We start from the raw sequence: 69,606 nt of genomic DNA, 5'->3' as shown, positions 1-69,606 counted from the left end.
CCTCGAGGGGCCGTTTGGGGCCTCCTCCGGAGGTCATTCGGGACCATTAGGGACCTTCCCCTAGAGAGGCCTGTGGAGAGGCGCCCCCTGGAGCAGAGCAGGGCAGGCTGTGGACAGTGGAGAGGCCTGCAGTGGAAGAGGATGGTTAGAATGGGAAAAGCCTTCCCCTCTGGAGCTTTGGAGCTCTGGAGATCTGGAGTTGGAGGTTTGCAGACCAACTAATAAAGACCAGGGTTCAGGACTGCCTATTGGAGGCTTGGAGGTTTGGTGGCTGAGGCTGCTTTTGGTTCTGCATATCTAGCCCAGGACAAGATAGTCTTAAGACCCCTTTCTGGTGTAAATAAACTTCTTTTGTCCACCTTTCACTGTCTGTGCCATGATGGATTGTCTCGCTCTCTGGAGGTCATAAGTAGATCTCAGATTTCTGAGTAGTTAGGATTACAGGAATGAGCCACTGGTATCCAGCCCAAAATGGTGGTTCATGCTGTTTGTCCATTCCTAGTGTAACCCTTCCCCTTTTAAGACACATCTACTCTCCAGTTGGTTCCATTGTATATGGTACTCACATGACATAAAAAAGAACATAACTTTTTCTAAGGGTGAACTGCTAGGATGTGTGGGAGGCAGAGTGACGTCCATTTTGAACTCAACCCCTCTCTTACCTAGTAACCCATGGGAACAAATTTCAGAAAGTGTTTTCTCAAATGGAGAGAACACTTTTTTATGATGGGAGCCAGAGAAATAGAAAAATGAGAAAGACTGGCAGTGTTTAGGACCAGATTTTATTGTACTCAATAAAGCAATAGGAAGCTCAGGACTGCTGTGTGCTCTATACTCTAGATACTTGGGAGGATCATTGTTTTCAGATACTACACTCTGAAGTGTGGTAAATGTATACTTGTTGTCAAGAGAGAGTCTCCATTAATGTTTCTTTTAGGTTGTAAATGCCAAGTTAATAGCACCTCATCCATTATGGTCAAGGAAAAGAATCTCCCAGGCAGGGAGGCAGGCAGTCCAAACAAACTGAGCCACATCCACATCCTCATCACCCAGTGTCCCAGCCATGGCCCCCTCATGGGAAAGAGCAACCCACCAAATTTAGCTTGTGGCATCAGTGGTCTCCAGACAGAGGCTGGAGAAACAACTGAGAGGATTCTGTTTCCTATGTGGTTTAAATCCAGGTAGGACAGAGGACTCTAAGGGATTCTTTGGGACTAGTTTGTGAACAAGTTCAAGGTACCTGGGAGCAAATATGAAAAAATGTAAGTAGCAAAGTGTTGGGGTAGACAGCCAAGGGATGCCAAGAAACAAAGTTCCAGGACACAGGTCTGAGATGGTAGAGAGGTTAAAGGAGCAACTAAAGGGATGTTTTCAAAGAAAAATGCTGCAGGCAGTACCCTGCCAGAGTTAGAGGTGTGGACAGCTGGGCTGGTGAAATGTGTACCTAAGGGACAGACCCCCCAGGACAGGCAAGGACAGCCAGAGCCTGTGGTTTGTGGGCACTGGTGAGGTTATAAGGCTCAAGGACCCTACCCCAAGTCCCTAAGGTCTGTTCTAAGTAAGGTCCCTATCTGAACTAGGGATATTTCCTTTAGACTCTGTAAGGACAAAACCACAGCCCCAAACTAGACTCTAGCATCTATGTTTAGTAAAGCCTCTCCTGAAGATTTGTGAGCTACAGCCAGTCAGACCCACACAGGACCTCACCTCTCCCTCCTAGCCAAGCCCCATTTGTAGAGTCTGTTCTCTCCACTAAGGACCCTGCTCCACATAGGAGAGATAGAGACTACCAGCACCCACCAAGATGAACCCACATGCTCTCACCAGAGCCCTTCTTCTCCCTGTGCTGTCTTCTCTCAGTCCAGACACTGCATCATAATCACATGAGAGATGATCTCAACATGAAAGTTGTTTGTCAAGTAGCCTCAGCTGGAGGCGTTCTTTTCAGTTAATTGACATTCTAGATCCTGTGGTTGGTGTGACTTGGAGAAACAGAGGAGGACCACAGAGGGCTGTAGCCATGTGTCTTTGAACTCAATGTGCTCATCTTTAAATCAGTGTCAGCTCCCTGTTCTGTCTTCCTCATAGGGAATGTGGAAACCAGGATTTAAAAAAGCATTTTAGGGTGAGGTGTGGGCAGGGGCTGGTCAGGGCATGTCTCACATGTTTCAGGCCCTGGGTGTCATTCATATGAGTGAAGTTATAAGCTGCCAAATGCATGCAACTGGTATCTTAATACACTACTGTCTATAGGTTTGGATGATGAGTTGCTTTTTTATGTAGCAAAGAAAAAGAGGCCCATTTTGCTGAAACATTCATTACCATAACTTTGCCAGAGTCTTCTTTTCTTCATACCTCAAAGGAAAAGCTCTAAACAACCTGGAATTCACTATGAGCATCCCATTTTTTTTCAGGGCAAATTGATAGGTAAAAATATATTCCTCAATCTGTCTGAAAACATTGCATTATTCATTTCTGAAGGCCCTGTATGCTGGTCACCCTACTGTTGACAAAGTTTGGGGTTTGGTAATTAATGTGTTTAAGGCTGAATCTATTGAACTACATCTCTCTCTGGGCTCCCTTGGATTTTTTGGGGTGGGTCCTTTCTCTTGACCTCAGGTCCAGAACTCTGTCTTAGAGCAGTTTACTCAAGGCCAACAGTCTTCCACTCTGAGCCAGTGACAGTTCAAGACCTATGAGTCCCCTGGCTTTTCCTACCTGGACTGGCTGAAAGAGCGATTGTCAGCTGGCCAGACTAATAACATGCTAGGATTATAGGTTTGAGCCGTGGATGCCCTTGTTTTTGATAAGGAAACTAATAAGCTTCTAGGAAAGTGTGAAGGATGCCTTTGGGTCAGCTAGGTAGAAAATGTAGGAAAAAAAATAAACCCGAGTGTGTTCTAAATGGTATATCATACGTGTGATTGACTTTCATCTGGACTGAATGAATGAAAAGGGTAACATTCAAAGTAGCTCTTGTGTAGTCATTCTAACAGCAATGGCAGTATGAAAGCAGAAACAATATGCATAAGGCAGAATAGGACAGGTGTGGGTTTTGGTAAAGTGTTTGAGAAAGGGACTTGCTTTTGTTGTAAGCAGAGCCTGATTCCCATCCTATTTTCACTTATCAGCTTAGCTGGATGAGAGGCATGCACCAGGATGCCAGCTTCTTCCCTTGCTACGAAATCTCATGGACTATTTTAGCCAGGCTGGATTCCAACTGCACTTTCCTATTCTAATCCTACAAGCAGCTAGAATGATAGATAGGAGTACCCACACTCGATTCCAATTGACAGAAATATTCTATATCAATCTATATAACCAACTAAGAAAGCTGGACTGCAATCAAATTATAGTTAACTCAAAGTGTCTTACAAGCTTCAGGCTTCCAGCTAAGCAGGAGGCTGACATGTAAGGATGCCAATACAAAGGCAACCTGGACTGGAAATCCCTGAGCCCATAATCTCCACCAAAAAGATAGAATTTGGGCTGTAGCCCAACTGGTAGAGCATTAAGTTTGAGGGACAGTGCTAAGGGACAGTGCCAAGGCCCTGAGTGCAAGGCCAGTCCAGGCAAATGCATCTAAAAAGTGTCCTCTAGGTCAGTAACTCGGTGGCTCTGACATCATAGACATCATTATGAGGTAACAATAGCCATGGTTTTATATATAGTGGGTGGTAATGGGTGGACCCTCATAGGTAGTTGAGAGGTTGGAGTTCAGTTGGTTGGTTGCATGGTGATTTCTCAGGTTTGTGGATTTGGTTTGTTGATCTAGCTTTGATTTGGGGTTTGTGGATTTGGATTGTGATTTGGCTTTGACTTTTGGACTTTTGTTGTTTTCAATAAGGTAGCATATAGGCATTTTCATTATTCATTCTTTCTATATTTACACATTAGATTTTGTTTCCTGATAGATATTTATTAGTAGTTATATTTTATTCATGTATTATGTATTTATATTTTAATGTTGATAATAGTTATAGACTTTGTTTAAATTATTCTATATACTCTATATTCTATACCATATATTATATACATTATATATTTGTATATTTTATTTCATTATATTTCATTGTATTTTATTACATTTTTTCCATTTTGTTCCATTTTATTGTATTTTGTTCTGCTTTGTTATATTTGATTATATTTGGTTTTGTTTTCTTTATTTGTTCATTTATTTTCTCCCTAGACAGCATCACTAGGATGCTGTGGAGGATGACTAGTAAGAGTAGAGAGGCGAGGTCCCTGCAGGGCTTTGAGGCTAGTTCCTCAGAGGAGGAGCTCCTCAGGGCTCATTGCTGTGTGCAGAGGACCATCCGTGAGGGGGGCTTTGCCCCTGTCAAATTGGCTAAGCAACTTCCCACAGATACCCTAGTGGCCGTGAAGTTCCTGGACAAATGGGACAGCCCCTTCTTTGCCATGGCATTGAACATTTTCAAGTCTGTGGAGCACCTGAAAATCGTTAAGCTATCTGAGGTGGTAGAAACAGAGGAGTGATTGTACCTGGTGATGGAGTACCTAGACAGAGGAGACCTAGTGGACCACTGCAAAAGGTGGACAGGCTGGAGGAGGAGGAGGCCAGGCCTCTGTTTAGGCAGATCTTGAGGGCAGTCAAATACTGCCACAACAATGGCAATGCATACAGGGACATCAAGGCAGAAAATATTCTGCTAGATTGCAGGGGCACAACCAAGTTATGTGCCTTTGGGCTGAGTACACGGTTTCTGCCTGGGCAGGAGCTGGACAGGGAGTACAGGACTCTGGCCTGTTGAGCCCCAAGATGTTCAAGCAGCAGAGCTACCAGGGCCCCAAGTTGGATGTTTGGGGCCTGAGGTGCTGCTGTATTACATGGTCATGGTGATGTGCCCTATAAAGTCAGGTCATGGATTATACTCAAAAAGCAGGTTTTAGGCAGCAACTTTAAAATACAAAAATGCTTTTTCCCTGAACTGCTAGGAGTGTTAGCCTACCTTATTACAGAGGATCTTAAGAAGAGGCCCTCAGTCAGGCAAGTGATGTGCCATCCCTAGCTAAAGCAAACTAAGGCAGCATCACCAAGCCCCAGCCAGCCTGTTCTGAACCAACCAGACCCCACTATCCTGCCCATCATGTTAACCTAGGGGAGGTTCAGGCAGCCCTGTCAGAACATTTAATAATGAGAGGGCAACGTACAGTATGCTCAATGAGCAGCAAGACCAGGGCCTTGCTCCTTGACTGCATACCATTCCTTCCAAAATGTTTAGGTCAAGACAGCCAGTGCTCCTGGGCACCACCCTGCAATCTTCGTGCATGCTGAGCAGCAGCAGGAGGAGGGTGGCAGGAAAGGCACCAGGTTCATGTGTCTCTCCTGCCTCTCTGGAGACCCAGCATTACTGACACAGAGTGGAAGACTGAGGGCAGCAAGCCTCCCCCTGCTCCAGCAGCAGTAGCAGCACCAGCAACAACTACACTCCCCATGGGCCAACCCAGTCAACTGACCTGCCCAGTTCTGTGTTGGAGAGGCAGGTAGTTTTTATAGTTGATTTTTTGTTTTGTTTTCTTTTGTGCAAGTCTCAGAAAATAGATTCAGGGCTTGTGTGCTACCTTTGAGCTTGTTTTCTAAAGGTTAGTGCTCTACTGTAGGACAGTCACAGCTCTGCTTCTGGCTTTATTGGTGGTTATTTCCAGATAAAAGTCTGCCACTAGGCTGGCTTAGAACCAATATCCTCAGATCTTAGCTTCCTGAGTAGCTAGGATTACAAGTGTGAGCTAGCAGCACCCACCTATGTTTTTCCTTTCTAGCCTTCCAGAAAGATTCTATTAGGTAGGCATGCCAATCTAACTGCCGGAAAGTCTACAATCCCTTAGTAAACTCTAGTAACAGGAATGTGGACCTGCCATGGTTCTTGTCAGTACTGAAGAACTGAGGCTAGGAACTGTCCCCAAGCTTCTTTTACTCTAGGCTAGCACTCTACCACTTGAGTCACAGTGCCACTTCCAGCTTTTTCTCTTCATGAAGAATGTACTGAGGAATTGAACCCAGAGCTTCATGCCTGCTAGGCAACTCTACCTCTAAGCCCCTTTCCAATTCTTTCCTTTCATATGGAAAACAATGATAATTTATATTTGATTGCAAGATTCCAATATCTAAGCAAGGATACTATGTTGTTGAAAAATCATTGGACCACATTCTAAAAATTCAACCAATGTGCTTAATTCAACTCTAACTACAGACTTCCATGCTTTGAAATTAGACAAAACTGTCTTGTTGCCATTATGAAAGAGCTTGGCCAACAAAGTTACAAGTTGTCACAAAAGACCCAGATACACACGCAGTGACTTTTATATCTACCAAGGTATCCAAATATTTAGACACCAGCCAGTCTCATTCTAGGCCAGAGACTGGGAAATTTTTCACTTACATACCCCAAGGTGTAAGGCACAACTATGTGGGTCCTCAGAAAACATCTACTAAGCCAAAGAAGCCCTGATATGAGCAGAAGCTATGGTCATGCCTAGAAATGTGGCAACTGTACTTTGTCTGCACCATTGTAAGTTGAAGACTTCTCTTACATGGAGACCAGCCTGCCAAAAAGGCAATTAGGTGAACTACCAAATGTAATATTCTGATACCACAACTAGGCATAGGTCAGTATGCCCCACATTACATGTAGGATGATGCAACATGAGCTACAGAATGGGGTAAAAAAAAAAGGGGGGGACCACAATTCTTGGAGGAGACTGTTTTTATGGAATTATACTTTGTCCCAATGCACTGGTACAACCTCTAACAAAAGATCTAATCAAAGGAATGCAATATTGTCATGATCTATTTGCAGAATTCATCTGACCTGAGAGTATCAAGAAGCTAAAGACACCAGGGAATATACAGGTTACTCAAAACAGGTTCTCATTTGCTTGAAATAACCCCATTACAGAAAGAAAACCTCTGAAGAAGAGAACATAATGCATACATAGCATCATCTAGCAATGGATTTCTCTAAAAGGAATAACTGTTCATGGGGGTCCTTTAAGTTTCTATTTTTCCAGGAGAATTGAGTTCTCTCCCACATAAACTGAAACAAATGAACAAACACATCAGAAATGACAAAAATGTTTCCTGAAAGAATCCATTCCCATTTATGTATAAGCAATGTTTCTGTCTACAATTTAAAGTGAGAATCGGCCTTCCTTAGTTCATGAGAGAAGTTAAGGACCAAGTACATAAAATTGTGGGAATTAAGTAGAAACTTTATTGGCCATAGTAACATTAATTTACAGAAGCACTAGCAACAATGAAACACAAGTGTTACAAACAATGTGAGAAAACACCATAGACTGGGACAAGGCACTGTTTGCTGTCCTCCTCTGCATAGAGTGGGTCCCCAGGAAATGGGGTTAGATTTAGCCATTATTAGATAGCAAATGGAAACACATTTCCCTGACCTTCAATTTTGAAAAAAAAATAAAAGAATTAGCATGGAAACAATAATTAAAATATGTACAAGAAATAATTCAACAACTGACCACTAGTCCTAAGTACCCTTCCCCCAGGTCACCATCCCAACTTGGCACATCCCCTAAGTAATGGTCTTCATTTTCTTTCTCTCTCTTTACCCCCCCTGCCTTCTCCCCACCCCTGCTTACTGGTCCTTGGACTTGAACTTAGGCCCTGGGCATGATCTCTGAGTTTATTTTGCTTAAGACTGGCTTGGAATCACTTGAGCCACAGCTCCATTTCTGGCTTTTTTGGTGGTTAATTGGAGATAAGAATCTCATGGGCTTTCCTGCTTTGGCTGCCTTGACCATTACTTAGGGCTCTCTCTGGGTCTCCCACTTAAAAGCTGTAAGACTTTAGGCAGGTTATTTAACCTCGGCTTCAGTTTTCTCATCTCACATGGGAAGCTGTTAGAACAGTAAGAATTATCTTTTCTGTCAAAGTGAGAATTGTTCTTCTTTGGAGCTGGAGAAATCTAGGGCCTGCAAAGGCAAACTAAACATCAATAGCTTACTTTAGGGTATCCCACCCTATCTCCTGAGGTTTAGCCAAGCAAAAGCTTCAGAAGGCTTTGTCCAGTGGCCAATTGACTCCAGTATTTACTACATCTATTGTACTTATATCATATGTCCATTACATTTTAATTAAGACTCCCTGTTACAAGTTCATTGAATTTTAGTTACTTCCTGTTCCTTATCAGCATCCTGTTAATTTGTTTTTACCCTCTTCAAACTAGCAGACAAGATTGTGAACCGAAATTCTGACCAATTGTCATGAGGGCCAGTACTATGTTAGGGAGAAAACCTGGGTAGACTGTCTTCCTAACTTGCAGGCATCCTTGGATTCTTGTCAGTTGCATGGCCTCCTGCAGAAGTAAATTTTGCCTCATCACATTCTAGTTGGTCTTTATTCCTCCATGGCACCCCAGTTTCCGGAGAAGTTCAACAATTCTCAACATAGAGAATATTGTCCTTCAAAGCCAGCACAGGCAAGGAATCCCATGAGACTTTCATCTCCAATTACCTACAGAAACAGCAGGAAGTAGAGCTGTAACTCAAGTGGAAGAGCACTAACTTTGAGCAAAAAGAGCTCAGGGATAATGCCTTGGAAGGCCTGGAATTCAAGTCTAGGAAGAGAATAAGAGAAATGGGGTGGGTAAGGGGAAGAGAGTGAGGGTTAGAGAAGGAGAGACAGAGGAAGAGAAAGAGAGAAAAAGAGAAAAAAAGGCAAAAAATCTCAAAATATTTGTCATCTAAGGCAGAAGGCAAAAGACAAAAGAAATCAGAAATTGGTGTAGGACACAGAATGGTAAATGACATTGACAAAAATGAGTGGATTACAATAACCAATCGTATTTAAAGGGTAAAATAAAAATATTAACCATGAAAAGGAGAAGCAGGCAGGTGCCAGTGGCTCATGCCTGTAATCCTAGCTACTCAGGAGGCTGAGATCTGACGACCATGGTTCAAAGCCAGCCCTGGGAGGAAAGACCTTGTGCGACGGACCAGCTCGGCCGGAGCACTGGGACCGACGGGACAGGGATCTCGGGATAGGTGGGCAAAGGAGTCGGCGAAGTGACAAACAGACACAGACTCAAAAGAGTTGCATCTGAGTGTATCTTTATTGAGGAGAATTAACATTTTTATACAGTGTGTGATTGTGACATAGATTCTTTGTTTATTTAAGCATGTAATCAAATTTTTTTAAAGGCAAAGCATTGATGAATTACATGAAAATTAATGACTATCCCACCAACTGTTTAAGCTAAGTGGTGCGAAACAAGTCTAACATATTGTTTAATAGAATACGTCATCTATTCAGCCTTTTTATGTTTAATAATTAACAAACCTAAGACAGGGCTGTACTTACATTATACTCTTTTTAATTTTATTTTTATCCAACTATTTTCATCTTTATAAGCTCCTGTATAAGGAAATGGTTCTTGGTTGGTTCAGGAAATATGTTACTAACTTTATATTTTGTGTGAAAACACCATCTATTCCCTATAACATAAGTTGTACTAAACTTAATCATAACTGTTGGGAGAATCTTTCTTTTTCTTTTATAATCAGAGGTCTCTTCTTTTTTAGAACTCTTTAAACTATTAGGATAACTCTTTTTAACTTAGTTTAATTTATTGATTTTGTCTGTTGGACATATCTAGAAATTTTAAGTCTCTATATTTACTATGCGTGAGCTGCAAAACCGCTTGTGAAGTTGTAGGAGTTTCTGGAGGCAACGTCACATCAGATGATAGATTGATTGGGGGATTGCCCACATTTAATCTTTGGCCTTAGTCTTTATTAGAGAAGCCATCTCTATTGGACTGGAAAAATACAACATGCTCTGTTTGCGGATCAATAGAAAAATAGCCAAAATGAAAATAAAGGCAATGAATGTACAGCCAAGAAGAATATAATAAGAATAAAGGTAGAGGCTATAAAGGTGCAGCCAAGTATATGGGAAGTCTTGAACCAACACTCCCTTCCTGGGGGCATGCTTCCTTGAAGCTCTTTGTCCAACACAATCTCTCACGCAGACTCTGCAGAAGGTGGCGTGGCACCCACTGGTCACAGAAAGATGTTCACTCAGCTGGAAATACCAGGAACCACTGGAAGTGCAGAAACTTAAGCGTTTGACCTTGTTTCTCTGGCCAGAGACTATTCATTGAACTTGCAGTCCCTTATTCTGTTGTCAATGTCAAATCAGAAGCCATCTATCCACCACAGGCAGCTTTATGGAATTGCTCCGCCCTCCTGCGCAGGCCTCTCTTCGCTGAACCCAGCTAAGGACTCCTTACAGACACATCTTCATGGCTGCTTTGCCTGCTATGATCTCTGCTCCTTTCCAAACGCTTGCTTTGGCAACTTCCTCTCCATTGTGCCTCTCGGACTGGGTTCCCATGGTGGTTGGATACTGAGCTGCTTGTTAGAGGAGGAAACAAGAGTTATTGTATACGATGGCAGGCCTGAACTGGCCTGGAGGCAGGACAAACGCTCTCCCAGGTGGGACTTGTCAAGGCACAGGGCAGGCATCCTGCCACTGGGCCCTGGGTCACTGTGGTGAGCAGCAGTCACACTGGAACTTCTCTTTCTCAGAGAACAACGGGTTAAGTCTGACCAGATTGTCTTTTTTAGGGAATCCAGTTCTCCACCAACTCCTGGGGGATGCCTGGGGCTTGAGTCTATGCCAGGCTCCACTCCTGTCCAGAACCTTTCATTCCAAAAGTTTCAACCAAGTGTATGTGGCGTGGCATTTCTTCCCTTTTTATTTTTTAATTGAAGTTCGTGAATGTCTTGGCACACAGAAGAGACAGATTTAAAGACCAGCCGGAAAATGATTGGAAATATAAGAATAAGAGTTAAGAGAATTGATCCAACAATGGCAATTATTACATGAATCCAATCCAGAGGATTGAGGGCCTCCAAGTTATGCTTAAGTGACTCTGCCAAAGACTGTAAATTTCTTACATCTAAATGAACTTTACTAACTGCTGCAATTTTGTCCTGTAAAGCCTCCATATCATGAGAAATATCGTTATCTCTCCAAACTCCTAACAGATGATTTTTGGTGGCATTCCAATTAAAAGAAGAGTTATATTTTAAAGGAGTAACACAGATATAATTAAAACTAGCATGACATTTAACCGAAAGTTGTATTTTTAAGTTTTGAACTTCCTGACCTATAGCCAGAACCACTTCCTCCAGAGCATTTATTTTCATTTCTAACTTTTTATCTATAATTTGTTGTTCTGCTAGGGCTAATGTAACATTTTTGCTTAAATCATTAACAAAATGAGCAGTATTTACTTCATTTATTAAGGCTGTTGTAGAAATTACTAAAGAGGTAATTATTGTTATTAAAGCACTTATTCCTAAAATCAAGGCCACAACAAAGCGTTTTGGCCGCAACATAACATCCAAAGTTTTTAACATTTGTAAAGCAGAATTTTCAAACCAAGGATCATTTTGTAGATCTACAGGTAACAATACATACGAAGGTCTTTTTAAGATAAAAATTACAGAATATGTTTTATCCAAAGAAGAAGTAAGACAATTAGTAAAAATACAATTTTTACAACTAATATAGTATGATTTTCCATGATTAATAATGATTACATTATCTGGTTTTCCAGCTAAAATCCCCATAGGATAACCCACACATGCTCTTACCCCAATTGCAGTACTCTTAGTTTCTTTGGGCTTTTTTAATAAAATCATGTTTGTTGCTGCAAAAAGTCTGAACAAAGCCAGCTGAACGCCCGTTTTATTGTGTAAGGGGGAGTGACTCACCAAAATGGGAGCCACCCACCCTGGAGTGAACCATCTTTTTAAAGGTTCCCCGTATGTATCAGGAACATAGTCATTAAACTTTTGTGAATTTTGTTTTAAGTAGGTAGTATAATCATAATCGGGATTAGCAATAGAAAAATCAAAAATACTATCTGGTGCCCCATAGGGTTGTAATAAAGAGGCCTTTTGAAATCCACATTCCAACCATTTTGGTGAGGTAATTAATGCATCCCAAAATTGATCTTTGTCATGATATTTTTGTAAACAGTTATCTAAATGTATATTTTTCTTAGGAATAACAAAGGATTCATTCTACGTATGAAAGCCTAATGTCATCATACCAATTTTCCACATCAGTCTTTTTTGGAACTTTTTATCACAAAATCGATCAGGGATGTCACACATCAATCCTTTTTTGAACTTTTTATTATTGGATTGATCAGGGGCATCAGTCAAAAATGTTCTATAGTTTATAGGTAAACACCCAGGGAGATTTTTTCCTGATAGCGTTATACAAATTGGAGTGGTATCTGTCATTTCTTCATAGTTAATTGTTTGAGAAGTCATATGAAAATCAGAATAGTCTTCCAACCCTCCTAGCAGGTCACTATTATTTGTCATTACTTTTATTACATCCTCATCCCCCCATCCCACGGGATGTAGAAGAGGAGGATTAGGAACATATGCCCAGTATTGTTCTCCTGAAACAGACACTGCCTGCACAGACATAATGGTAAGCGTAGCAAGAAACGTATTTTTAACAGTGATAGTCTTTTCTGTAGACACCTCAATCTCCCCTGAAGAATGGGTGAGCTTCTTAATTTGTCCCCAAGTTGGTGGTTGGACTTCTTTTGTTGTCTTCGCCTGTTGAAGAGAAGGGTGAAGCCTTTTAAGCTTCTGTATCGCCTTCTTCTTCTGCTTCATTTTCTTGGTTTTTGTTATTATTGTAGGGGCGCACGAGTCGGTCAGGAATCCAGATAGGTGACTCGGCATCCTGTGGAAACACACATGCATACCCTCTTCCCGAGGTGATTAATATATCGGGTCCTTTCCATGTGCCTGTAAGCAAATCTTTCCATTTAACTTTTGGATGAACTTTTAATCCAATTTCGCCCCAATGTTTTTGCATAGGTGTAAGATTTTGTTCATTAGTATTAAGGTGATTTATTACAAATAAAGCATGTTGTAATGCTTGATGGGGGGAGTAATATTGATTGCTTTCTTTTTGTCTCTGTAACTGGATTTTTAGTATTTGGTGACTTCTTTCAATTATTGCTTGACCTTGAGGGTTATAAGGAATCCCTGTAATATGTTCTATATTCCACATTATACAAAATTTTTTAAAGGCTTGTGATGTATAAGCAGGTGCATTATCAGTTTTTAGTCTTTTGGGAAGCCCCATAACTTGAAAGCAAGTCATTAGATGTTGTATAACATCTTTTACTGCTTCTCCTGTACGAGCTGAAGCATGCATTACGTGAGAAAAGGTATCTACTGTTACATGTACATAAGACAATTTTCCAAATTCTGGGATGTGAGTAATGTCCATTTGCCAGAGAACCTGAGGTTTAAGCCCTCGAGGATTAACTCCTAATTTTAATGGATGGTAAACATCTGGACAATAATCACAATTTTTTACAATTTGTCTAGCCTGTTCTCTAGTTAAGTTAAACATTCTTCTTAAGGCTAATGCATTTTGATGATGCATTGCATGACTCTTTTGTGCTACTTCCAATGCATTACAGATGATGGTTTCTTTAGTTAATAAATCAGCCATCATATTTCCAAATGCAAGAGGACCTGGTAAATTTGTATGTTCTCTTATATGTCCAAAAAATGTTTTTTCTTTTCTAAGTTGAATTAATTTTTGTAACTGTTGTAACAAGTCTATAATTTTTGATTGTCCTGATAAAAGAGCTGTCTCTATAGCTGGAAATAAGTTAACCACATACTTAGAATCTGTGTAAATATTAAGCTGCTGGGGAAATGTGGTTAAGGCTAAAATTACAGCAATAATTTCTGCCTGTTGCGCTGATATATTAGATGCCCTTTTAATAATAGGGGGGTGGTCTGGAATGTATACCACCGAAGTTCCATTAGAGGACCCATCAGTAAAAACTGTTAGAGCATCTTCTAAAGGTGTTGTGGTTACCACTAATGGAAAAATGATTTCTACTTCTTCCACAAATTTTAATAAAGGATGTTGAGGAACATGAAATTTTATTTGTCCTGTATAATTTAATAATGCTAATCCCCAATTATCATCATTTTGTAATAATATTTCTAATTGTTGTTTATTATAAGGTATAATTATATTATGCATTTCTTTTCCAAATAACTCTCGGGACCTACTCCTTGCTTGACAATGAGTTGACTGCACAAGTATACATAAGAAGCTACCATTTTTGTTTGAGTGTGAGGCAAGTGAAGCCATTCCAGAACTCCATCTTGCCACAAACATCCAGTAGGAGTATATGATGTCTTTAATATTATAAAATCCCAATCTTTATTATAGTCCAATTGGACCACTTTTGCTTGTTGTAACTTTTCTTCCACCAATGAAATTTTTTCTAACATTATTGGAGTCAATTGTCTCTTAGATTTAGGGTTAGAATCTCCTTTTAGGGCTTCAAACAATGGGTGTAATTCTCCTGTGGTAATTTTTAAATAGGGTCTAACCCAATTTATATTTCCTAATAATTTTTGAAAATCATTTAATGTTTTTAATTTATCTAGCCTAATACTCATTTTTTGTGACATGATGTAATCATCATGTATTATTTTTCCTAAATAATTTAAAGGTTTATTATGTTGAATTTTATCTGGAGCAATAAGCAAACCAAAGTTGGTTAATTGTTCAATCATATGTTTTAAAATTTGTTCTGTTAAATGTTTACTTTCAGCAGCTATTAATATATCATCCATATAATGAATAATATAAGCATTAGAAAACTCTTCTCTAGTTTTTTGTAAAGCTTTATCCACAAATTTTTGACACAATGTAGGAGAATTTTTCATGCCTTGTGGCAAGACCTTCCACTGATATCTCTGCCAGGGCCTTTTCAAATTACATGAGGGCACACTAAATGCAAATCTTTGAGAATCATTAGGATCCAATTTTATTGTAAAAAAGCAATCCTGTAAATCAATGACTATTATATAATGTCCTTTAGGAACAGCCACAGGAGATGGAAGTCCTGGCTGAAGAGCCCCCATGTCATGCATGGTGTTATTAATGGCTCTGAGGTCTTGTAACAACCTCCATTTCCCAGATTTCTTTTTAATTACAAAAATTGGAGTATTCCAAGGACTACTGGATTCCTCTAAATGTCCTTTTTGTAATTGCTCATTTACCAATTGTTCTATAGCCTGTATCTTCTCTTGAGTTAGGGGCCACTGATCAACCCACACAGGCTGATCGTTTTTCCATGATACTGCATCAGCAAACTTTTCATCAGTGGCCCCTATGAAAAATTTTGTACACTAAAAGAATCTGAAGTAACTAATTTTAATTCCATGTTTTGCATAATGTCTCTGCCCCATAATGTAAAGGGCAAAGAAGATATAATATAAGGTTGAAAGTTTCCAAATCTGTTTTCACACTCCCACTTTAAAATTTTTGAACTTTGGGCAACATTGTTAGCCATACCCAATCCCATTAATATAGATTCTGTCTTCATAATTGGCCAAGATGAGGGCCAGTCTTTTCAGTCTGCCCCGGTATCCAAAAGACCTTTAATAGGTTTTCCATCTACTTTTATAGTTTTCATGGGTCAATCCTTAGAAATAGATTGTACCCAGGCCACAATTTCTGTGGAACCGAAACCTCCTGTGCCTCGATCTTGTTTTAGGATTTGCTTTGGAAGATTTAAAATTAAGATTTGAGCTATTCTTTGATTTTTATGTATTTGTATATTTTCTTTTAAAGACCTTACCATTACTTTAATTTCCCCTTGATAATCTACATCAGCTACTCCTGGTAATACCTCAAAATTTTTCTTATAATTTGAGTTTCTACCAATTATCAAGCCCACAGTTCCTTTAATTAAAGGATCATGAACTTGAGTGTCTATTAACTGAATACCATCCATGATAGAGATAATTTAATCTCTTTTTGCTGCCAGATCTAACCCTGCACTTCCTGGAGTAGCTCTTGGCAAATCCCATACCGTAAAAGGAGGAGCCAAGGGATTTAATGGAACTGATCCCTTAGGGGAATTTTGTGTAACAGTAGGTGTTTCCCCCTCTTTCATTTACGGGGCTGAAGGAGCACCCCTCTTCCTGTTTTTTGTCTCCTTTTCTTCTGCTGTTAGGGGAGTTCCATCCTTATGATATTTTGATCTACACTCATTTTTCCAATGATTGCCTTTCTTACATCGTGGACAAAGTCCAAGCGCTTTACCCTTCTTACTGTTACTAGGTTTATTTTGCTTTTGTTGACAATCTTTACTCATGTGTCCTGACTGGCCACATGAGAAATAGACCCCATTTCCGGCCTGGGGTCATGTCTTATGTAATTTTTGTACATAAGCACTGAATTGTTCTCCTTTCATTGCTGCAAAATATGCCATTCCTTGAATGACTGCTGGTGAGGCATCTATGCATGCTTTAACATAATCTTGCAATGATCCCGTCTTTCTTATGGGTCTTATGAGTTCTTTACATAGTGAGTTTGTATTTTCCCATGCCAATTGTTTGAGCAATAGCTCTATTCCTTCAGAGGGGGGAAGCATTCTCTGCAAGGCTTCTTCTAGTCTAGCCACAAATTCTTCATACGGCTCATCTAGTTTTTGCTGAATACCAGCTAAAACTGTGGTTTTGCCTTCAGCTGGTGGTAAACTTTTCCAGGCTGCTACTGCTAATTTTGATATTTCAATAAGCATTTCTTTAGGCATATCTGTTTGACTAGAGGGAGTAGTATATTCACCTCTTCCCATCAACATGCTCATGGTTGGTTTAGTGCCTCCCCTTTTAACAATTGATTTTTGTACTATTTCTCTAGCTCCATCCTCATAATCAGTTCTCCACAAGATATATTGTCCTGGGCTGAGGACAGATTTTGTGGTTTGGAACCAATTATAAGGCGTTAACCACATGCTTCCTACCATGTCTAAAATTTGAAGAGTATAAGGAGAAGATGGTCCCATAGTCTTGACAGCTGTTTGAAGCTCCTTAAGAGTCTTTAGCGGAAGAGGCTCCCAATCAGGAGGAGCATCATCATACAAACCTACTGGAAAGCAAAAAGAGGAATCACCTTGCTGACGGGCCTCTTGTATTGCTCCCATAAATCCTGGAGCTAAAGCTCTGGGGTGAGCTCTATTTCTTACTTCCTTGTTAAAGGGAGGAGGGGCAGAAGGAGCAGAGGGAAACACCATTTCACACTCAGCTCCTCCTCTTTGCCCTCAGCTCCTCCTCTGTACACTCAGCTTCTCTTCTTTGCTCTCAGATCTTCCTCTGCACCCTGTACTTCTCCTCTTGGCCCTCATCTCCTCCTATGCACCCTCAAATCCTCTGAGCACTCAACTCCTCCCCTGTGGCATCAGTTCCTCCTCTGCACCCTCAGCTCTTCCTCTGCACCATCAACTCCTCCACTTTGCCCTCAACTCCTCCTCTGGTCCCTCAGCTAATCCTCTTTTCCCTTAGCTCTTCCTCTGCACCTTGAGGTCTTCCTCTTTGCGCTCAGATCCTCCTCTGCACCCTCAGCTCATCCCCTTTACTCTCAGCTCCTCCTCTGTTCCCGTATCTGCTCTGTGCCCTTAGCTCCTCTGTGCACACAACTCCTCTGCACCCTCAGCTCCTCCTCTGTGACCTCCAACCTTCCTCTGTGCCATCAGATACTCCTGTGTACCCTCAGCTCCTCCTGTGCACCCTGAGTTCCTCCTCTGTACCCTCATCTCATGTCTGTCCTCAGCTCCTCTTCTGTGCCTACAGCTCCTCCTCTGCACCCTCAGCTCTATCTCTGTGCCCGCAGCTCCTCTTCTGCATCCTCACTTCCTCCTCTGTGCCCTCAGCTCCTCCTTTGGCCTTCAGCTCTTCCTCTGTTTCCTCAACTCCTCTGGGTGTTCAGATCCTCCTCTGCACTCTCAGCTCCTCTTTGACTTCAGCTCTTCCTCTGCACCTTCTGCTCCTCTTCTGCACCCTCAGCTCCTCCTCTATGCACACAGCAACTCCTCAGCAGGTCAGCTCCTCCTTTGCCACATCAGCTTCTCCTCTGCACCCTCAGCTCTTCCTCTGCACCTTCAACTTCTCCACTTTGCCCTCAACTCCTCCTCTGGTTCCTCAGCTAATCCTCTGCACATTAAGCTCCTTGCCACGCCACCTTCTGCGGAGTCTGCGTGAGAGATCATGTTAGACAAAGAGCTTCAAGGAAGAATGCCTGCAGGAAGGGGGTGTTGGTTCAAGGCTTCCCATACATTTGGCTGCACCTTTATAGCCTCTACCTTTATTCTTACTATATTCTTCTTGGCTGTACATTCGTTGCCTTTATTCTTGTTTTGGTTATTTTTCTATTGATCCGCAAACAGAGCATGTTGTATTTTTCCAGTCCAATAGAGACAGCTTCTGTAAGAAATAAAGACTAAGACCAAAGATTAAATGTGGGCAATGCCCCAATCAATCTATCATCTGATGTGACGTTGCCTCCAGAAACTCCTACAACTTCACAAGCGGTTTTACAGCTCATGCATAGTAAATATTGAGACTTAAAATTTCCAGATATGTCCAACAGACAAAATCAATGAATTAAACTAAATTAGAAAGAGTTATCCCAGTAGTTCAGAGAGTTCTAAAAAAAAGGGGGAACCGCTGATTATAAGAGAAAAAGAAAGATTCTCCCAACAGTTATGATTAAGTTTAGTCCAACTTACGTTATAGGGAATAGATGGTGGTTTCACACAAAATATAAAGTTAGTAACATCATATTTCCTGAACCAACCGAAGAACCATTTCCTTATACAGAAGTTTATAAAGATAAAAATAGACCTACGGTTTCTCCTATTCCATCCTGTAATGTTTTCAGAGTGTCTGCTTTGACTCCGAGGTCTTTGATCCATTTGGAGTTGATTCTGGTGCAGGGTGATATATAAGGATCTAGCTTTAGTTTTCTACAAGTAATTAACCAATTTTGCCAGCACCATTTACTGAAGAGGCTGTCTTTCTTCCATTCTATTTTTTTAGCTCCCTTATCAAAGATTAGATGGCTATAGGTCTGTAGGTTCATTTCTGGGTTTTCAATTCTATTCCATTGTTCCTGAGGTCTGTTCTTGTGCCAGTACCAAGCTGCTTTGATTACTATGGCTTTAGAGTTTGAAATTTGGCATTAATATTCCTCCAGCACTGTTCTTTCCGTTGAGGAGCGTTTTTGCTATTCGGGGAATCCCACTTTGGGGCATTTACCCAAATGCTTACAAACAAGACCACACTAAAGCTACCAGCACAACTATGTTTATTGCAGCATTATTTACCATAGCTAAGATATGGAACCAATGCAGATGCCCCTCAGTAGATGAATGGATCAAGAAAATGTGGTATATATACACCATAGGACCACTTTTTATTTTATTTTTCCTAAAACAATCCTCTCCTTCATCATAATCAATTTGCCCTTCATATGTTTCCCAACAAGTAACAGTATCTTCATAGCAATCATCATCAGGTAAAGCTTCTAACAAATTGACACCACTTCCTACCTCATCCTTGTTTATAGTATTATAATTTTTGTCATTTTTCCCTTTACCAGTTGTTAAAGGGGCAGTCTCATCATTATTTTCAGACAGAGCTTGTTCAGCTAAGAGTTCCATCTCGGTCTTATCTGTAAGCATGTCCTTTACCTGTAACCAGATTGGAAAAACAGGTGGGGGGACTTCTTCAGGGCCATGTTTTTTTTTTGTTTGTTTTTGTTTTTGTTTTTGTTTTTTTGTTTTTTTTTTGTTTTTTTTCTAAAAAAAATTAATTTTTATTAGTATTATATAGGTGTACAGAGGTGTTACATAAGTCAGGTAAACAGTACATTCTTTTTGGGCAATGTCACCCTTCCCTCCAAAAACAAAAGTTTTTTTTAAAGTTTTGTGGGGTTTTTTGTTTGTTTTTTTGTAGGTCGTGGGACCTGAACTCTAGGCCTGGGTGCTGTCCCTCAGCTCTTCAGCTCAAGGCTAGTGCTCTACCACTTGAGCCACAGCACCACTTATTTTCTGAGTGCTTTTATTGGAGATAAGAATCTCATGTAGTTTCCTGCCAGGTTTGGCTTTGGACTGAGATCCTCACATCTCAGCCTCCTGAGTAGCTAGGATTACAGGCATGAGCCACTGGCACCCAGCTAACTTTTAAAAGTTTTTAACAATGATTCTGGTATAACAGGGTAAGCAGTAAGAAACATGTCCTCCTCGGTAGGAAATGGGAGTTAAAGACCTCCCAAGAAGCTTTCTGTGAAAAACCAACTTTGCTGAGAACCAAAAATCTTAGTATTTCCCATTTTCCTAAAACAAAGGTCTAAAGGAATTTTTTTCCTATATTTTAGGGACAATTCCAGGCCTCCTCCCTTCTGCCACTTTATTTTCATTTTTTTTTCTTACTCTCCCTTCCTTTCTTCCCATATTTCTTTTTCTTTTTCTTTTTCTTTTTTTCCCAGTCATGGGGCCTGAACTCTGGGCCTGGGTGCTGTCCCTCAGCTCTTCAGCTCAAGGCTAGTGCTCTACCACTGGAGCCACAGCGCCACTTCCGGCTTTTTCTGTTTATGTGGTGCTGAGGAATCGAACCCAGGGCTTCATGCTTGCAAGGCATGCACTCTACCGCTGAGCTACCTTCCCAGCCCTCTTCCCATATTTCTTTTTTTTTTTTTTTTTTTAATTTTATTTTATTTTATTTGAGAACATACTGTACAGAGGGGTTACAATTACATGGGCAGGATAATGCATACATTTCTTACCAAGCATTGCATCCTCCTCCTTTGTTTACCCTTCACCTCCCTTCCCAGCCTCCCCCCTCCCTCCCACCCAATCATACCCCCCCTCCCCCCCCCCCACCGACATTGTAAAGCTGGTTTTGACATGACATTTTGTACTTCTCATTGTTGCAACAGGTCCACCTGAATCCTTAAACGACTTGTTTGTCCCCGTCTCCTCCACATGTTATACTGACATCAAATATAGTGAAAGCAGGGGTTACACTGTGGGGGAGGGACACACAAAGCAACAAAGAAATAATCTTATAAATGCATTAGAAACACATGCATGAAAGAAACAAAAACATTAAAATACATATTTGAGGTTTTGTTTTCCTAACATCACATTATCTGACTTTTTCCGCTTGACTCATACCTATACTAGATATTGCAAATAAGGGAAACCATGTCTTCCCATATTTCTTTAAGACAGGTTTGCACTGTGTAGCACAGGTTGGCCTAACTCTATTTTTTTTATTGTAAAGATACTATACAGAGGGTTACAGTTACATGAGTGAGGTAATGAGTACACTTCCTCTTGAACATTGTTACCCCCTCCATTGTTTTCCCCCTACCATCCCCTCCCTCCCTACCTTCCCCGAGGTTCTTTTTTTTTTTTTTTTTGATTGTGATTAAGTGATTACATAATTTCAAAGTCACAAGTTCATTCTAACTTTCCTGGAGCAAATTGTCTATCACAGTCTGTAATATATAACAGTGTTCACATGTTATATACCATATTTGTGATCAGCAGCATGGGGATATTTAGTAGTGGTTCAACCAGATGAGCGGGAGTTCTTTGTTTCTTAAGTCCTGTTAATTTTGTCGTATCACATAACATTTTGGATTTAGCATCCACTTATGAGGGAGACCATGTACCGTTTGTCTCTTCGTTCTTGGCTTACCTCGCTCAACATGATTCCTTCTAACTCCATCCATTTCCCTGCAAATGCCATTATTTTGTCATTTCTAATGGCTGCATAATATTCCATTGTGTATAGATACCACAATTTTTGGATCCATTCATCTGTGGTGGGGCATCTAGGTTGTTTCCATATCCTAGCTATTGCGAACAGTGCTGCAATAAACATGGAGGTGCACGTGTCCTTGTATATTGGTTCCTGTTGTTCAGGGTAGATGCCTAGAAGTGGTATGACTGGATCGTAAGGGAGGTCAATCTTTAGCTTTCTAAGGACCCTCCAGACTGCTTTCCAAAGTGGTTGTATAAGTGTACATTCCCACCAGCAGTGTAATAGGGTTCCTCTTTCTCCACATCCCCTCCAGCATTTGTCGTTGGCTGATTTGTGGATGTGGGACATTCTGACTGGGGTAAGGTGGTATCTCAGGGTTGTCTTTATTTGCATTTCCTTCACCACCAGGGATGATGAACATTTCCTCATGTGTTTCTTTGCCATTTTTATTTCTTCATTTGAGAAGTCCCTCTTTAGTTCCCTTGCCCATTTAGTAATTGGTTTGTTAGGTTTGGGAGGGATTAGTTTCTTGAGTTCCCTGTATATACAGGATGTTAACCCCTTGTCTGATATATTGCTGGTAAATATTTTTTCCCAACTAGTTGGTTGTCTTTCTAGCTTAGTTGCGATAGATTTAGCTGTGCAGAAGCTTTTTATTTTAAGGTAGTCCCATTTGTCGAGTCTCTCTCCAACTTGTTGTGACCCTGGGACTCTGTTCAGGAAGTTCCTTCCTGTGCCTATTAGTTCAAGTGTCTCTCCTACTCTGTCCTGCAGTAGTTTCAGAGATTCAGGTTTAATGTTAAGGTCTTTAATCCATTTTGAGTTGATGTTGGTGCATGGTGATAGGCTGGGGTCCACTTTTTGTTTTCTGCATGTGGCTGCCCAGTTTTCTCAGCACCAGCGGTTGAAGAGGCTGTGTTTCTTCCATTGTATGTCTTTGGCTCCTTTGTCGAATATCAGCTGGCTGTAGGCCTGTGGATTTATTTCTGGATCTTCTATTCTGTTCCATTGGTCTTCGGGTCTGTTTTTGTGCCAGTACCATGCTGTCTTTGTGATTATAGCTCTGTAGTAGAGTTTGAAGTTCGGCATGGATAGCCCTCCCATATTGTCTTTATCCCCTAGAATTGTTTTGGCTATTCTAGGTCTTTTGTTGTTCCATATAAATTTTTGGACTGTTTTCTGTATTTCAGTGATGTACGTCATTGGGATTTTAATAGGAATTGCATTGAATTTGTATATTAGTTTTGGAAGTATCACCATCTTTACTATATTAAGTCGGCCTATCCAGGAGCATGGGAGGTCTTTCCATTTCCTAGTGTCTTCTGCAATTTCTTTCTTTAACTTTTTATAGTTCTCATTAAATAGTTCTTTTACATCTTTGGTTAGGTTAATTCCTAAATATTTTATTTTTGGGGAGGTTATTGTGAATGGGATTGCTCCCTTTATTTCCCTCTCTTCTTGTACATTGTCAGTGTACAGGAAGGCAACTGATTTCTGTGGGTTTATTTTGTATCCTGCTATTTTGCCGAAGTGACTTATGATTTCTAAAAGTTTGGGGATGGAGTTTTTGGGATCGTGGAGGTATAGTATCATGTCATCTGCAAAAAGGGATAGTTTAACTTCTTCTTTCCCTATGCGGATCCCTTTAATGTCTTTTTCTTGCCTTATTGCCCTGGCTAAGGGTTCTAGGACTATGTTGAAGAGGAGTGGAGACAGTGGGCATCCTTGCCTTGTTCCTGATTTTAGGAGGATTGGTTGTAGCTTTTCCCCATTAAGTATAATATTGGCTATTGGTCTGTCATAAATGGCTTTTATTGTTTTTAGAAATGTTCCTTCTATTCCTATTTTCTCCAGAGCTTTTAGCATGAATGAATGTTGAATTTTATCAAAGGCCTTTTCTGCATCTGTGGCGATAATCATGTGATTCTTGACCTTGGCTCTGTTGATATGTTGGATTACATTTATTGACTTACGTATGTTAAACCATCCCTGTGTCTCTGGGATGAAGACTACCTGATCATAGTGTATTTTTTTTTATGTGTTTCTGGATTCTCTTAGCTAGAATCTTGTTAAGGATCTTTGCATCTGTGTTCATCAAGGAAATTGGCCTGTAATTCTCCTTTTTGGTTGGGTCTTTGCCTGGTTTGGGGATGAGTGTGATATTGGCTTCATAGAATGAGTTTGGGATAGCTCCCTCCTTCTCTGTTTCTCTGAAGAGCTTGAGGAGTATGGGTATTAGTTCTTGTTTAAAGGTCTTATAGAATTCTGCTGTGAATCCATCTGGTCCTGGGCTTTTTTTTGTTGGAAGACTTTTGATAGCTTCCTGTATTGCATTATAGGATATTGGCTTATTTAATTGGTTAACTTCTTCTTTGCTCAGTTTGGGTAACTTGTATTTCTCTAAAAATGCATCCATTTCTGCCAGATTTTCTTCCTTTAGAGAGTATAGCTTTTGAAAGTAGTCTGTTAGAATTGTTTGGATATCTTGGGTACGTGTTGTGATGTTTCCCGTGGCATCCCTAATCCTGTTAATATGGGTTTCCTCTCTTCTTTTTTTAATTAATCTTGCCAACGGGCCATCAATTTTGTTTATTTTTTCAAAGAACCAGCTTTTTGTTTGGTTTATTTTGGTTATGGTTTTCTGATTTTCTAATTGGTTAATCTCTGCTCTCAATTTGGTTATCTGGCTTCGTCTAGTAGCTTTAGGTCCCATTTTTTCTTGTTTTTCTAGCTGTTTTAGTTGCAACATGAGATTATTTACTTGGTCTGTCTCCATTCTCTTGATGTGGGCACTGAGGGCAATAAATTTGCCCCTCAGGACTGCTTTTGCTGTGTCCCACAAGTTTCTTTGTGAGGTGTTTTCATTTTCATTGAGTTGTAGGAAATGCTTTATTTCTTCTCTGATCTCTTCCGTTACCCAGGCCTTGTTAAGGAGTGTGCTGTTCAATTTCCATGTATTAGAGAAATATCTGCGGTATGCTTTGTTATTGAGAGCTAGCTTGATTCCACTGTGGTCAGATAGGACACAGGGGATTATGTCGATCCCTTTGTATTTGCTTAAGTTCCTTGCATGAACTATGATATGGTCTATTTTGGAGAAAGTTCCATGAGCTGCTGAGAAGAATGTGTACTGTGTTGTTTTAGGGTGAAATACTCGGTAGATGTCAGTTAATTCCGCTTGAAGTATGGCCTCACTTAATTCGGTAGCTTCTTTGCCAATCCTCTGGTTGGTAGACCTGTCCTTTGGTGAGAGTGGCGTGTTAAAGTCTCCTAGTATTTTCGTATTGGGATCTATTTTATTCTGTAAGTTTGAGAGCATTTGTTTAACATATCTGGGTGCACCAATATTTGGGGCATATAAGTTGATGATAGTTATAACCTCCTCTTGGATTGTTCCCTTTATTAATATGTAGTGTCCGTCCTTGTCTTTCTGTACTGATTTTAATGAAAAGTTTATTTTGTCAGATATCAGGATAGCTACACCTGCTTTCTTACTGGGGGCATTTGATTGGTAGATCCTTTTCCACCCCTTCACTCTGAGTTTGTCTGTATGTTTGGCTGAGAGGTGGGTCTCCTGAAGGCAACAGATGGATGGGTCTTGTTTTCTGATCCAGTCCTCAGTTCGTTTTATTTTAATTGGCGAATTCAGCCTATTTATATTAAGAGAAAGTATAGAGAGATGCATTGTTGTTCCTGCCATTCCGTTTTCCTAAGTTTTTCTTCTTTCCTTTCCTCCTGTGCTTGCTCAGTTAGACTTTGAGTAATGCCTGTTTGGGGCAGGTCCCAGTTCCTGGTTGCTTTCTTCAGGTTGTGTCCCCCCTCTTAGAATTCTTTGTAATGCTGGCTTAATGTTTATGTATTCATTTAGTTTTTCTTTGCTATTAAAAGTTTTCAGTTCTCCATCGAATGTGAATGCTAGCTTTGCCAGGTATATCAGTCTGGGTTGGCAGTTATTGGCTCTCAGGGCTCATATGGTGCTTTCCCAGGCTTTTCTTGCATTCATTGTTTGTGTGGAGAGATCTGCAGTGATTCTAATTTTTTTCCCGTTGTAGTATAGCTCCTTCTTCATTTGTGCTGCATGCAGGATTGTTTCCTTATTATTCAGATCTATCATTTTTACTATAATGTGTCTAGAAGTGTTTCTCCTGGGATCTTGCTTGTTGGGGGTTCTATAAGCTTCTGTAGTGTAGTTAAGATGGTCGTTTTTGAGGTGGGGAAAATTTTCATTGATTATCTTGTTAAATAGTTGTTGCATTCCCTTGCTCTGGAATTCCTCACCTTCGTCCACTCCGATTATGCGAAGGTTAAATTTCTTGGCATTATCTGCTTGCTCTTGAATTTCCCTTTGGTTTAATTTGAGTGATTTTTCCATATCTGTCACTTTTTGGTCCAGTTGGTGTATTCTGTCTTCTGTATCTGACACTCTACCTTCCATTTCATTCACTCTGTTGACCGTGGCTTCTATTGTGGTTTGCATGGTGGAAATGGATCCCTTTATGGATTCAATGTTGGTTCTCAGAGTACTGATCTCACCTCTCAATGAGGTGAGATCAGTATGTATTACCTCTAATTTGGCGTTTATCTCACTTCTTACTGAGGTTTGTGCAGCTTCTATTTTTGCATCCAACTTTTGTTTGATATCCTGTATCTCTTTTGATAGTTCGTCCTTGTGCTCTTTCAATTTCTGATCCATTTCTCGCTTTATTTCTTGAGTCATTGCCTCCAGCAACCCTTGGATGTAGCTTTTGTCTTCCATTCCTGCTTTGCTCCCACTGGGGCTCTCCCCTGCATGGCTGCTGGCTTTTGAGGTGAGCTTGCTGTCCTGGTGGTAAACCTTGTGATTTTTCTCTGTGATTTTCGCATGGGGGTTCAGGAAACTGCTCTTCAATTTTGTTTTGGTGTGTCTGTCTTTGCTTGGTTGCTGATTCTGTATTGGTAGAGAGAGTCTGTGCCTGATCTGGGTTCTGTTGGGAGCCTATTTCCAGCTGCTATTCTGACTTACTTAGGATTCTCAGCTCTCTGCTGTAGATTGCTGGCAATTCCCGCCTTTGGAAGGGTTGAGCAGCCTAGACTGCTTGTGTTTGCTCCTGCGGGTGCTCTTGGGAAGATCGGATGCTCTGGATGCACTCTCCCAAATACTGGAGTCTGCTATGGGCTCCTGATGTGTTTTTGTTTGTTTGTTTGGGGCTGGTTGTGGGCTTGAACTCTAGGTTTGGGTGCTGTCCCTCAGCTCTTCCGCTCAAGGCTGGCACCCTACCATTTGAGCCACAGCACCACTTCTGACCCTTTTTGCTTTTGTGATGCTGAGGAATCAGATCCAGGGCCTCATACATCCAAGACTATCACTCTATTGCTGAGCCGCCTTATCAGCCTGAGCTCCTGCTTACTATCAGGTGCTGGCAGCCTGTGTTGCCCAATTCCCAGCCTAGGGTATATGGGTGGAGTTTTGGTGGAGTTTGGGCTTCTCTTGTCCTGAGCCTCCAGGTCTTTTGTTGTCACAGGCGTGCTTCCCGGGGAGTGTTGTTTCCTGGTTTTCTCCCCTCTGTTGAGGCGTATGCTCAGCTTTTTACTTCAGTTGGGAGGAGTTGGTTGTGTTGTTCAGGCGCCGGATCCCCGGGCCTCGGTCCGGCCCCAGCCTAGAGCGCACTCATTAAGCCTGTGCTGATGTGTATACCACCTAGGTTATGCAGCCTGGAGGACACAGTTCAAATTTCTTCTACTGTTGGTAGTCTTGACCCAGGGGTGCTGTTCCTGGCTTGGGCATTTAAGCTCCCTTCCAGGGGGACTCTTGCTCTGGCCTGGCCAGCAGAGTGTGCTCCACCGGCTGGTGGAGCTCTCGAACAGTTCCCAGTTTTAGTGGGTCCTGTGGTCCGGGTGTTGGGGTAGGGAGTCTAGGTCAGGGTCTGGGGATTCCCTCCAGCTCTGGTCTCCCTTGAGGGATACACTGTCCCCTGTGGAGTACTCACCCTGGAGCTGGTTGTTTCTGTGTGGTGTAGGTCGTCAGTTGTTGTTGCAGTCCAAGTTCAGTTGGGGTGGTTACGGGCTGGGTTGGGTGGCCCCTGCCGGGTCGTTGCGATTGCGATCGGGCAGGTGGTCTGCCGACAGGTCTCTTTGTCTCGCTGCTGGTGCCGGGCAGCTTTGGCGGGATGGAGCCTCTCCGCTCCGGTGGAGAGTGATGGGTGGGGTGGGATCCTCGTGGAGACTCCCGGCTGGTAGGTTTCTCTGTTCCTGGCGATCCGCTGTTCTGCAATCCGGTACCTGGTGATCTGCAAGCGGCCCCCTGTGTCTCTGGGGCTCCGGCAGCCCCCGCCGGGCCGGCTGGCCGGCGGCTTGGCGCACTGCCGCGCGGCCAGTAAAGGTTGGGGGAGGGGTCTTCGCTCTTCTCTGTTCTGAAATTCTTCTTTTCCTCTCTTTCTTTTTTTTGTTATTTTCCACCTCTGGTTTTTCTCTGAGTGTTCGTCTTTTTGTTGTTGTCGGTCTCTTGGGGAGATTAAAGGTTGGAACTCGAACTCTCTTTTTGGTTGGAGAGAGCTGTGGCGTTTCCCTACTGCCCCGTCGCCATCTTGGTCCCCCCTCGCCTAGGGCCATGTTTTTTATAGTACTTTTTTATTTCCACTCCAACTTTCTTTCAATCTTGCAGAGACAAGCTTCCCTCCTCAGGAAACCAGGGTGAAACCTTTAAAACAAACTCATAAAATTCCTCAAGAGCCTTTTTAGAAACATGATTACCCCTACTTTCCAACATATGTTTTAGCACAGAGAGAAATAATTCCTTATTTCTTGACTGGGAATGTCCCATGATTTTAAATACCTGCTCGTCACCTTATCCTGATCAGCCTTTATCAGGGAGCCTGCAACGCTCTGATGAGGTCCTATCCTTTGCCTGAAAAATAATGAGAGAAAGAGAAGAGATAGCTTACCTTCCCGAAAACTGTCTGTACCCCACCCCCACCCACCCAAAGGAGGAGCGGAGGGTGCAAAGGAGGAACTGAGGGTGCAAAGGAGGAACTGAGGACATAGAGGATTGCCACGCCGACTCCAGTGGAGTCTGCTTAGCATGGGAAACCATCTATCAGACCTAAGAAAGGGGCTTCAGAGACCTATCTCTGAGTTTTGGGACTTCACCGAAGTCTACCTCAGAGAATGGGGCTTTACAGAAACCTATCTCCAAGTTTTGGGACTTCACCGAAGTCTACCTCGGAGAATAGGGCTTCTAAGAGGCCTACTCCTGGAAAGGCTGGCAAACCCATGGGAAAGATGTGTTTCTGCCTTTCTTTTCCTCATAAGAGTGCCTATTAATCTTTTACTGTTTCTACTGCTCTTTGTACTTATTGACAACGTTCTCTTATTCAAAGCTCTTTCTTAAGAGTGTTGACGACTCCAACATTTGATGAGTGTCTTAAAAATATGACTAACTCACCAGAGTTAAGTGCTACCCTGAAACCCCTCTTATGGAGGCTAGTAGACAAGTCATAAGTAAATATAAAAGTTTTGGGGGTTTCACGATGTCACTTCAGCAGAAGGAATTATTTGTAAGGGATTTACAAGAAGCTGTAGGCCCGGCTAGAACAGAAAGAATGTATGGCAATTGCTGAGATAACTACTTGGGAGAAAGAACTTCCTGTTACTCTCTTTCATTTACTAAGAGACTTACTAGATCTAGGCCTCCTTGACCTTACTATTGAAGAAGGAACAGAAAAGATCTTATGGGACAGTTAAGGCCTCTATAGAAATAAGGTAACGGTTAGTTGATGACAAAACATCGAAACCCATTATATTTCTTAGAGATAAGCCAGAAACAAGTGCCTATCAGGCGACCAGCTGGTGACCGCCCAAGAATGAAGCCCTGCAGCAAGATTATGTAACCTTTTGCCCTTTCTTATGGAGACTTTTTGCTATAAAAGTTTGTTATCCTCTGCATTAAATCGCACTCAGCACTCAGCACTCAGCATCCACTCCTAATGTGTGTGAGTTGTCTGTTTGCCATCTCCCCATCCTATTCCAGGTTCCTCCCCTAGGTATCCTCCGTCATCCCGACAGAACCCGGTCCGTGGCAGAGGATGAGTTCAGACTGAAGAGGAAGAGCTCAGAGTGCAGAGCAAGATCTGATGGCAAAGGACTGAAGGTGCAGAGGAGTTGCTGAGGATGCAGATGAGGAGTTGAGGGCAAAGTGGAGGAGTTGAAGGTGCAGAGGAAGAGCTGAGGGTGCTGAGGAGAAGCTGAGGGTGCAAAGGAGGAGCTGAGGGTGCAGAGGAATAACTGAGGGCAAAAAGGAGGAGTTCAGTGTGCAGAGGAGCTGAGGGTGCAGAGTAGGAGTTGAGGGGATTGTGGAGAAGTTGAAGGTGCAGAAGAAGAGCTTAGGGTGCCGAGGAGGAACTGAATGTGCAGAGATGGTGTGGACACAGACAAGGAGCTGAGGGTGCAGAGGAGTAACTGAGGGCAAAGAAAGGAGCTGCTTGTACAGAGGAGGAGCTGAGGGTGCACAGGAGGAACTGATAAGCAGAGGAGTAGCTGCCGATGCAGAGGAAAAGCTGATGGCGGACAAGAGGTTCTGAGGTCACATAAGAGGAACTGAGGGCACACAGGAGCTGAGGGTACAGAGGAGGATCTGAGGGACCAGACAAGGAGTTGAAGGCAACGTGGAGGAGGTGAGGGTGCAAAGGAGGAGCTGAAGATGCAGAGGAGAGCTGAGCACTCAGAGGAGGAGTTGAGGGTGCACAGGAGGAGATGAGGGCAAAGAGGAGGATCACGGGGTTCAGAGGAAGAACTGAGGGCAAAGAGGGGGATCTGAATGGGCAGAGGAGGAGCTGAGGGAGCAAAGGAATAGTTGAGGTCGAACAGAAGAAGCTCAGGGTGCAGAGGAAGATCTGACGGCAAACAGGAGGAGCCGAGTGTGCAGAGGACAAGCTGAGGGCGCAGAGGAGCAATTGAGGGCAAAGTGGAGGATTTGAAGGTGCAGAGGCAGGGCTGAGGGTGCAGAGGAGGAGCTGAGGGTGCAGAGGAGGAGCTGAGAGCGCAGAGGAGGAGTTGTGGGCACAGAGGAGGTGCTGAGGGTTCAGAGGAGCAGATGCAGGAAGAGGAGTAGCTGAGGATAAAGGAGATGAACTGAGGGTGCAGAGGAGGAGCTGAAGGCACAAAGGAGGAGATGAGGGTGCAGAGGAGGAGATGAAGACCAAAAGGAGAAGCTCAAGGTGCAGAGGAAGAGCTGAGGGCAAAGAGGAGAAGCTGAGTGTGCAGAGGAGGAGCTGAGGGCGCAGAGGATTAGCTGAGGGAGCAGAGGAGGAGTTGAGCAAAGCGGAGGAGCTGAAGGTGCAGAGGAAGAGCTGAGGGTGCAGAGGAGAAACTGAGGGCACAAAGGAGGAGCTGACCGTGAAGAGGAGGAGCTCAGAGTGTAGAGGAGGAACTCAGAGTGCAAAGGAAGAGCTGAGGGAGCAGAAGAATAGTTGAGAACGAAGAGGACAAGCTTGGGGTACAGAGGAAGAGCTGAGGGCAAAGAAGCTGAGGGCGCAGAGGAATAGCTGAGGCCTCAGAGGAGGAGTTGGGGGCACAGAGGAGGACCTGGAGGGTGAGGAGGAGCTGAGTGTGCAGAGGAAGAATTGAGTGTGCAGAGGAGGAGCTGAGGGCGCAGAGGAGTATTTGAGGGCAAAGTGGAGGAGGTGAAGGTGCAGAGGAAGAGCTGAGGGTACAGAGGAGGAGCTGTGGGTGCATAGGAGGAGCTGAGGGTGCAGAGGAGGAGCTGGGGTCGAAGAGGAGGAGCTCAACGTGTAGACAAAGAGATGAGGGCCCAGAGGAGGAGCTGAGTGTGCAGAGGGGGAGCTAAAGGCAAAAAATATAGCTGAGTGCTCAGAGGAGGAGTTGGGGGCACAGAGGAGGAGCTGAGGATGGAGAGGAGGAGCTGAGGATGCAGAGAAAGAGCTGAGGGCAAAGACATGGAGCTGAGGGTTCACAAGAGGAGGTGAGGATGCAGAGGATAATGTGTGGGTGCCGCAGTGGAGCTTAGGGTGTAGAGGAGGACTCAAGGTTCAGAGGAGTAGCTGAGGGCTCAGAGGAGGAGTTGGGGGCACAGAGGAGGAGCTGAGGGTGGAGAGGAAGAGCAGAGAGGGTGCAGCGGGTGAGTTGCAGGTACAGAGAAAAAGCTGAGGGCACAGAACAGGAACTGAGGGCACAGAGGAGCACCTGAGGGCACAGAGGAGGAGCTGAGGGTGCAGAGGAAGAGCTCAGTTAAAAGTGGAGGAGCTTTGAAGGGTAAACAAGGGAGGAGGCTGCAATGCTTGGTAAGAAATGTATGCATTATCCTGCCCATGTAATTGTAACCCCTCTGTACAGTATGTTCTCAAATAAAATAAAATTAAATTTAAAAAAAAAAGTGGAGGAGCTTAATGTGCAGAGGAGGAGCTGAGGATGCAGAGGAGTACCTGAGGGCACAGAGGAGGAGCTGCCTGCACAGAGGAGCTCAGGATGTAAGGAGAGGAGAGCCCAGAGGAAGACTTGAGGGTGCAAGGGTGGAACTGAGGGTGCAGAGGAGGAGCTGAGGGTGCAGAGAAAGAGCTGAAAATAAAAAGGTGGAGCTGAGGGTGCACAGGAGGAGCTGAGGGTTCAGAGGAGGACCTGAGGATGCAGAGGAGGAGCTGAGGGCTCAGAGAAGGGGCTGAAGGCCCACAGGATGAGCTGAGGGCGCACAGGAGGAAGTGAGGATGCAGATGATCTGTGGTTGCAGAGGTGGAGCTTAGCGTGTAGAGGAGGAGCTGAGGACGAAGAGGAGGAGCTCAAGGTGCAGAGGAAGAGCTCAGTTAAAAGCGGGGGAGCTTAATGTGCAGAGGAGGAGCTGAGGGCGCAGAGGAGAAGCTGAGGGCAAAGAGGAGAAATCAAAGGCAAAGTGGATGAGTTGAAGGTACAGAGGAAGAGCTGAGGGTGCAGAAGAGAAGCTGAGGGAACCAAGGAGGAACTGACTGTGCAGACTAGGATCTGCCGGCATAGAGGAGGAGCTCAGGGTGCAGAGGAACAACTGAGTGCAAAGAGGAGGAGCTGAGTGTGCAGAGGAGGAACTGAGGGCGCAGAGGAATAGCTGAGGGCTCAGAGGAGGAGTTGGGGGCACAGAAAGGAGCTGAGGGTGGAGAAGAGGAGCAGAGGGTGCAGCGGGGGAGTTGCGGGTGCAGAGGAAAAGCTGAGGGCACAGAGCAGGAACTGAGGGCACAGAGGATGACCTGAGGGTGGGTAGGAGGAGCTGAGGGCACAAAGGAGGAGTTGAGGGTGCACAGGAGGAGATGAGGGTGAAGAGGAGGAGCAGAGGGTGCAGAGGAAGAGCTGAGGGCAAAGAGGAGGAGCTTAATGTGCAGAGGAGAAGCTGAAGGCTCAGAGGAGGAGCGGAGGGCACAGAGGAGGTACTGAGGGTGCTGAAGAGGTGCTGAGAATGCAGAGGAGGAACTGCAGGAGCAGAGGAGGAGCTGAGGGTGCAAAGGAGGACCTAAGCACCCAGAGGAAGACCTGAGGACACAGAGGAGGAACTGAGGGTGCATAGGAAGAGATGTATGTGCAGAGAAGGAGCTGAGGGTGCAGATGAGTACATGAGGGCACAGAGGAGGAGCTGAAGGTACAGAGCAGGAGCTGCCTGCACAGAGTTGCTGAGGACTCAAGGAGGAGTGGAAAGCCCAGAGGAGGAGCTGAGGGCCCAGGGGTGGAACTAAGGGTGCAGAGGAGGAGCTGAGGGAGCAGAAGATGCGCTGAGGGAGCAGAGAAGGAGCTGAGGGTGTACAGGAGGAGCTGAATGCGCACAAGAGGAGGTGAGGATGCAGAGGAGGAGCTGAGGATGCAGAGGTGGAGCTCAGAATGCAGAGGATGAGCTGCGGGCACAGAAGAGGAGCTAAGGACGGACATGAGATGAGGGTGCCGAGGAGGGGCTGAGCTTGCAAAGAAGGAGCTGAGGATGCAAAGGAGGAGCTGAGGGTGCAGAGGAGGAGTTGAAGAAGCAGAGGAGGAGTTAAGGGCAATGTGGAGGAGTTGAGGATGCAGAGGAAGAGCTGATGGTGCAGAGGAGGAGCTGCGGGCACACAGGAGGCCCTTACTGTGCAGAAGAGGAGCTTCGGGCACAGAGAAGGAGCTGTGCATGCTGAGGAGGAGCTGAGGTCAAAGAGGAGGAGCTGAGGGTGCATAGGATGAGCTCAGAGCACAGAGGAGGAGCTGTGGGAGCACAGGACAGCTGCAGGAGCAGAGGATTAGCTGAGGGCCCAGAGAAGAAGCTGAGGGCCCAGAGGAGGAGCTGAGGTGCAGAGTAGGTGATGGCGCAGAGGAGAAGGTGAGGTCAAAGAGTAGATGAGGGCACAGAAGAGGATCTGAGGGGCAGAAGAGGAGCTGAGGGTACAGAGATGAGTTTGCAGAGGAGGAGCCAGGATGCAGAAGAGTTGTGGGCCCCGTGTTGGAGTTGAGGCTGCAGAGTAAGTGCTGATGGTGCAGAGGAGGAGCTGAGGGTGACAGGACCTGAGGGTGCAGAGGAACTGAGAGCACAAAAGAGGAGCTGAGGGCAGAGAGGAGGAGTTGAGTGTGCTTAGGAGGAGCTGAGGGCGCAGAGGAGCTGAGGATGCAGAGGAGGAGGAGAGGGCACATAAAAGGAGCTGAGGGCGCAAAGATGAGGGTTCAGAGGAGGAACTGAGAGTACAGAGGAGCTGAGGGCGAAGAGGAAGAGCTCAGGGTGCAGTGGATGAACTGCAGGTGCAGAGGAGAAGTTCAGGGTGCAGAGGAGGATATGAGGGTGCAGAGGAGGAGCTGAGGGTGCAGAGATGAGGGTGTAGAGGAGGAGCTGAGGGTGCAGAGGAGTTGCTGAGTGTGCAGAGGAGGATCTCAGGGTGCAGAGGAGGAGCTGAGGGCACAGAATCTGAAGGTGCAGAGGAACTGAGAGTGCAGAAGAGGAGCTGAGGGCACAGAGGAGTATCTGAGGGTGGAGAGGAGGAGCTGCTGGAGTAGAGGAGATGCTGTGAGTGCATAGGAGGAGCTGCGGGCGCAGAGGAGGAGCTGATGGTGCAGAGGAGGACTTGAGGACAAAGTGGAAGAGTTGAGGGTGAAGAGGAGAAGTTCAGGGTGCAGAGGAGAAGCTGAGGGTGCAGAGGAGGAGCTGAGGGTGCACAGGAGGAGCTGAGGGAAGAGAGGAGGAACTGCAGGCGCAAAGGAGCTGAGAGCGCAGAGGAGGTGGTGAGGGTGCAGAGGAGGAGCTGAGGATGCAGAGGAGCTGAGGGCTCATAGGAAGAGCTGAGGGCACATAAATGAGCATGCAGAGGAGGACCTGAGGGAGCCAAGGAGGTGTTGAGGGCAAAGTGGAGGATTTGAAGATGCAGAGCAAGAGCTGAGGGTGCAGAGGAGCAGCTGAAGGTGCAGAGGAGTTGCTGAGGTCTCAGAGGAGTTGAGGACAAAGTGGAGGAGTTGAGGTTGCAGAGGAAGTGCTGAGGGTGCAGAGGAGGATCTAAGAGTGCAGAGGAGAAACTGAGGGTGCACAGGAGGAGCTAAGTGTTCAGAGGAGAAGCTGCAGGTACAGAGGAGGAGCTGTGAGCACAGAGGAGGAGCAGAGGGCATAGAGGAGGAGCTGAGGGTGCATAGGAGGAGCACAGAGCATTAGAAGTAGCTGTGGGCACAGAGGAGGAACTGAGGGTGCAGAGGAGGAGCTGCAGGTGCAGCTGAGCTGAGAGAGGAGATGAGGGGCTGAGGGTGCAGAGGAGGAGCAGAGGATGCAGAAGAGGAGCTGCGCACTCAGAGGAGATGAGAGCTCAGAGATGAGGGCTCAGAGGAAAAGCTGAGGGTGCATGGAGGAGCTGAGGGGACAGCAGAAGAGCTGCGTGTGCAGAGGAGCTGTGGACACACAAGAGGAACTGAAGGTGCAGAGGGGGAGCTGAGGCCACCGCACAGGAGCTGAGGCACAGAAGAGGATCTGAGGATGCAGAGGAGGAGCTGAGGGCACAGAGGAGGATCTGAGGATGCAGAGGAGGAGCTGAGGGTGCAGAGGAGGAGCTGAGGGTACAGACGAGGAGCTGAGGGTACAGAGGAGGAGCTGGGGTGCAGAGGAGGAGCTGAGAGTGCAGAGGAGGAGCTGAGAGTGCAGAGGAGGAGCTGAGGGCACAGAGGAGGAGCTGAGGATGCAGAGGAGGAGCTGAGGGTGCAGAGGAGGAGCTGAGGGTACAGACGAGGAGCTGAGGGTGCAGACGAGGAGCTGAGGGCACAGAGGAGGAGCTGAGAGTACAGAGCAGGAGCTGGGGTGCAGAGGAGGAGCTGAGAGTGCAGAGGAGGAGCTGAGTACAGAGGAGGAGCTGAGGGCACAAAGGAAGAGCTGAGAGTGCAGAGGAGGAGCTGAGGTGCAGAGGAGGAGCTGAGGGCACAGAGGAGGAGCTGGGGTGCAGAGGAGGAGCTGAGGGCACAGAGGAGGAGCTGAGGTGCAGAGGAGGAGCTGGGGTGCAGAGGAGGAACTGAGAGTGCAGAGGAGGAGCTGTAGGTACAGAGGAGGAGCTGAGGGCACACCCTCTGTAAGACGTGGATGAAGACTGGGAATGTGGCTCAGTGGTAGAGTGTTCGCCTAGCATGCAGGAAGCCCTGGGTTTGATTCCTCTGGAACACATACACAGAAAACATCATGCTGTGCCTCAAGTGGTAGAGTGCTAGCCTTGAGCAAAAGAAGCTCAGGAACAGTGACCAGGCCTTGCGTTCAAGCCCTAGAACTGGCAAATAAATATATAAATAAAAAGAAGTGGGTGAATATAATGCATTTCCCTGAGTTCTGGGAGCCATGATAGCAAATTAACAGAACACAGGCAGGGACAAGGGAAGGCCACAGATGACAGAGTGAGAAATAGTCAGAGGTCATTTTCCTGTCGGGGGTCTGGGCCAGCTCATCAGGAAGGCTCTGTCTGCTGACCCTCGGTTGCTGAACGCTGGAAGCATGGTTTGTTGAGTCCCCCACACACACAAACTCCAAGATGTGGTGTTAAGTGTGAAGTACAGAACCAGCTTTTGAATCTTCAGTATGAAAGACTGAGGCACAGAATAGCAAAATTGTTTTGTTTTGTTCTGGTTAGTGGTGGGGCTTGAACTCTGGGCTTGGGAGCTGTCCCTGAACTCTTCAGCTCAAGGCAAGTGCTCTACCACTTGAGCCACAGCGCCACTTCTGGTTTTTTGAGTGGTTTATTGGAGATAAGAGTCTCACAGACTTTCCTTCCCGGGCCAGTTTTGAACCACGATCCTCAGATCTCAGCCTCCTGAGTAGCTAGGATTACAGAAGTGAGCCACCAGTGCCCAGCTAGCAAAATTGTTTTTATTAGTGATTACATATCAAAATGATGCTTTGGCTATGCTGAATTGTATTGGTGGTAAAAATGTGTTTCTCCTGTGCTCTCCACTCCAACGCAGGGCAATCAGGGAATTTTAGATCTCAGGCAGGAATTATGCTGTCTTGCTGGTTTGGGGCTATTCTCTTGTGTTAGTTTTATGCCATACTGTATTATTCTAGTGACTCTTCATAAGACACAGAAATAGATAGATATGTAGATGCAGGTATACTGGTTCTGATATGATAAAAGCAAGCTGGAAAATCCAAAATTGTAGGGAAAACCCCAAACTCTCACAAGCACTCTTATTTCTTTCTTTCTTTTTTTTTTTTTTTTTTTTTTTGTCAGTCGTGGGGCTTGAACTCTGGGCCTGGGCGCTGTCCCTCAGCTCTTCAGCTCAAGGCGAGCACTCTACCACTTGAGCTACAGCGCCACTTCCGGTTTTCTGGTGGTTTATTGGAGATAGGAGTCTCACAGTCTCTCTTGCCCGGGCTGGCTTTGAACCGCGATCCTCAGATCTCAGCCTCCTGAGTAGCTAGGATTACAGGCATGAGCCACCAGCGCCTGGCTAAGCACTCTTATTTCTATACCTACAGAATTAATATTGCTAGTGTAAAACAGATGAGCTTGGCTTTTCTGGACTTTTAACATGAAAGGCAAGTGGCCTTATGCTGTATCTGGGAAGGCAGGAGACAGCTGAAAGTACTAAGCAAGGAGCACTTAAACTTAGCTGCCATTACAATCATCTGGGGCATTTTTAAGGGATTCCTCCCCCCCACCAAAAAAAAATGGCCTAAAAGCAGAGTCACCGGGAACTGACGCCACAAAATCATGGCTAGATAGGTCAGTTTAACCCGCATCTGATGCTGATAACTGCAAGGAAGAATAAACAAAAATTCACACACATGCATCTAAAAGACTCCAAAGCCCCTAAGTCAGGGGCCCCAGCTTAGAGCCAAGCTGTTCTGTTGTGCCAGTCCAGGAGGCCCAGGACCTGGTACTAAGACTACTCTGTTGTCCTGCTACATAAGACAGGCAATGGGATTCCTGAGAGAAGCAGGAAGATGTACACTTGGACAGATGGACAGACAGGCACGCTCAGGAGGCAGGCACCTGGAAACAAGGAGGACAGACACCTGGGCACAGAGACTTGGGTACCCTTGGCAAAAATGAGTTGGACTGACACAGAGGTGGTAGCTTAGCTGCAGACAATAACCATGGAGGGGAGAGCAAGAAGCTCGAGTTTTGTTTATTGGTAATCATTAGGGATTCAATTTCTCAGCAATGTGCTAGTCCTGAGGACCAATCACAGAGCTGGCTGGTTCCCAGGAACCAATCACTAAGCCAGTGGTTTCCAGGGGACCAATCACAGAGCCTGTTGGTTCCTGAAGTCCAATCACAGAGCTGGCTGTTTCCAGGGACCAATCACAGAGCAGTGACTGGTTCCTGGGGACCAATCACAGGGCTGGGGTGCAAAAGGGAATCCTTTTTTATCAGAGCTGCCTGCAACACTCTGCATTGGCGCCAGTTTCGGAGAGGTAAGAGCCGTGCTTCATGTCCATATTTCTTCACTTGGTTGTCTCTAGGATAAAATTCTTCCTCTCTTCTTTAAATGCAGGATGTCACTCCTTGAAGGGTAACTGGGGTCTCCATGAGAACTCTTCTCTGGGACATGGAACCACGTTTTTCTCCTCCTGGAACTGGGGTGTGAGGTCAGAGGTGCACAGGCCAGGGTTGGGGATGGGGGGAGGGAGGTGGCAGGCACTGGCCAAGAGACTTGCAGACAGCTGGGGTCCCCTTGTTGTGAGGGCTACGGTCTGCACACTGCCATCCCCGTCCTATGCTTGGAGCTTTGGGGAACTCTGGCTTTGCTGAGCATCTATCTTCCATTCAAGGAGGCATTGCCTCCCATAACTGAGATGATGCAGCCTCTTGAGACCAGTTCCACCCAGCCTCAGAACTTCAGATGCAGGTGATTCATATCTGTCTCCTAGAGGTGTGTTTTATCCTCTGAAAGTGAAACTCACCCATTCACCTGTGTACTGAAACCAGGCTCCTTCAATCACTCATTTTCAAGCCTTCCCTTAAACTGGCTGTAGACCTCCATTTCATCATTAAAGTAAAACTTTAGCCTCTTCGCTGGGTGCCTGGAATCCTAGCTTCTCAGGAGGCTGAGATCTCAAGATCATGGTTCAAAGCCAGCCCAGGTAGGAAAGTCCGTGAGACTCAGGACTAGCAGAGGAGGAGGAGGAAGAGGAGAAGGAAGAGGAGAAGGAGGAGGAGGCAGCAGCCTTTTGTCAAGACAGGGAATTTAACCTCCTTTGAGGAGTTTCCAAAGGGGCAGAATGAGCAAGAGGAGAGCTGTGTCTGGGCAGAGGTATCCAGGGTTTGAGAAAGGTCTGTCTGTCTGTCTTTTGTACAGCTCAGCTCTCACAGCATAACAGAATGGCAGCAGATGTGGCCACAGCGGACCCCAAGCTAAGTTTCAACCTGCAGGCTCTCCTGGAGCAGCTGTGTGATGAGGAGCTGAGCAAGTTCAAGTCCCAGCTTGGCCTCTTTGCCCAGCAACATGAGCTCCAGGATGTCCCCCAGGCGGAGATGACTGAAGCCAGCGCCAAGGATCTAGTGGAGATCCTCACCACCCACTGCCCCCCAGCCTGGGTGGAGAGGGTGGCCGTAAATATCTTTGAGAACATCAACCGGGCTGACTTGGCCAAGACGGTGGAGGAGGAGCTAACTGGTCAGCAGGGAGGATCGGCACCAAGTCGGGGAGGGGGGGGGGAGGGGGGAGGGGGGAAGGCGCAGAAGGCATTAGATGGGCAGAGATGACAGAGCCCTTCGGGATCCAACCTTCCCGAGCACAAATGTGGCACCTTGAAGTCTGTGGACACCTGTCCTTCCGGCCTGTGGCTGGTGCCATGGCTTGTCTAACTCTGGTCTCGCATCTTCATTCTTTCTCCCTGTCAGCTGAAATGTGTTCACGATCCCATTCTCGATGTCATCTGGGATTTTCACTGTTCTCATTTTCCAGCACGCCCAGATTCCCTTCCTCCGGTGGCTAGTGTGAGGGCATGAACCGCCCTTGCCATGCCCCCAGCACAGGCCAGACAAGGAAGAAGGAGGAGCATATTACTCAGCCTTTAAAAAAAGAAATGATTGCCCTTTTTTTTTTTTTTTTTTTTTTTGTCTGTCATGGGGCTTGAACTCTGGGCCTGGGCGCTATCCCTCAGCTCTTCAGCTCAAGGTGAGTGCTCTACTGCTTGAGCCACAGTGCCACTTCCGGTTTTCTAGTGTTTTATTGGAGATAAGAGTCTCATGGACTTTCCTGCCCAGGGCTGGCTTTGAAGCTTGATCCTCAGATCACAGCCTCCTGAGTAGCTAGGATGACAGGCGTGAGCAACCAGTACCCAGCTGCTCTTTTTTTAAGTCTTTGACTTTCTTTTTTTCTTTTTCCTTTTTCTTTTTTTTTGTCAGTTGTGGAGCCTGAACTATAGGCTGGGACGCTGTCCCTCAACTCTTCAGCTCAAGACTAGCGCTCTACTACTTGAGCCACAGCGCCACTTCTGGCTTTTTCTGCTTATATAGTGCTGAGGAATAGAACCCAGGGTTTCAGGCATGCAAGGCAAGCACTCTACCACTAAGCCACCTTCCCAGCCCCGTGGCTGCTCTTTTTTCAAATGACCAATTTTCTTCCAGGTAGAGATCACTCCTTAACCTAATGTGGTCTGTCTTTTGGGGACAGGTGAGAGCTTCAGCCTCCTGCAGGCTACTGACCCCTGGAGATGAGGAATCTGGAGCTGGAGGGGGTACAGAGGGGGGCTTGTGACTGTGCCAGTGCCAGGTGTACACCATGCAAACATCCGGCACCCCTTCCTTTTTCAGACTCCTCCTCAAGCTCTTCTAGTGAAGCCGATCCAGAATTCAGTAAGTTAACCACACAGACAATTTTTCATGCCTTGTGTCTGATTGCAGCATGTGGTGGGGGGGGGGGGTCGCTTTTAATAATCCAAGATTTTACACTGAGTGACTAAGGTTGTAGGTTGTGTACTACGATGCGTGTGTGAATGTGTGTGCCCATTTGTACGTACATATGTGTGCACACAGTTTCACTCTGGAGCCTGGGCTGGCCACAAAGTCATGATTCTCTACCTGCCAAATGCTGGGATTACAGGCATGCACCTCCACAGTCTTTATTTGAACACAACGTATCCATTCAGTTTCATTACCTGTCATTGTGTCTGTGCTTTTAAAAGCACAAGGCAATATGGTCAGGGAGGCAGGAAATATTGTCTGAATTGAGTGGCTGACATCTGTAATCTCAGCTACTTGGTGGGAAGCAGAGGTCAGGAGGATTGTGGTTCAAGGCTAAACCTGGGCAAAACTTAGTGAGACAGCATCTTACCCAACAAGTGGGGATGGTGTACACGGCCATGATTTCAACTGCCTGAGAAATAACAGGAGGAAGATCCCAGTCCAGGGCATCCCTGAAAGGGACCAACACTGGACCCTATCCAAATAATAATAATAATAATAATAGCTAAAGCAAAAAAGAATGGGGGGCATGGCTTAAGTGGAATCTTGAGTTCTAACCCCAACATCACTGTCATCCTAGCTACTCAGGAGGCTGAGATCTGAGGCTCACAGTTCAAAGCCAGCCAATGCAGGGAAGTCTGTGAGACTCTTGTCTCCAATAAACCACCAGAAAACCAGAAGTGGCTGAAGTGGTAGAGCATTCTCCTTGAGCTGAAGAGCTGAGGGACAGCGCCCAGACCCAGAGTTCAATTCCCACACCTGACAAAAAAAAAAAAGTCACAGGAAAATAAAAAAAAAAAAAAAAAAGGGAAAGGAAAAGTTTTCTCATCCTGGCCAAAAGGCTTTGAGGGGTTAGTGATTTGACATCACAAATGTATTTAAAAATATGACTTGGGTGGCTGGGATGGTGGCTCAGTGGTAGAGTGCTTGCCTTGTATGCATGAAGCCCTGGTTCGATTCCTCAGCACCACATAAGCAGAAAAGGCCAGAAGTGGCGCTGTGGCTCAAGTGGTAGAGCACTAGCCTTCAGCTGAAGAGCTGAGGGACAGTGCCCAGGCCCAGAGTTCAGGCCCCATAATAGACAAAAAAAAAAAAAAAAAAAAAAAGACCTGACTTCAAATCCTTTTTTTTTTTTTTTTTTTTCCGGTCGTGGGGCTTGAACTCGGCCTGGGCGCTGTCCCTCAGCTCTTCAGCTTAAGGCTAGCACTCTACCACTTGAGCCATAGCACCACTTCCCATCTTCTGGTGGTTTATTGGAGATCAGAGTCTCACAGACTTCCCTGCCCAGGCTGGCTTTGAGCCTTGATCCTCAGATCTCAGCCTCCTGAGTAGCTGGGATGACAGACATGAGCCAGCAATGCCTGGCTCCAGATAGTATTGACTGAAGGGTGGTTTGGGCCATGGCCACTCTGTCTACAGTGGTTCTGTGGCCCCAGTGGGTACACGTGTCAGAACTGAGCATCAACGGTTCTTTGAGCACTGGCACCTGCCACAGCACAGGGCTCTCCAGCAATCCTACCCAGGCACCCCAGCCCACCACCTCCTTTTGTGTTTAATTCCAGACGTAGCCATGACTCTGGGAGGGATCCTGATGTCCCCACACGAGTGTTTTTTATTCCTGTGGAAACAAGCAAAGGTGAACAAGAGAAAACCAGGTTGGTCTCGAAAATGCAAGCAAACCCTCTTTCCTGCTCCAATCCCATTTCCCACATCATGAACAGAAGAGACGGGGAATCCCCGAGAGTATTAGAATTCAGCTGCCAGGGAGGTACAAGAATGCTGTCTAAGGTGTCCCTCAGACCCTGCCATTTCTACTTTTAGAATATATATATTTTTTGCCCCAGTCCTGGGGCTTGAACTCAGGACCTGGGCACTGTCCCTGAGCTTCTTTGCTCAAGGCTAGCGCTCTACCACTTGAGCCACAACAACACTTCCAGCTTTGTCTGTGTAGGTGGTACTGAGGAATTGAACCGGGCTTCATGCATGCAAGACAAGTACTCCACCACTGAGCCACCTTCCCAGCCCTAGAATTATATATTTTTTGCCATCTTCAAGTAGTAGTAGTACAAAGGAGTTAGCACTCCACAGATTGCCACAAACCAACTTATGAGTACAAGGCGTCTTAATGGACAGCATCCCTCCCTCCCTCCCTCCCTCCCCCATCCCTCCTCACTCCTCCCCTCCATTTTCTTTTCTTTTTTGGGGGGGAAGGGGGGTCTGGTCATGGGGCCTGAACTCTGGGCCTGGGTGCTGTCCCTCAGCTCTTCAGCTCAAGGCTAGTGCTCTACCACTTGAACCACAATGCTATTTCCGGCTTTTTTCTTTTTGCTTATGTGGTGCTGAGGAATCGAACCCAGGGCCTCATGCATGCAAGGCAAGCGCTCTACCACTGAGCCACCTTCCCAGCCCCTCTCCATTTTCTCAATTTCCCATGTTATGTAGAAAGTATTTATGGCTGAATTTTCTCGATGCCATCATCCCTTGACCAGTGGTGCAAGGGAGGTTCGTGGTGGTATTTCCACTCCTGTGTGCCAAGTACTTGAAGGGAGTACAAAGCAGTAGAAAAGAACGAAGATGAATAAAGAAAAAAAGCTGGAACTGTGTAATATTACTTGGGCATAAAGAAACAAGAAATCATAATATGTTCAGGAAAATGGATGCCACTGGGGATTTTCCCGGTGTTTTTGTTTTTCTTTGCAACTGAAACAATAGCAACTCACAGATGAGAAGGTGGAGACGTCTGTCACGTGTGGTCCAGAAAGAGTAGTGTCCTGACTAGTGTAACAGCATGTGGCTTTATTGAAGAATAACTTCGGAGCAGAGATTTTACTGCTCCATTTATCCATCCTGTCTGGTGCATTGTAGTGAGTTGACACTAGTGTCCGATGTCACCTTTCTACTACACCTAAATAGATCCTTTTTGTAGGTTTCCTAAGGAGTAACAGTACCATGCCCTGTCTGTCTGTCTATCTGTCTGTCTGTCTGTCTGTCTGTCTGTCTTTCTGTCTGTCTTACCTTCCTACCAATGTGGGTAGAAGACATATACAGAAAAATGGTGTTGAAGAAATTCCAGAGGTTGTGGGCTAACAACTTTTGGCCGGGGGAGTACAAGAAGTCCTACCTGCTCACAGAGAGCTACAGGAGCCTCCTCCGGCTGTGCGACCCCCTCCGGCGGCCAGGGCTCCTCGGGCCACGCACGGTGGTGCTGCAGGGACCCACGGGCGCCGGAAAGACCACGCTGGTGAAGAGGCTAATTCTGGACTGGGCCGAGGGACGCCTGGGCCCCGCCTTCCAGTGGGCCCATTACCTGAGCTGCAAGGAGCTGCGCCACCACCGGGTCAAGAACCTGCACCAACTCCTCTTCGAGGGCCTCCCAGACATGAACAAGGACGTGCTGCGGGCCCTGCTGGGCGCGGCCGAGGTGCTGCTCGTCGTGGACGGGTTTGACGAGCTGAGGTACGGGCCCGGGGAGATGATCCGGGGCATCTCCACGCACTGGGGGCAGCGCAAGCCGGTGCCGGTCCTGCTGAGCAGCCTGCTGAAGCGCATTCTGCTGCCCAACGCCACCCTGCTGGTCACCACGCGGCCCCGGGCGCTGCAGGAGCTGCTGCTGTTGCTGGAGCAGCCCGTCCTGGTGAACGTGGACGGCTTCTCGGAGACGGAGACGTGGGAGTACTTCCGCAGGCATTTCGGAGACCAGGCCCAGGCCCAGAGAGCCCTGGCGGCCGTGTGGAGCAACGAAGCCCTGCTAGCCATGAGCCGGATGCCCGCCGCATGCAGACTGCTGTGCGCGTGTCTGAAGCCGCTGCTGGAGGGGGGCGAGGACCCCGCGGCAGCCTGCCACAGCCCCACCGCCCTGATTCTCCGATTCCTCCACCGCCAGCTCCGCCCCAGGGGCCCAGCCCCGGCTGCCCAGCTGGAGACCCTGTGCTGCCTGGCCGCGCACATGCTGACCGCACAGCAGTCCACTTTCCACACCGGGGACCTCAAGAGACTCGGGATGCAGGAGGGCCACCTCCAGCCCTTCCTGACCAATCACATCATCCAGAAGGACTGGGGCTGCCGCTGGTGCTACCACTTCGTCCACTCCAGCGTCCAGCAGCTTCTGGCCGCCCTGTTCTACATCCTGAAGCCCCAGGACAGGGAAGGCCAAGGCCGCCAGCCCAGCAGCCGCGACCGGGAAGACGTGCGCAAGCTGCTCTCCCGAGAGGCGCGTGCGCGGAACCCCGACCTGGCCCAGGCCGGCCGCTTCCTGTTCGGCCTCCTGAACAGGAAGAGGGCCCAGGAGCTGGAGGCGGCCTTTGGCTGCCACATAGACCTGGAGATCCGACGGGAGCTGCTGGGGTGTGGGGCGGAGGAGAGCAGGCCCTTCCTCCTGCGGATGGAGCAGAGCGAGGTCTTTAGCTGGCTCTACGAATCTCAGGATGAGGAGCTGGCGGCGGAGGCGCTGGCGCCCTTTGAGGAAATGTCTGTGATCCTGAAGAGCCGCCAGGATCTCCTGCACGCGTCCTTCTGCCTCAAGAACTGTCCGGGCCTGCGCAGGCTCACGGTGCAGGTGGCCAGGGGGCTGTTCCCGGAGGACGGTGTTCAGCTGCCATCCACGGCTCAAGGCCACAGGTAAGAATTCTGCTCTCAGCCAGGGGCCAGTGGCTCACGCCTGTCATCCCAGCTACTCAGGAGGCTGAGATCTGAGGATCTCAGTTCAAAGCCAACCCCAGGCAGGAAAGTCTGTAAGACTCTTATCTCCAGTGAGCCACCAAAAAGACCAAAAGTACATCTGTGGCACAAAGTGGTAAAACGCCAGCCTTGAGCTCAGACTCTCAGGGACAGCACCCAGGCCCTGAGTTCAAGCCCCAGAACCGGCACACATACACAAAAATTTTGTTCTCCCCTGCTTGGGAGATTAGCCTCCAGCCAATTCCCCCAGGGTCTCCCATCCTTCATCTCATCCCAAGGTTTCTAGCCGAGAGGCCCAGATGCTTCTAGCTCGCTGACTCATGTTCAGAATGTTCCCTCACGCCTACTTTCCTCCTGTTAAGGTTCTGGGCAAGGCCCGGGGAGGCACTGGGCCAGAGGCACTCTGGAGGGGGGCTATCTCTCCTCCACTGGCTGTCTCTGTGTCCTTCCCAAGTCACCGTCCCCATTTGTCCTCACCTCTAGCAGAACATTAAAGCTTTGTCCATGAGGAATGAACATGGATCATTGTTTTCTTTTTCTCGGTCCTCAGGGTTGCTTCATGAATCACTCTTGTTCACAGGCCCGAGGATGACCAGGTCCTGCTTGCTCTCTGGACAGATCTTTGCGCCATGTTTTTCTCAAACCAGAATCTGAACAGACTGGACATCCACCACAGCTGCCTGAGCTACTCCTCCGTGGCGGTTCTGTGTGAACACTTGGCCTCTGCCTACAGTCTCCAGGAGGTGGTGTAAGTCAGCTGACCACTCCCCCCCCAGTCAGGAGTCCCATGGGGGCCACCAAGACTCTCATGAGTGTGATATAGGCAGAATATTCTAGAATCCAAACCAGGTACCCCAAGTTATAGGAAATGGAGATGCTCTGGGTCCTTAACTTTGTCAAGAGGGAGCATCTCTCGGAGTCATTGTTTGTGCCCTGCTGGGGATTGAGCCCAGGCCCTCATGCTTGCCAGGCCAGTGTTCTTCCATGTGAGTGATTCACCCAGCCCTGTATCAAACTAAAAACCAAGCTGAGCATTGATGGCTCATGCCTGTAATTCTAACAGCTCAGAAGGCTGAGATCTGAGGATTGCAGTTCAAAGCCAGCCCAAGCAGGGTAGTCCAGCAAACTACCAGAAAACTGGAAGTGGTCCTGTGGCTCAAGAAGTGATAGAGCACCAGCCTTGAGGGGGAAAAGTCAAAGGCCCAGCTGGGCGCCGGTGGCTCACACCTTTCATCCTAGCTATTCTAGAGGCTGAGATCTGAGGATCATGGTTCAAAGCCAGCCTGGGCAGGAAAGTCCATGAGACTTTTATCTCCAATAAACCATGAGAAAACCAGAAGTGGCACTGTGGCTTAAGTGGTAGAGCACTCACCTTGAGCTAAAGAGCTGAGGGACAGCACCCATGTCCAGTGTTCAAGCACCGTGACCAACAACAAAAAAAGAGTCAAAGGCCCCAAGTTCAAGCCGTGTGTGTGTGTGTGCACCCACACACACACACACACACACACAAATATTGTAAAGTTTTCAAGCTAAACTATATTGCAGCCCTTTGTTCCCTACTTAATGTACAATAAGAATACAAAAACTCTAGCTTCTCTTCTTCGTTTTCTGTTCCCTAGCCTCAGTAATATTTCCCCGGCCGAGGCGCAGCTCAGCCTGTGCAGCTGCCTCTGTTGTTCTGAGGCCCTCGTGAACCTGACCCTTCAAGGGGACAGCCACAGGGACCTGCTGCCCTTGTTGAGCCAAGTCCTGATTCACCCAAAATGCCACCTGCAGGACCTCAGGTACCCCACCCGCCACCCCCTGCTCACTCATCAGCCTGCCAGTGTAAGCCAGCCAAGGTCAAGGATGGTGTCTTGGAGAGCAGGCCAGAGGCAGAGGGCAGTGAGGATTCCACTGAGTGTGGTCCTTGAGTGGAAACAGTGAGGCTGTGCAATGACTCTAGGGAGGAAGGGTGTGAGATTCTGGTCTCCAATGAACAGGAAGCAGAGCTGTGGCTCATGCAGTAGAGCACAAGCCTTGAGCAAAACAGCCAAGTGAGAGTGCGGGGCCCTGAGTTCAGGCCCCAGTATTAGTGCACATGTGTGCACACGCACACATGCATGCACACACACACAAAGTTATGACTAGCTGGCCTCTGCCCAGAGGCAAAACAGCTGCAGATTTGCATTTCTAGTCGGTGTTGCCATCTGCAGTCCTAGGACCACAGTGTGACATCCACAGTGTGACATCTACAGTGTGACTCTGCATCCCTGTGTCACACTGTGCCACCCGGGGCAACCAGGGCCTCAGATCACCAGGGCGGTGGTGCATAGCAATGAGTTCAAGCATGAACCAAGAAGGCACTCCACAGGTGTTGGAGGCTGAAGCGTGACTGGCCTCCACTTCTCCCTCAGGCTGGGGGCTTGCTCGGCCACATTTCAGCAGTGGGCTGACTTCTTCTTGACCATCCAAGCCAGCCCCCTGACGGGCCTGGACCTCTCCAACAATGAGATCCTGGACCGGGGTGCCACGCTGCTGTGCGAGACCCTGAGGCGGCCAGAATGCATCCTGCAGAAGCTGACGTGAGTCTCAGGCTGCACCCAGGCTACAGAGAGAGCAAGACACAGGAGTGGGGGGAGGGGGGGGCCTTCTCCCCCCCTCCATCGTTGCTCCCAGCCTGGGATGGAGATGGGGCTGACATCCACAGGGGCCCAGAAGGCTGACGGGGGGGGGGGGGGGGAATGGTCTCACCGCCCTCCCCACCCCCATCCCATGCACCCCTCCAACAGCCTGGAGAACTGCGGGCTCACACGGGCCTGCTGTGAGGATTTCCTCTCCACCCTCATCGTCAGCCAGCAGCTGACGCACCTGAGCCTGGCCAACAATGACCTCGGGGATGACGGGGTGAAAATCCTGTGTGAGGGCCTGAATCACTCCAACTGCCAACTGCAGAGCCTGGTGTGAGTCCCCACGGTGTTGGTGGAGGGTACACACACACGGGGAGTGGGGGGTCCATGTGGACTGGGAATGGATCTGAGGACTTATGTGCACGTGCTAAGCCACTCTACCCTTAATGGCTGCCATCTGACTCAGGTTTATCAGGGTTCTGGAGGGCACCCATCAGAAATGGTTGTTACTTGGGGCTGGGAAGGTGGCTCAGTGGTAGAGCGCTTGCCTTGCATGCATGAGGCCCTGAGTTCGATTCCTCAGCACCACATAAGCAAAAAGAAAAAAAGCCAGAAGTCGTGCTGTGGCTCGAGCGCTAGCCTTGAGCTGAAGAGCTGAGGGACAGCGCCCAGACCCAAAGTTCAGGCCCCACGACCGGGCCCAAAAAAAAAAAAAATGGTTGTTACTGGGCTCTTTTCTAGCACCCCATCCCTCCTTCCTCCCTGGTCCACTGCCCCCTCCTCTGGTCTCAAGGCCAGCAGCAAAGGGTCTGGTCCCAGAATCTCTCTCCGACATCACATTCTTTTCCTGAGGACTCTCACACTCGGCCTCCACATTTACAGACCTCATGATAGCACCAGACCCTGCCAAGAGTCAGGCAGGCTGCCCCGCCTACCTCCCACCCTCAGGCATGGTCCTCCCTTCTGGGCACTGCTCTCTGTTTGCTGATGCCAGGCAGGCCTGGGAGCTGTCCATCTTTAAGGGAGACACTCCCTCAGCTGTCTCCCCCCCCCCCCCAACTCTGATGGTGTTCCTGCATCTGGGCTCTGGAGCTTGAGTCAGACCCACAGCTTGGGGTGCATAATGATGGCCTTGTGCCTCATACAGGCCAGGACTTACCAGGTGCCCTGTGTATGTCCCCCCCAGACTGTGGCACTGCAACGTGGGCAGTGACGGCTGCGTGCACCTCTCCCAGCTCCTCCAGCAGGGGGCGAGCCTCAAGTACTTGGACCTGGGCCTGAACCAGGTGGGAGACTCCGGCATGAGGGCCCTGTGCCAGGCCCTGAAGAGCCCGCAGTGCGGCCTCAAGTGTCTATGGTGAGTGAGGCTTGGGGCAGCCCTTCGGCTGGGGGTGACCTGTCCTTCCCTGCCCACAGGGGGACAGTGCTCCAGGCGGACCCACCACGGTCCACCACGGTCCACCACGGACCTCGCGTGCAAAGGGTTGACTCACCAGCTCTTCCTGGTCTCTGCCCAAAAGCGCTGGCCGAATCCCCACGTGGCCCCCGTCTCACCCGCAGGCTGTGGGGCTGCTCCATCACTTCTACCAGCTGCGAGGAGCTCAGTGAGGCCCTTCTAGGAAACCAGAGGCTGGTCACCCTGGATCTGGGACAAAATACCTTGGCGTTTGACGGATTAATGCTGCTGTATACAGCCTTGCAATTTCAAAGGTGCTCCCTGCAGATACTCAGGTATGCGGTGACTCCTCCCTCTTCTTTTGGAGGGGGCGGCGTGTGGGACAAGGGGAGTGGTGGCATTGTTTGAGGCACCGTGACATCACTGGCACTCAGCCTCATCCATCTGCACGCAGCCCAGGGTTGATCGTCCATTCCTTTCATCCCACGGATGGCCAAGGTGAGTCTGGAATGAAGCCGGTTCTCAGTGGGAAATCCAGATTTCCTAGATTTTCACCCAGGGGAGCAGCGGTGCTTGGCCACCATCTCCTTAGGGAAATCACAACACAGGGCTCATCCAGTGCTTTGGGTACTGGCATCAGCCCTGGAAACCATCTCTCCACAAAGTCTCAGATGCAACAAAGATGACTGGTGACTTAACATCCTAATTATGTAGAAGGAACATAGATGGTATGTTCACAGTGATCTCAGCCTTAAGGTGGCTTGTGAGTCAAAAGGACACAATCCACCAGGTGCCATTATAGGTGGCTCACACCTATAATCCTAGCTACTCAGGAGGTTGAGATCTGAGGATCACAGTTCCAAACCAGGTCAGGCCAAAAAGTCCATGACTCTTGTCTCCAGTTAATCACCAAAAAGCTGGAAGTGGAGTTGTGGCTGAAGGGGTAAGAGCACCAGCTTTGAGCACAAAAGCTCAGAGACAGAGCCCAAGCTGAATTCCAGACTGGTGTCTCTTGTCAGCTGAAACACAATGCAATCACCACCCAAGGTTGCAGTGTGGGGTTCTGTGTCATCAGTGTCCATTAGACATCACCCATCTCCCTACAAAGCCAACATGGAACCCTGTGTCACTGCACAGAAGAATCAAGACGGGGCCAGTGCTATATAAATGAGATCTGTGACATTGTCTAACCACGAGAGCTTTATGAACTTGGGAATTTGGGATGCATCTTCCTAGAGCAGTATTAACCATTTTCCCCCCTTCCCGTGTCATATGTCCCAGGTTGAAAATAAATGAAGCGAATCCTGAAGTGAAGAAGCTGATAAAAACAATACAAAACGTCAACCCCCAGCTGATTGTTGACAGTGACCACCAAAACCCCAGGAAAAGGAGACCTGAGGATTTCCCTGCTTGAGCCAGCAAAAACCATCCATCCTCCGAGGTCAGAGGCCTCTACCCACGGTGAACATCACACATGGACGAGCTGGGCGAAGTCCAAGCCTTCTTTCTCCCCTAGTGAATGTAAAATGAGCACATGTCACTTGACACTATTGGGTGTGAAATGTCTTAGCACTAATATGCTGAGGGAAATAAAAGCAAGCACGTTCATGAATAGAGACTGTGTTTCCTCATGGATTCTTGTTTTGGGGGGTTTTTTGGTCAGTCGTGGGGCTTGAACTCTGGGCCTGGGCACTGTCCCTGAGCTCTTCAGCTAAAGGCCAATGTTCTACCACTTGAGCCACAGTGCCACTTCCGGTTTTCAGTGGAGATAAGAGTCTCAGGGACTTTCCTGCCTGGATTGGCCTTGAACCATGATCCTCAGATCTCAGCCTTCTGAGTAGCTAGGATTATAGGCATCACCAGTGGCACCTGGTTGAGAGGAGATATTTTATTTGAAAAGAACTCTGCCAGGGTAAAAGAATGTAGTAAGTGTTCGACTTCACTGAGTATGGTTTCTACCAATCTTCACTTGATTCTGTATTTTTTTTCATTGTATTGAGCATAAAATCTGGGTCTTTGCACATATTAAGCAAGTACTCTAGCACTCAGCTACATCCCTAGCCAATTCTGGTATATTTGGACCTACACAGATAACTGCCTGACAAATACTCAACCAAATAGTTCTACAAACCCACAATATTTGGAACTTTTTCTTTCAGCTAGGGTATTGAACCCAGGGTCTCACACATGCTAGACAAGTACTTTACCGTGGAGCTGCACCCCCTAGCTCAATTTTGGACCCTATCATTGCCTCTTTGTTCTTGCAAAACAAGGTACAACAGCTCAGGGACAGCACCCAGGCTGAATTCTTAGACTGGTGTCTCCCTTGACCTAAGCACAATGCAATCACTGCCCAAGGCTGCTGCGTGGGGTTCTGTGCCATTACGGTGTCAGCTAGTATTCACCCATCTCCCTACAAAGCCAACATGGATCTCTGTGTCACTGCACAGAATAATCAAGCAGGAAACCAACACACAATAAATGAGATCCATGACAATGCCCTAGCATTTTCAATAACATCGTGAACACCTGAGTAATAGCAGTGCTGGTTTTTTTAACAAATCCCAACAGGGCACTGGTACTAGATTCCTTTGGGCCTGTTAACCACAGGTTGAACAGTTAAAACAATTCTGAGACTTTTCTATCCTAGTTCTGCTTACCACTCACAAATCACAAATTAGCTTCCATTTCCAGGGAGGTGGCAATCCCAGGATGCTGGGCCCAGTGACAGTGAAAGGGAAATTCTTCTAGAATAATCCCAAGTGACTCTAGGACAGGTAGCCCCACACAGAAATAAGAAGTGGGGAGCAGGGATTTTTCTAATAATATTTATTGAGGCAAAGTTCATGTAACATGAAATTAACCTTAATTTTTTTTTTTTTTTAGGTCCGGTCGTGGGGCCTGAACTCTGGGCCTGGGCACTGTCCCTCAGCTCTTCAGCTCAAGGCTAGCGCTCTACCACTTGAGCCACAGCGCCACTTCCGGCTTTTTTCATTTTGCTTATGTGGTGCTGAGGAATCGAACCCAGGGCCTCATGCATGCAAGGCAAGCGCTCTACCACTGAGCCACCTTCCCAGCCCTAACCTTAATTTTTAACTCACACAAACAGGCCTCCCTCAGACTCAGTGGACAGACAATGGGGAGATGCCAGCACTACTCTTTGATGGGACAGAGGAGGGCAGGGTGCCCTGCCTTCCTCTCGACCCTGAAGCCCTTCACCCCCACTCCTCCCGCCACCTCCCCACCCACAGCCCCTCTGGGCTCTGATGACTGCCGAGAGCTAACGGTGGTATCTATGTTTCTGCACATCTGACTCCTCCTCATGCGGGCAGCCATGGGATCTGGGGGTCTTTGGGAGCAGTGGGAGGGGCCTCTGCACAGCTCTGACTCTGCAGCAGGGTTTTCTTCCGGCTGTGCCAGTCCTCTGCCAGGAACCCTGCCAGGAGTGCCAGAATTGTGACACCAAGACATATCCGGATCAGGTTCCCCTTGGTGTAGTCCTGGCGGGCAGGACCTGGCAGGAAGAAAGGTGGGAGCAGGTGACAGGAAGAGGGAGCAGGTAACTGGCAAAGGCCATCTTCTAGCCCAGCCTGGCTTCTCACAGTCAGCTGTCTCTGATCTGAGAACCTCCTCCACTGGCTGAGATGCCTATTTCCTTCCCACCAAAGCCAGCACTGGGCCAGCTCCATGTCAACACGGTGCCCTTCCCATGTGTGACATACAGGCCTCCTACAGCCCCTCTTCCCCTAGACACATATTCTACCTGTCACCTGACTGAGAAGAAAGTTACAAGGCTGTGGAGAGAAAGGAAACTTCTTCCTCTGACTCTTACTGAAAATCTTGACTTACCCACAAAATCCTTGACCAATTTTGGACTCCTCTTTCATTTTTTGGCTAGTCCTGGGGCTTGAACTCAGGGCCTGAGCACTGTCCCTGAGCTTCTTTAGCTCAAGGCTGGCACTCTACCACTTGAGCCACAGCACTACTTGTGGCTTTTTCTGTGTACTCAGGGCTTCATGCATGCGAGGCAAGGACTCGACCACTAAGCCACATTCCCAGCCTGATTTTGGACTCTTTATGCTAACATTTCACCCTCTCTCTCTAATGTTTTGCCTAGCAGAACCCAAGAAGATCAAGCTTCACCCCGTACCAGGAAAGGACTCTGTTCTAGGTAAAGACATGGAGGCCAAGAGGGGAGATGCACTTACCAAGTGTAGGGCTGGAGCCTTCTGAAGATAAAGTGAGGTCTGCAGACTTCCCTAGGAATCCAGAAAGCCGGGCTATGAACAAACGGAACCATTTCTCCTTTCTAGATGTGAACATACGTGCCTAGCAGGCAGCACCCCAGGACAGCATGAACTACAGAGTCAGGCTGCTCCAATCCAATCCTTTCTTTCTTTCTTTCTTTCTTTTTTTTTTGGGTCTGGTCGTGGGGCCTGAACTCTGGACCTGGGCACTGTCCCTCAGCTCTTCAGCTCAAGGCTAGCGCTCTACCACTTGAGCCACAGCGCCACTTCCAGCTTTTATTCTTTTTGCTCTTGTGGTGCTGAGGAATCGAACCCAGGGCCTCAGGCATTCAAGGCAAGCGCTCTGCCACTAAGCCACCTTCCCAGCCCCCCCAACCCTTTCTTAAGGAACAGAAGACACAGGAAATGGAGGGAAAGACAAGAACAGGCAACCTGGGGACCCTGGAGTCTGGAGTGGCTGAGTGGCTGGGACCCACAGAAGGGTCACATGGAATCCAGCCAGTCTATGTTCTGAGGGAAAACTAGAAGACTTCAGACACTGAGGACACTGAGAATGGGAAGAATCTGACCATAGCATTAGGAAGAACTTTCTGAGCTCAGGAGCCTAAAGGCATCCAGGGCCATGTGGGCCTGGTGGAGACATCCAAGCTAGCCCCAGGGGTCTGTCTTGCAGGGCTAGCACAGGCTCCACACAGAGATGGGATCACATGTGAGCACTTCCTTCAGAGAACAACGTGCAGGGAGGGGTGAGCTTGCTGTCTGCCATCTTGGAGACGGCCAGCCTACCCAGAATGCTCCTCTACATTGGCTTCAGTGTCTTCCTCCTGCCCATCCTCTGCCTTCAGTGAGAAGTGTGATATATATAACCAGATAGACCTGTATTTGCCATTTTGTATTAGACCCGCTTGAAGAATGCAGCTGCTATTCTACCTGCCCTTGAGCCCCAGACACTCCCGGATCTGGAGCTTAAATTAACAACGCTCTGGCAGGGAGTACCTGACAAAGTACACATTCCAGACCCCTTTCCCGGGCCTAGGATCGGAGATAGTGGCTGCCTGGCAACCACTTCCCCTGGGTCGGGGTCAGAGATAATGGCCATCTGGCAACCACTTCTCCTAAGTTACCCTAGAAGTACCGTCTAATTAGTTTAGAGCACAATAGCTCGTTAGCCTGATCAGTTATTAGCCCCAGCCCTTTTCCCGCTTTGTATTGCACCAATCATCCGCTAGAATTATGATTTAAATTTCCCGCGTGGTGTATTGATTCATTGCCAATACATACTGAGGCCTTACCCCTACCAAAGAACATATAACAGGTGCTGTAACTCTGTGCTGGGGGCCTCTCTCTGCACTCAGACATCAGTGCACAGAGGGGTCCGTGCTCAAGCTCATCAATAAATGACTTATTGCCGCTTGCATTGATCTTTGGTCCCTGGTGGTCTTTTGAGGCTCCAAGTCTCCAGGCATTACATCAGACTGAGCTTTCCCAGGATAGGGTCAGAGGCCCGAGGGAGCAGATTACAAGCACACAGTGCCACCAGCACACTCCTTTCTGCCCAGCTTTAAGTGTCCCATCACTTACCAGTTGTGGAAACTTCTGTGGCGAGTGAGATGACTGGATTCCTGGAGGCTTCTGTGATGGTGAAGGGAGTATCATCAGTTCTTTCCAGAAGTTTCTACGCTCCAGACCCCCCCTTTGGATACCTGGGCTCCCTAAACCTTCTTTCTCTGATGGCCCACTACCAGGCACAAGACAGATTCAAAAGAACCTGAGACTTAAGCCCCCGTCTCTCCATGGCTGGAAACAATTGGCACAGTCATGAACGGCAGACATGGAGATATCTCTTCTGAGGTTATTGTGATTTGAACACGGTCATGAACAGGATTTTGTGCAAACGTTAAGTGTTCAAGAAATGTAGACTGATGAGAGAGAGGGAAGAGGGATCCCATGCTCCAGCCAGCAGGAGCGGACCCTCATGAACTCACCAGGGGGGAAGGACTGGGGCTCTATGGGCAGCTGCCCAGGGATCACAGAGGCTCCTGGGAAGGTGGAAAAGGAAAGAAGTTTGTGCTCTGCCAGCCATGGGACCTGGAAAAACCATGCAACATTCCTGATGCCTGGCTTAGTTTCCTTACATAGAGAATGAGTACAGAGAAGCTTCTAGACAGATACAAAAAGCTGCTAAGAGGAATCAGGGAGTTAAGAGTGAATGATTAAATCCAAACCAAATACCGTATGTACGCGCATATAGTGCCACAGTAAAACCCTTTGAGCAATGAGAAAACGCTGAAAAAGACAATCAATGACAGGATGTAAAATAGGTTGAGCCTGGGATCGGGTAGAAGTGGAGACAGGAATTGAGGGAGAGGGCGAAGGAGGGTAAACATGGTTTACTTCATGTCCATGTGTGCAATGGAACAGGGAAGAGTTCCAAGGTGGATCTGGGGAGAGGGAAGGGGGATGAGTCTGATCAAAGAATATGGGTACATCCAAGCAAAACTCTCTTGAACAACTAAACTAATAGATGCTCTTTATACTCTACAATTGTCATAGTAGAAAAGCATATGCTGTGTCTTTCCTCTTGTTCATTAGTTAATTCTTATCTTGCTGCTGTGATTAGAACCCAGGTGGATGCTCCTAGCGTGAGTTCTACCGCTGAGCTGCAACCCCGCCTGTACCTTTATTTTACTTTTGTATTTTTTTTGTCGGTCGTGGGGCTTGAACTCTGGGCTTGGGCGCTGTCCCTGCGCTCCTCAGCTCAAGGAGAGTGCTCTACCGCTTGAGCCACAGAGCCACTTCCTCGTTTTACTTTTAGTCATGGTTACAATATCATACATTAAGTGTACCACTTTACTTGGGTTACCAAAAACGAACAAAAAAATCACTTCTTTAATAATGTTTGTTTCTGTTCTCTAAAAAATTAAGATTACACAGTCCAGAAGCACCAGAAAATGGGGGGGGGGGGGGAGTAATAACTCTTCACTAATTTTGATTCCCTAATAATTACCACTTGGTGTTTGTTTTTAGCAAACTGGATGATTCATTTTTATTTGGATTGTGTTACATCCTTGGAATTACACTGAAAAAGAACTATTAAAAGATATAAAACCAGCCAGGCACCAGTGGCTCATGTCTATAATCCTAGATACTCAGGAGGCTGAGATCTGAGAATCATGGTTCAAAGCCAGCCCAGGCAGGAGAGCCCATGAGACTCTTATCTCCAATGAACCACCAGAAAACCAGAAGTGGCATTGTGGCTCCAAGTGGCATAGTGCTAGCCTTCAGCTGAAGAGCTCAGGCACAGTACCCAGGGCCAGAGTTCAAGCTGTATGACCAACAAAACAGCAACAATCTGATATAAATGCAATGATTCGCTGTGAGCAGGAAGACTGAAGAAGGATCCAGGTTTTACAGTAATGGTTTTCTCAGATCCTGACACAGGTCTGTGAAGGCCAGGCAGAGGCCTGGGTCTGCAGCCCTCACCTGTGACAGTGAGCATCAGGGGCTCGCTGGGAGCAGACCACAGGTACGGTTCTCTGCTGGAGAAGCTGTAGCAGCGGTAGGCCCCACTGTGGGCAGCTGTCACAGCGGCCATGAGGAAGTCAGGCTGGGACAATCTCCTGAGCACCTCGTGGGATCCTCTGTCCCCCTCCTTGGACAATGCGAACTGGTTAAAGCCATATCTGGTCTGACACTGTAGGGTCACATTCCCTCCTGGGGAAACGGAGGGCCCAGGATGAGCCAAGAGCGAGGGCCTGGTATAAACTCCTGGGAGGGAAGAGGGTTTAGTAAAGATGGGCCCAGGGCCTCCCTTGTGGAGCAGGGATGCCCCCCACCTCACCTACCATTCAGCTCAGGAACTTCCTGCTGTCCCTCCCTTCCACAGCCCCCCCCCCCCGCCCTGTCCCAGGGGGTCACCTCCCTCCTAGGGGTCACCACTTCCCATACTTAGAATGTCCAAGAGGACATGGCTGCACTCACGCCACAATGCCTACATTGAGAGACATTCCCCTCAATGAGTTTTTGGGTTTGGATTTTGTGCCAGTCCTGGGGCTTGAACTCAGGACCTGGGTGCTGTCCCTGAGCTTTTTTGGCTCAAGACTAGCACTCTACCACTTGAGCCACAGTGCAACTTCTGGCTTTTTCTGTGTATGTGGTGCTGAGGAATCTAACCCAGGGCTTCATGCTGGGAGGCAAGCACTCTACCACTGAGCCACTTTCCCAGCCCTTACATACAAACTTTGGTTTTTTTTGGTCAGTTGTGGGGCTTGAACTCTGGGCCTGGGCACTGTCCCTCAGCTCTTCAGCTCAAGGTGAGCACTCTACCACTTGAGCCACAGCACCACTTCCGGTTTTCTATGGGGGAGGGGGGGAGAGGAGGGGTGTTGGAGATAAGAGTCTCATAGACTTTCCTGCCCGGGCTGGTTTTGAACTGTGATCCTCAGATCTCAGCCTCCTAAGTAGCTGACAGGTATGAGCCACGGGCGCCCAGTCACAGAAACTTTTTACCCTCCCCCAGCCCCAGGGCTGAGTCTGAGTAGCCGGGGTCTGGCAGGCACCTCCCACACTCCCCTCCAGTCACCAGTGGCGATGAGCTCCAGCTGGGTACTGGGCGGGGACCAGAGGCTCCCATTCTGGTAGGAGCAGCGGTAGCGCCCAGCATCGCTTCTGCTCATGATTGAGATGGAGAGAGAGTCCTGGTCTGCAAACATCTTGGACCTCAGCTTCTCCAGGCGGTACCCATCCACGGGCCATGGGCCCTGACAGAGGATGGTCACCGAGCCGCCCAGGGGCACCAGGCTGCTGGGCAGAGCCTGCAGGGAAGGCTTAGGGAGCAGGCCTGGAAAGCAAGCATAGGATGGAGGTCAGCCCACCGCCAACAGGGTGCCTCTCCCAGGGTCCCACATCTGGTGGACCCAGAGGAAGCATCCCAGGAGTAAGGGAGAAGAACTCACCGCTGTGGGCCGTGATGAAGTGCCCAAGACACAGTCCTGAGGAAAGAAGGACCAGCATGGTGACCACATGCATCCGCATTCTCCTCTACACAAGGAATTGTGGGGCATGGAGGAAAGTGGGAGCCTACGCGAGTGTACATCCTCACCAGGGGCTAGACCTCACAACTTGGAATAGCTCAGACAAAACATACCACCTCCCTGGGCCTCCAATTTCCCACACAAAAGGCGACCAGCCCTTCAAGGTCCCTGCTACGCCTGAATTCACCACGGAAGCAGTTTGTTTGGCCTTTGGTGGGGAGCACTGGGCCCCTCCTGCGGCCCTTCCCAGGACTCACCAAGGCAGACGAGGGCTCTCAGGGATGGTAACATGGCTGCCTGGCCTGTCCTGAGCTCTGCGGCGGCCAAAGAGGGAGGAAGGCTGGGAGCTGGGAGCAGAGGGCAGGAGGAGGGGATGGGAGATGGCCTCCTCCCTTCCTCCCCAGCCCTGGCTCTCCCTGACCGATGCTAATCAAGCCAAGCCTGTCCCTGTGGCAGGAAGACTTGCACACAAACCTCAAGGGGCTCCACTTATCTCCTCTGGGCAGCCTGGTATCCCATCATCCTCTGCCTCCCAGAGTGGCGTCTTTGTCCCCCCCACACTCCCCACAGCCACTAGAGAAATGTGCTTTGCACCTTGAGAGATGCCTGTGACAATGTGTTTGTTTTTTGCCAGTCCTGGGGCTTGAACTCAGGGCCTGGGCGCTGTTCCTAAGCTTCTTTGGTTCAAGGCCAGGGCTCTACCACTTGAGCCCCAGTACCACTTCCGGCTTTTTTCTGCGTATGTGGTACTAAGGAATCAAACCCGGGCTTCACGCATGCTAGGCAAGCACTCTACCACTGGGAGCCACCTTCCCAGCCCTGAACTAATATTCTAATCTGGAAAATGAATGCTGATGAGGCTGTGGAGGCTCTGGGGCCCTGGTGCTGTGGCTATAACATGGCACAGCCCCTAGGGAAGAGCATTTGGGCCCTCAAGAGTGAACCGTGCTCAGCATGTGGATGTCTGAATGCTTCTCTGAGCGTATCCTCTGTGCTCACCGCTGAGCCACACTGGGGGTGCACCAGCAGGGGCCACAGCCCCCACCTCACCCCCCTCCTAGTCTGGACAGGGCAGCCACCCCAAGCCTCTGGCTCCTGGGGGCCATAGGACTCAGAGCTCCATCTCTGGCATCCGTGTTCTAAATTACAGAGCTTTCAGGAGGTCCCTGGATTCTGCGCCCTGTCAAGAGACTATCACACCTAACAGGGACGTACCTAAGACTGGACCTCAGTGGCCGCTGCAGAGACATGGCCTCCACCTCCTCCAGGCTCCAGCACCGGCTGCATTAGCCCCTGTGACAGTGTCAAAGGGAGCACACAGCCGTCCTTCCCCCATGCGCGGAGAACAGGACCCACGACTCCAAGACACCTTGGGGATTTTTATTACTAAAAATGAAGTCTGAGGTTGGAGCAACCACAGGAACTGGAAGGAGGTCGTGATCGCGGCCCGCCACGGGGCAAACATGGGTTTCAGTCCCTGTGGTCCTGGGGGCCCTGTGGTACCAGGCTGGGTCTGCGTCCACCTCCTTTAGGAACCCAGGCCCTGGGCCAGAACAGCGGGGCCTGGGCATGATGCCCATGGATGCCAGCTCCCTTCACCACACCTGCAGTCAGACCTCAAGCTCTCCACACTTGTTCTGCAGAGCCCCAGTTCAGAGAAGGTGCTGGAGGCCACACAGGAGTCCACCACCCCAGCCCCTGCCACCTGAGGGGCCTCCTCCCCTTCAGATGTCAGCAGGGCACACACCAGCCAGCCGGCACCCACCTGCAGTCTAAACCACTGGGCCAGATAGGACAGAACCAACACTGCCCCAAGAGGACAAAGCGGGAGCACAGCAGCATCTCCAGCCGGAAGGCTGGCTCACCTCACTGCTGCCGTGCCCCCTGGAGGAGGATGGCAGTGTTGCCACAGGTCTGTCCTGGGTCAGACCCAGTGGAAGTCACCTGGACTGGACCTGTCCCCTCCCAGGGGACCAATGGGACACATCCAAGCCCACCAAGCGGGCACTTTCAGCCCAAAGCCTCCAAGCTACTTCCTCGTCTTCGGCCTCAGGGGCTGGCACCTTCTCTTTGAATCCATCAAAGTATTTTCCGGAAACGCCCTCCAGCTCCTCTGCCACGGCCAGGTATGTGCTGGGCTGGGCCGCCAGCTGGGGGCTCTTGAAGAGCAGCCAGAAGAAGGGCCCTGCGACCAGCACACGGGCACTCAGTCCACGCAGCCTCCACCCACAGAGGCCCTGGGACCCCAGAGCCCATCCCAGGCCACTGGCCCACCCCAGGGACCAGCCCAAAACCTGAAGCCCTGAAGCCTGTAGAAGGCCAGCCCATTTCCTGTCCCATCCCCCTGAAGACAATTTTGACCTAGTAAATGCACCTCGTGCATTAAAAGTCTTGGTCCCACTAAAAACTCCTACGAGTAACAAGGCTTGGTTTGGGAGGGTTTCTCGGGGGGGGGGGGGGGGGGGGGGCGTCCAGTTGTGGGGCCTGGCACTGTCCCTCAGCTCTTCAGCTCAAGGCTAGCACTCTACCACTTGAGCCACAGTGCCACTTCCGGCTTTTTACTTTTTGCTTATGTGTGCTGAGGAATCCAGGGCCTCAGGCATGCAAGGCAAGCGCTCTACCACTGAGCCACCTTCCCAGGCTTGGTTTATTTGGCCTATACTGCACCCTGGGCCAGGCCCCAGCACAGGAGGGTCTCATTTGGCTGAGACTGTCAGGTAGGTCCTATTCTGGTCCTGGCTGTAGATGAGAAACTGAGGTTCCAAGCCAGGAGGGGGAGGGGGAAGGGGGATACCGAGCAGGGACTCACCAAGCAGGGAGCTGGAGAAGGCAGACTTGTGCATGCCCGTGTGCCGGCCCAGCTCTGTCCTGGCCACGCCAGGGTGCAGGGCATTGGCAGTCACGCCTGTGCCTGTGGAAATACACAGTGGGGGTGAAAAGGAGGTGGACACCAGGTTCACCCCTCCCTGGGAGGCCCTGCAGCCCACACGGTACCCGTGCCATCCTTCCTCTGGGACCTGTGTCAAGTAGCTCCCTTTTACAAAGCAGCTGTGCTGGGCTGGGAAGGTGGCTCAGTGGTAGAGCACTTGCTTTGCATGCATGAGGCCCTGGGTTCGATGCCTCAGCACCACATAAGCAAAAAGAAAAAAGCCGGAAGTGGCGCTGTGGCTCAAGTGGTAGAGCGCTAGCCTTGAGCTGAAGAGCTGAGGGACAGCACCCAGGCCCAGAGTTCAGGCCCCACGACCGGACCCAAAAAAAAAAACAAAGCAGCTGTGCTACATGGCCACCCACCCAACACAGCTGCCTTGGACACAGACTGGTGTAAGGCACAGTGGTGAACCCCACACCTGGATTCAGCACGGGAGTCACCAGGAGCATCCCCTCCCACATCCAGCTATGATAACCATGGCCACAGACATGCCACATGTGTCCTAGGGACCAAAATCACTCCCAGGTGAGAACCACTGGCTTAGAAGCCTGTCCATGACAGGCTTGGTGATGGCTACTCATTAGAACAGTGACTGATTGGTGATGTCTGCCTTGGGTATAGAGGTGGGCATGTGGTAAGGTTGATTAGTGATGCCTGCCTTGGGCACAGAGGTGGAGATGTATTATAACTGATTATTGATGCCTGCTTTGGGCACAGAGGTGGGCATGTGATGTGACTGATTAATGAAGCCTGCCTTGAGCACAGAGGTGGGCATGCAGTGTGATTAGTAATGTCTGCCTTGGGCACAGACATATGAGAGCCACCTCTTTACACCATCTGGAATTACTGCCTGTCTTATCAGCCAAGAGTCTCAGAAGAGATGTTCCAGGAGGAGGAAGACAAGTGAGGCGGGGCACTCAACACACCTTGTAGCTGCCGGCTCAGCTCCTTGGTGAAGAGGACTACGGCTAGCTTGCTCTGGCAGTAGGCTTCTTTGGTGTTGTATTTCCTCTTCTGCCAGTTCAGGTCATCGAAGTCTATGTGCCCGGCAATGTGGGCCAGGGATGAGAGGTTGATGACACGGGAGGGGGCTGAGGCTTTCAGCTTGTCCATCAGCAGGTTAGTTAGGAGAAAGTGACCTGTACGAGGGTCCCCCAACAACCAAGCCCCACTTATTTTTCATTCCCACCAGCAACATACGGGCATCCTACTTTTCCAAGTCCACAAGAAAGTGAGAACTCACTTTCAGTACACAGTTCAGTCCAGCCTCGCATCTGGAGGCTGACTGCACATCTGCAGACTCATCTTGCCTTGGTGATCACTGAGAAAAGGCCTACATAGGCAATGTGCCATGAGCAGACTCTTGCTGTCCACAGCACTTCCATCACATGAGGAATTAAAGAGTCCTCTATGTGAAAAAGGTCTGCAGGGTGCATCAAGCCCTACACAAATGTTCTCATGTAAGTCACGTGAGCACCCACAGACTCTGGTACCCAAATGAAGGCTTTTCCTGAGCTGTCAGGTCACCCACAGGAGCAGCCAGCTGTCTTGACAGTGGAGCAAGTCCCCCCCACCCCCAAGCACGCTAGGTCCCACACAGACCCCTGGTGGAACCCAGCCTCAGTCCAGGCAAACAAGAGCATCACAGTCCTCAGCTCAGAGCTCACCCAGATAGTTGACACCAAACTGCATCTCGAAGCCATCCTCAGTGGTCCAGTGTGGGCACCGCATCACGGCCGCATTGTTAATGAGAATGTCCACTCGCTCCTCCTCTGGAAGACAGGTGAGGATGGAGATGGGTCCTCAGGGCTGAGGACAGTGGCCCTGGGAAGGTGGCCTCTTTTGGAAACAGGGTCTGGGCATAGGTCATCTAATCCCATCAGGATTAGGGTGGGTTCTACCCATCTCCCCTGGTGTCCCAGAGAAGCCCCCAGGCCCACACACAGGGCAAACAGTAGACACCTGGTGAGGGCAGGGCAGAGGCTGGAAACCCTGGGTCGAGGTGTGGCCCCGGAGTTCCTAATGAGCTGGAGGCAGAATCTATCCCGCCTTTCTCCTTGTTTGTGGCTGTCTTCTCCCTGTGTTCCCCACATCTATTTCCCTCTGTGTACATTGGTCCCTGCCTCTATGCTTCAATTTCCTTTTTTATTTTTTTTTGTCAGTCATGAGGCTTGAACTCGAGGCTTGGACACTATCCCTGAGCTTTTCTGCTCAAGGCTAATGCTCTACCACTTTGAGCCACAGTGCCACTTTTCTGGTGGCTAATTGGAGATAAGAGTCTCAAAGACTTTCCTGCCTGGGCTGGCTTTGAACTTTGATCTTCAGCTCTCAGCCTCCAGATTAGCTAGGATTTCAGGCATGAGCTACAAGTGCCCAGCTGAACTTTTTATTTGGTTGTGGGGTTTTTTTTGTTTTCTGTTTTTTGTTTTTTTGTAGCACTATTGGCAAAACCACTCGAGCTACACCCTAGTCCTTTTCCTTTTAATCTAGAGATTCATGTTTTTTCTGGGCTGGCCTCAGACTCATCCTCCCACCTCTCCCTTGAGCCACAGGGATTACAGACTTGTACATCTGAAACGGCTCCCAATTTCCTTTTTCGAAGACAACAGACCTGTTGAGCTGGGGCCCACCCTAGTGAGCTCAATGTAACTTGATTACGTGTGTGTGTGTGTGTGTGTGTGTGTGTGTGTGTGTGTGTAAAATTCTGCCTCCAAACAAGGTCAGCTGGGGGCCAGGACCCCAGTGTTTCTTTTCAGGGGAGCACACCTGAGCCCCACAGACCCCTACCACACATGGACCACCATCTCTTTCACCTTGGTCAGGCAAGGTCACAAGTTCTGGAGCTGACCAGGGTTCAAATCTTGGCCCTGCTCTGACCCAGAACAGATTACATAGCTTTCCATGACTCACTTTCCTCCTTTGTAAAGAAAAGATAATAGCACCAGCCTGGTGGAAATATGTAATTATTACTCAAGGAAAAAGTATTTTTGAAGCACCTGTTACCAGGCACTGGGTACACGGGGTGGATGACATGGTTAAGGGCCTGCCTTTCTAGAATGGACATTCCAGCCAGCATGGCTGACAGCCAACACACAATCGAGAACCCTCCAGTGACAGGCACTGCCAGGAGAACCAGTGGCAGGGGGGACAGCAAGTGCTGGCAGTGCTAGACACAGTGAGACCAGAATCTAGGTAGAGAGGTTAGCCCCAGGCAGCAGCCACCCCAGACCTCAGCCTGCCAAGCCAGCACTGTCCACCTACTCTCAGTGACCTTCACTGCAAACTCTTGGATGGATCTGAGGGAAGCCAGGTCCAAGTGCCAGGCGCTCACACGATGGTTGAGCGTCTCCCCACGAATGTCCCTGGCCGCTGCTTCACACTTGTCCATGTCACGGCAGGCCAAGATGATCTTGCCTCCTGGAAATCAGGGACAGAAAAACATGAGAAGGAAAAAAAAGGAGCAAGGGGTCACGCCTGTCATCCCAGCTTTTTGTGAGTCTGAGATTGGGAGGTTTGCAACTTTAGACCAGCCCAGGAAAAAATTCATGAGATCTCATTCAACCAGCGCTGGGTGTGGTGGTACAATTCTATCATCCCAGCTATGCCAGAGGTATAAATAGGAGGATTACAGTCCAAGCTGGCCAGGCCAAAAGAGAGAGAGACAGAGAGAGACAGAACGAGACAGAGACAGACAGACAGACAGACAGACAGACAGACAGACAGACAGAGATCCTATATGAAAAATAACAAAAGTAGAAAGGGCTGGAGGGGAGGCTCAAGCAGGTTTGTAAAAACAAAAGGTGCCTCATGCTGGGCACCGATGGCTCATGCCTGTAATCCTAGTTACTCAGGAGGCTGAGATCTGAGGATCACGGTTCAAAGCCAGTCCAGGAAGGAAAGTCCATGAGACTCTTATCTCCAATAAACCACCAGAAAACTAGAAGTGGCATTGTGGCTCAAGCAGTAGAGTGCTGGCCTTGAGCTGAAGAGTGCAGGGACAGCGCCCAGGCCTAGGGTTCAAGTCCCACGATCGACCAGAAAAGAAAAAGAAAAAGGTGCCTCATAAGTTTAACCTAGAGAAGTTAAAAAGATATACCCCACCTTCTGTGGAAGGTAAAAATGCAAACATCCCTCCACAGATCACAAGAGCTGGCTTCAGCAGGTTACATTTGAACAAAATCTCCGGAACACACACAGATACATGAGCCTCACTCCAAGCCCCACAAAGACAGTGTGATTGTACCTCTTCTAGCCAGTTCCAAGGCAGTCTGCTTCCCAATGCCTGTGTTGGCCCCTGTCACAATGACTGTCTTCCCAGGTATGGTGGCCTTGCTGGGACAAAGCCCACCCGTGACATAGTCCCTGATGGAGAGAGAAGGCACAGGAAGCTTTGATTTTTGTTTTCCAGTACTGGGCTTTGAACTCAAGACCTCTAGGTTGTTTGGCAAGCACATTGCCATGATAGCCACACATAGTCCTTCTCTTCTAGTTGATCTGGTATTTTTTCCAGCCTCAGACTATGATGCTCGCACCTGCACCTCCTGAGTAGCTGGGCTCATAGGCCACCTTTGTTATTGAGGTAAGTTACACTAACCTTTTTACTCAGGCTGCACTTAAACCACAGTCCTCCTATTGCTGCTTTCTAAGCACAAGACCTTGAGTTCAAACTCCAGTACTATCACCAAAAAAACAAAATAAATATATAAATAAAGTGGAGGGGAGGGTAGAGAAAGGGAATGACTGTCCTTGCCCTAAGAGTCTCCTGGAGATAGAAGGCAAGGCTCATTGTGCTGGGCCTCTGTGCACATGAAGTTCTGCTTGAATACTTTTGTTATCCCCAAATGAGGTAGCAGCAAGGCCATCTCAAGGTAAAGTCAGGTCAGCCTGGTGTGTGTCGTTTAATTTCTTTTTTTTTTTTTCCCAGTTCTGGGATTTGAACTCAGGGCCTGGGCACTGTCCCTGGGCTTCTTTTGCTCAAGGCTGGCTGGCACTCTACCACTTGAGCCACAGCTCCACTCCGGCTTTCTGTGTATGTGGTACTGGGGAATCGAATCCAGAGCTTCCTGCACGCTAGGCCAGCACTCTACCACTGAGCCACTTTCCCAGCCCTTGTGTCCTTTTAATGTCTGTATCGTAGTCTGTGTACTTTTTTTTCTTCTTTGTCCAGAACCAGTCACTAAGCATTTGCTAGGTGCATGAATCGATCAATCCGGAGTCCGGTGGGGAGTCAGGGCAAGAACGCAAGCCTAGCAGGCACCAGGCCCTGAGTTCAAACCCCAGGACACCGCCCTCCTCGGAGGAAAGGTCAGGAAGGAAGGTCCCAGAGCTTCCTCGGGGTGACCCTCGGCCCCCGTCCCGCCCCGGGACCCCGCGGCGCCCCTGGCCGGCCCGGCCTGACACCGTGCCGGGCAGAGGCCCGTCCTGCGCTCACTTGAACAGCACGACGCCACCCACCGCTGCGCCCAGCGCGGACGCAGGCAGCAGGAAGCGGTTCATCCCCGGAGGTCCGCAGTCCGCCCGCCAGGGGTCTCCGCGGAGAAGGCGGCGCGCTGCGACTCGCGGCCCGCGCGACAACTCCACAAGGGGTTCCGGAACCCGGCGACAGGAGGCGGGACCCGACTCGCAGGGGGCGGGGCGGCCAGGCGGAGCCAGAGCGACGTGCCTATCAGAATCGTTTTCTGGCGCATAGGATGCCGGGAAGTGTAGTTTCAGGAGCCGAGGGTAGGGCGAGGTCGAGAGGCATGGCCTGCGTCGCTGGCGAATGACGTCACGTTCCGCTAGGCGCCGCGAGGTTCTGGAGTGAAGAAGACATTCGACTTCCCGTTCGCCTGCGGGGTCTGCCGCTGTTGTGGGGGGCGGGAGACAGGGCTTGAACTCAGGGCCTGGGCGCTGCCCCGAGCTCCTTGTGCTCAAGGCGAGCGCTCGACCACTAAGCCACAGCGCCACTTCCGGCTGTGTGTGTGTGTGTGTGTGTGTGTGTGTGTGTGTGTGTGTGTGTGTGGTGCTGAGGAACCCAGGGCTTCCGGCTTTCTGGGGGGGGGGGGGGGGGGGAAGGAGGTGCTGAGGAACCCAGGGCTTCCGGCTTTCTGTGTGTGTGTGTGTGTGTGTGTGTTACTGAGGAACCCAGGGCTTCCTGCTTTCTGTGTGTGTGTGTGTGTGTGACTGAGGAACCCAGGGCTTCCTGCTTTCTGTGTGTGTGTGTGTGTGACTGAGGAACCCAGGGCTTCCTGCTTTCTGTGTGTGTATGTGTTACTGAGGAACCCAGGGCTTCCTGCTTTCTGTGTGTGTGTGTGTGTGTGTGTGTGTGTGTGTGTGTGTGAGTGACTGAGGAACCCAGGGCTTCCTGCTTTCTGTGTGTGTGTGTGTGTGTGTGTGTGTGTGTGTGTGTGTGTGACTGAGGAACCCAGGGCTTCCTGCTTTCTGTGTGTGTATGTGTTACTGAGGAACCCAGGGCTTCCTGCTTTCTGTGTGTGTGTGTGTGTGTGTGTGTGTGTGTGTGTTACTGAGGAACCCAGGGCTTCCTGCTTTCTGTGTGTGTGTGTGTGTGTGTGTGTATGTGTGTGTGAGACTGAGGAACCCAGGGCTTCCTGCTTTCTGTGTGTGTGTGTGTTACTGAGGAACCCAGGGCTTCCTGCTTTCTGTGTGTGTGTGTGTGTGTGTGTGTGAGACTGAGGAACCCAGGGCTTCCTGCTTTCTGTGTGTGTGTGTGTTACTGAGGAACCCAGGGCTTCCTGCTTTCTGTGTGTGTGTGTGTGTGTGTGTGTGTGTGTGTGGTGCTGAGGAACCCAGGGCTTCCTGCTTTCTGTGTGTGTGTGGTGCTGAGGAACCCAGGGCTTCCGGCTTTCTGTGTGTGTGTGTGTTACTGAGGAATCCAGGGCTTCCTGCTTTGTGTGTGTGTGTGTGTGTGTGTGTGTGGTGCTGAGGAACCCAGGGCTTCCGGCTTTCTGTGTGTGTGTGTGTGTGTTACTGAGGAACCCAGGGCTTCCGTCTTTCTGTGGGGGGGGGGGGGGGGGTGCTGAGGAACCTAGGGCTTCCTGCATGCTAGGCGAGCACTCTACCACTGAGCCACCTTCCCAGCCCTGAAGCTGTTTTTTATCAGCTTGGCTGGAGCCACGGCGGCCTGACTGCCTCCGTATGGCCCGCTGCCGGGAGATGGACAGCCTACGTCGGGCTGGGTGGTGCGTGCCCGCCAAGCCCCCATCGGAGGCCGAGGCGGGCGGATCAAGACCTGGCCTCAGAAACAGACGTACAAACCAAAGCCCGGGACATGGGGTGGCTTGTGGGCCGTCATCCAGCTGCCGGGACTGAAGAGTAAGAGAGGCAGGGAGGGAAAGAAGAAAGCAAACGGAGACATTATTAGGGGAACAGTGGCTGGGCCCTGGGCCCCCGGGGTCTGAGGGAGGAGGGCTGAAGTGCGAAGTCCTGGATCTGAGGGAGAAAAAGAGTATGAATTCACACTGAAAAATATGTCCTGGGGTGCCGGGAAGGTGGCTTAGTGGTAGAGTATTTGCCTAGCATGCCTGAGGCCTTGGGTTCAATCCCTCAGTACCACATAAACAGAGGAGTCAGAAGTGGTGCTGTGGCTCAAGTAGTAGAGCACCAGCCTTACAGAGCACAGAGAGGCTCAGGGACAGAGCCTAGGCCTTGATTTCAAGCCCCAGGACCAGCAAATATGATGATGATGATGTCAATGTCATGGACCTGAT

At 48.4% G+C, this 69,606-nt stretch overlaps 3 protein-coding genes across 4 annotated transcripts; 1 reads left to right on the top strand and 2 right to left on the bottom strand.

Moving 5' to 3' along the window:
- Window positions 1–39,422: 39,422 nt before the first annotated feature.
- Window positions 39,423–51,303, top strand: Nlrp2 (NLR family pyrin domain containing 2). The gene is made up of 9 exons (XM_042683211.1): window positions 39,423–39,717; window positions 44,045–45,626; window positions 46,267–46,434; window positions 47,306–47,470; window positions 48,083–48,250; window positions 48,458–48,628; window positions 49,482–49,652; window positions 49,856–50,026; window positions 50,973–51,303. Exons 1-9 carry the CDS (start codon window positions 39,423–39,425, stop codon window positions 51,103–51,105), a joined length of 3,024 nt encoding a protein of 1,007 aa, XP_042539145.1. The 3' UTR covers window positions 51,106–51,303.
- A 1,401-nt stretch (window positions 51,304–52,704) lies between these two features.
- Window positions 52,705–60,259, bottom strand: Gp6 (glycoprotein VI platelet). Its single transcript, XM_042683254.1, is given in 10 exon segments — window positions 52,705–53,083; window positions 53,085–53,205; window positions 53,900–53,950; window positions 55,520–55,570; window positions 55,924–55,977; window positions 57,422–57,706; window positions 58,521–58,778; window positions 58,894–58,929; window positions 59,229–59,318; window positions 60,187–60,259. Coding segments are annotated over 9 exon segments (1,002 nt in total). The 5' UTR covers window positions 59,263–59,318; window positions 60,187–60,259; the 3' UTR covers window positions 52,705–52,971.
- Window positions 60,260–60,336: 77 nt separating this feature from the next.
- Window positions 60,337–67,491, bottom strand: Rdh13 (retinol dehydrogenase 13). Of its 2 annotated transcripts, XM_042683250.1 has the most exons (7): window positions 67,332–67,491; window positions 66,144–66,262; window positions 65,162–65,317; window positions 63,568–63,672; window positions 62,827–63,039; window positions 61,781–61,882; window positions 60,337–61,156 (listed from the first exon to the last, which is right to left on the bottom strand). In XM_042683250.1, the coding sequence occupies exons 1-7, from the start codon at window positions 67,394–67,396 to the stop codon at window positions 60,912–60,914; spliced, it is 1,005 nt and encodes a 334-aa protein (XP_042539184.1). In that variant the 5' UTR covers window positions 67,397–67,491; the 3' UTR covers window positions 60,337–60,911. The 2 variants fall into 2 exon arrangements, with proteins under 2 accessions (XP_042539184.1, XP_042539187.1); XM_042683253.1 differs by lacking the exon at window positions 66,144–66,262 and having other exon boundaries at window positions 60,339–61,156; window positions 67,332–67,404.
- Between the last annotated feature and the right edge of the window lie 2,115 nt (window positions 67,492–69,606).

Source organism: Dipodomys spectabilis, unplaced genomic scaffold (genome assembly GCF_019054845.1).
Source record: "Dipodomys spectabilis isolate Male_0828 unplaced genomic scaffold, ASM1905484v1 ptg000080l, whole genome shotgun sequence".
NCBI classification, from domain to species: Eukaryota; Metazoa; Chordata; class Mammalia; order Rodentia; family Heteromyidae; genus Dipodomys; species Dipodomys spectabilis.
Note: the sequence above shows the minus strand (reverse complement) of the source record. Positions and strands in the feature narration are given on the sequence as shown.

What these genes read in the sequence shown, in the direction of transcription:
- Nlrp2 (XM_042683211.1), top strand. Translation starts at nt 39,423, where the DNA reads ATGGCAGCAGATGTGGCCACAGCGGACCCCAAGCTAAGTTTCAACCTG. An exon ending in GGTGGAGGAGGAGCTAACTG is followed by an intron (nt 39,718 to 44,044) that starts GTCAGCAGGGAG and finishes CAATGTGGGTAG; the next exon opens with AAGACATATACAGAAAAATG. An exon ending in TGCTCCCTGCAGATACTCAG is followed by an intron (nt 50,027 to 50,972) that starts GTATGCGGTGAC and finishes CATATGTCCCAG; the next exon opens with GTTGAAAATAAATGAAGCGA.
- Rdh13 (XM_042683250.1), bottom strand. Translation starts at nt 67,396, where the DNA reads ATGAACCGCTTCCTGCTGCCTGCGTCCGCGCTGGGCGCAGCGGTGGGT. An exon ending in GGTGGCGTCGTGCTGTTCAA is followed by an intron (nt 66,263 to 67,331) that starts GTGAGCGCAGGA and finishes TCTCTCCATCAG; the next exon opens with GGACTATGTCACGGGTGGGC. An exon ending in TGCAGTGAAGGTCACTGAGA is followed by an intron (nt 63,673 to 65,161) that starts GTAGGTGGACAG and finishes CCTGTCTTCCAG; the next exon opens with AGGAGGAGCGAGTGGACATT.